Source organism: Cebidichthys violaceus, unplaced genomic scaffold, assembly GCF_023349555.1.
Source record: "Cebidichthys violaceus isolate CVI_PGR_0920_01 unplaced genomic scaffold, fCebVio1.0.p SCAF_50, whole genome shotgun sequence".
NCBI classification, from domain to species: domain Eukaryota; kingdom Metazoa; phylum Chordata; class Actinopteri; order Perciformes; family Stichaeidae; genus Cebidichthys; species Cebidichthys violaceus.
Genome location: NW_027176706.1, coordinates 719190 through 790333, shown reverse-complemented (window position 1 = coordinate 790333; position 71144 = coordinate 719190). Strand labels below are relative to the sequence as shown.

The following is a 71144-nucleotide window of genomic DNA, read 5'->3' as shown; positions in this document are numbered from 1 at the left end:
GGAATGAAGGGGAGAGGAGAATGTTCTGGTAAAATAAACACATGCGCGCGCGCGCACACACACACACACACACACACACACACACACACACACACACACACACACACACACACACACACACACACACACACACACACACACACACACACACACACACACACACACACACACACACGCAATAATACCATAATTATCCTGGGCACTGGCCTTGGCACTAACCTGGGGAAAACCCTGATGTGCCAACTCACTGCACCCGATGACCTCCCAAAACCAGCAGGAGAGGAACACACTGTGTCTCACACACACACACACACACACACACACACACACACACACACACACACACACATAAACCCATGCACAGGCTTAATTATGCAAAGACATGCATGCCTACAGAAAGTCAGTGGAGGAGAATGGTATTAAGTACACAGACAAAATAAACTCTTCCGCCTCGTCCGTGCATCTTAATCGATCTTCTTCCTTCTCTCTCTCGCCCCTCTCTCTATCTCTCTACCATTTTTGTGTTTGACTGGACGATGATGGTGGTTAGAGCGTGTCTATGCTGTCGGGCTGAGTTATCCTCGTAAAGCTCTGGGCCTGATTATCCTGCGATGACTCATCTAGGGAGAGAGGGAGAGAGGGTGAGAGAGAGAGAGAGAGGGAGAAAGAGAGAGAGGGAGAAAGAGAGAGAGGTGAACTCAGTGCACAGGAACCCAACAACCAGGCCACTGGTTACATAGCTATAAACAGAGAGAGAGAGAGAGAGAGAGAGAGAGAGAGAGAGAGAGAGAGAGAGAGAGAGAGAGAGAGAGAGAGAGAGAGAGGGAACTAAAAAGAACTGGGCCTTGAAAGTCATCAAAGAGTGCAATCCCCAGCCCGGGTATGCGAGAGCTCAACTAGAACGAGGACAAGTCTCACACACGTGAGACAAGTCTTCGTCACGCCAGACACACACACACACACACACACACACACACACACAGACAGGCGACTATCAGCTTGTTTATCGTAGTCGCTCAAGATGGGGCCCTCGCTGGCGACCAAGTGCCCGGTGTTCCCGGCGCGATCCTCACCAAACGGTACATGTCAGGTCATGTAATTAACTCGCTAATGTAGTCGGTAATCACACACGGAGAGAGGGAGAGAGAGAGAGAGAGAGAGAGAGAGAGAGAGAGAGAGAGAGAGAGAGAGAGAGAGAGAGAGAGAAAAATAACAAAAACAACAGGCTGTCGCGGACAGATCTGCAGCCGGCAGGCTTTGTTGACGGCGTTAGAGCCGCGGCCGTCAGGATTAAGTTGCATAACATCTCCCTCGCCGCGCAAAAAGGGACGGGGGGGCAGCGTTGACATTTAGGACCGGCCAGACAGGGGGGGTCCGGAGCGGCGACAAATGCGGGTTGACGTGTGTGTACACACACACACACACACACACACACACACACACACACACACACACACACACACACACACACACACACACACACACAATTCTCCCATATAGGCGATCGCCCTTTCACCTCTTGTAACTTTATCGAGATGAACTCGCAGTATTGATAACTTTTGCACGATATTCTATTTCCCATTCAAGCTCTGAGGCCTGTATGCTCTCTCACTTTAGCCACGAGTCGAGAACTCGAGTGGGCGTACGTGTGCGCACATCCTACTCCTTCACACGGCATATACACTCACAAACATATGCATAACACCCACGGGACTTTGGAACCATTTTTTTTCCCAAACAGTCAAAAGTTGCTCTTATTTAACTTTGTTGGCTTGGAGCGCTTACGAAGTTCTGTGCGTTCCCTTGATGAGGCGCTTATGTTTTACTCAAATATTATTTCCCATAAGAGCACTCTGTGTAACTTCTGGTTACTTTACCAATGTAATGTTTGCTCTATTTGAGCGGAACATTTCCGAAGGCCTCCCTACTATTGGACGTGAACGAACACACACACACACACACACACACACACACACACACACACACTGTAACGAACCAAAGTACAGGTTAACCCTGCAGTCCCCCAGCTCACCCTCCCTTTGTTCTTTGTTATCTATTGGCCCGGCGACAGTCTTCCTGGTTGGATAGCTCTACGACCGCGGATAAGAAAGCTCTGTGTCGACGTAGCTGTTCTTCATTCAACTCAAGCCCAAAAAAAAAAAAAAAAAGAACATCAAAGAACATCAAAAGTGGAAAAACTACAGGACCGGCCCGTCTGACTGACCGCCATGAAACGTACAATGGAACACCCTTTTGTGCGATATATATACACATTACAGCTGTGAACTTAGCAGCTAATCTGTCGGTGAATAGACGCTTCAAGTGTCCTGCTTAACCCCGCCCACTGCCGTTTAAAGTGAAGGCGGGTTTAGCCCACGAAGCTAGCGTCAACTTCGGCTCATTTAAAACTGGACTGACCTTTAACGTGGACCGGCTAATCTCATTTAAGTGACAAGCTGCTCCTCCGAGTCTTGCTCACCACCCCCCACCCTGTGTATATAACTGTTTGCCTGGATGTTTCCTGGTTGGCACCCCGTGATCTATAAACAACAAATAATAATAATACACAAAAAGCAGTGGCAACACACACATACTGTATATCTGTTGAGCGTGATTGAATGGGACTGGGCGGCGCTCTCACAGCACTAGCTGTCACCACAGTGAGAGGTCAAACAGAAACAGTAACACAGCTTATATAAGTCACAATAACAGGAGGAGGGGGGGGGGGGGGGGGGGCAGGAGGGGTGAGGGAGTGTGTGTGTGTGAGTGTGAGTGTGAGTGTGTGTGTGTAGAAACGTATTCATTTTGACAGTTTTCCAGTAATTATCTCAATAATCCCTGAAAGCAGTTTTTACACCTAGACACTCATACTGCTTCTTCTTCCACGACGTCTGGTTACATCATCTTTTATCTTCAAAAGTCACACCTCCTTCTTCCCCTTTTTTGTGCAAGGAAACACAAAGCTGGACGGATACTTTTCGAAGATATTTGAGGAAAACGGTGTCGAGCCGCTCTGGGTGGAACACGAAGAGTGTCGTGAAAAGACCAGCTGCCTTGTGGTTGCGGTGACATGTTTCCCCTTTTTCAACAAGCATTCTTTCTGTGGTGTCGTTAGCAATTTAAAAAAAAAAAAAAAAAAAAAAGGGGGGGGGTGATATCATGACTACTCACTCTTTCAATGCTTGTGCACGTACATTCGGGTATCTGATGAGCCTACGAACCTGCAAACGGTGAAACAAGACAACCTAAATCCGTTTTTGTTTTTTTTGTGAAAATCATGTGATTCAACAAGCCATTCAGATTTGGCTTCCTTTCTTATGTCGCATGCAGAATATACGCCCCCCCCATCGGTGTATCTCCACCTCAACAGCTAGAGAACCACCTTTGCAACCTAAAAGTTGCATCCTCTTTTCCGAGCGAACCAATCAGAACAGACTGGGCTTAAAGAGACAGGAGCTGAAACGAAGCGTTTCAGGTACAGTGTATTCAGACAGACCGTATGAGGGGAACAACGTGATTTTTTTTTTTTTATGTTGTCGATCTCACATTGTACAGAGGAGGGTGTCGAGCAAATGTTTGCCGTCAGTTGAGTTGACGGCAAATGACTAGACTGTCAAAACCATAGACTGTATACAAGAAGTGGATCGTGACGTCAACCATTGGCCGCTTTGAAGCCTTGACATCCGCGATTTTGCCGTCGCCATCTTGGCTTTTTGCAAACAGTGAATGGAAGTTACCATATTTGGACTGCAGATCCCTAAATCATACTCTGCTTTATGGTCTGTTTGACTCTAAATGGACCATAATGTACTAAATGAACATCATGCTGTGTTGAAGAAGACTTGAAATTAGAGATTGAGACCATAAACTCATGTTTACAATGTTTACTGAGGGAATAAATCAAGAGAGAAGTAGAGTCATTTTAGACTAGACTTCTATACAACCAGAGGAGTCGCCCCCTGATGGACACTAGAGAGAAAGCAGGTTTAAGACACTTCTGCATTGGCTTTACTCGTCAGAACTGGAGGACTAATGAGGGCAATCAATCAACAGATTAAACGTCTTAATTAATCAACTTCAATCCAGTGTTTGAAAAGACAAAGAATCTGAGATTAAGTAATAGCAATGCTGCTGTGATAGAAGCTGAAATTGATTAACAGACAAAAACATTCAGGATCTCAGCATGACTTGACCCAGATCTGGGTTTCAGGAAACGTGTTATGAAACAACTAAAGAAAAGTCGAAGACTGATCTAGAAAGACAGTTTACATGGGAGGGGGGGGGGGTGAAACGTCACGTCTCGAGAGGACAGAAGGCCGACAGAGGACAAGAGAGGAAGAGGTGTAGAGGACAGGGGGGGGGGGGGGGAGGGAGGGCTGATTTTCTATAAGCAGAAGCTAAAGAGGTCAGACTGCTAGTTTCTGGGTCAGAGCGCATTACACAAGCGGCCGCCCTGAGCCGTCGTCCTCGGCCCCGTGGCGACGCAGCAATGTGGACAGGCTTCTACCAACTGTGACCACACATTAGGCACTTACTGCGAGCCATACAGCCAGCGCTCAGGGCGTCAACACATAAAGTTGCCCTTTATTCTAATCCACAGCATAAAAGGGACACACACACACACACACACACACACACACACACACACACACACACACACACACAGAAATACATCTAAGAAGTCGGCAGCCAGCAGCCGTGTGTGTGTGCGCGCGCTGACTGGCACGAATGTTAACCTCAACTCTCATCAGTAATGGTCCCAGGAACACAGCTGCAGGCGTACACACTGGGGAGGTAACACACACACACACACACACACACACACACACACACACACACACACACACACACACACACACACACACACACACACACACACACACACACACACACGACATGGTATGGAACATATACAACACAAGAGTGATTTTCAAGTCGGAGTGGTCGGCGGGGCATTAACGCATGAAGTGGTTTATTTCCATGTCACATTCCTAAGGTCGGTCAGCCTGCGACTAGTCTGAGAACTTAAATTTAGCCCCATCTCGCCGAAGCTCAGTGAAAAAAAATTACATGTTCAACGGTTCACGGCAAATCCTCTCCAGTGAACACGAAGTAAATTGCTACCGATGATGATTTAAAGGGATACTCCGCAGATTAAGTATTGCCATAAAGTAGGACAGCTTTTGAGAGCTTCAGATTCAGAAAACAAAAACGGTCAAAATGATAGCCGAGAGAGGTCGAGAGGTCATGAACTGGCAAGTTCTCAATTGATCCTTCGTTAGGAGCCCACACTGTCACAATCCGCACTCCCTGGAGGATATATCCAGGACGTGAAACTGATTCAGCAGTGAAATCCAGTTGAAAAGATAAAGATAGAAGCTAAAGCTACAGATAAAGATAGAAGCTAAAGCTACAGATACAGATAGAAGCTAAAGCTACAGATACAGATAGAAGCTAAAGCTACAGATAAAGATAGAAGCTAAAGCTACAGATAGAGATAGAAGCTAAAGCTACAGATAGAAGCTAAAGCTACAGATACAGATAGAAGCTAAAGATACAGATAGAAGCTAAAGCTACAGATAGAAGCTAAAGCTACAGATACAGATAGAAGCTAAAGCTACAGATAAAGATAGAAGCTAAAGCTACGGATCACAGTGTGAAAGTGAACCAGCTCATCATCTGACGATCGAGACAGAAGACGATGAAAATTAAGGAACAGCAGAAGCAACATGCGTAAACATTCAGTATAACTTCAGCAGCTAGCGTAGCGTAGAAGTGCTAACCCTTAGCAAAGGGTCACTCATGCAGCCTGATATCATTGTTTTGTCAGTTTCCTCTCAGCCTCCCCTGTTACCGCAGGCTTCGTGTGAAAATATTGGGTCGGTTGAGTAATGTTCTCCGACTTGATAAAACTCCTGCAGGTGTTATCCAATTGATACAATACAATCACAGAAGCGGTGGGATTCCTCTTCAAAAGTGCCTGAGGTCAGACTTATGTTTCTCTGAAGATGCGTCGCATTAAGCTGTGCGCTGGTCCGCACAGAGAAGAAGGATGTGTGACGGGTAATAGGTCACAGAGGATGAAGACCGACGCTTACCGAGGTGTCAACACCTCGTGCGGACCTGCGCGTCTAAAAACGTTGACCGGTTGATCCGACTTCCTGTTGGGAGTTGAGTTCAAAATGGAAATAAGAAGTAACAAGTATAAAGAGAAAATCCCTCACAAACATCTCCACACTACAGCCGGACATGTGCAGAGAAGAATGCAGCTTTATTTTTTTTACAAAACAATCTCAACTCGGGGTCCATTAACAAGCTTATTCCGGACCTTTCAGCCTCATTACATGGTCTTCTTCAGTGGATTGAGTTTATTTTCTTCTGATGACATGAATGCTCAGTGGTTGTTATGGTTTTAATTCACAGCACTTTTACGACGTTTAGTCCATGACTTGAAGCTAAGCGTCGGCGGTTTTGCAGAACAATTCCGACTCAAGGTCCACTTACTTATTTTTCCCCCGTTTCACGCCGTCTTCGCCCAGCTGTCACGGAGATGGACGCAAGCTCGGTGGGTAAAACAAGGGATAGGGTTGAAAGCCCTGGAAGATGTAAGTGTATTTTCAAGCTTATTTCGTGGTCTAGAGTGGCTTATTTGTAACTGAAATTACATTTGGGTAAAAACAAACCTCCAGCAGAGAGGATGCCATTCTTTCTTTGTTGCGATGCAGGTCGCTTTTATCTATTCAAGCACTTTTTTACCGCTTCATCCAAAAAAAAAAAACTGTCAAAAAATGTGACTTTTGGAATTTGCCTTTTGACTACTCCTGAATGCCCTCCACTCATTTTGCCATCACTGTGACGGATGTTTGGACAGCAGCTACTACAGAACTAAACATTCCACTTTCACCTCATCCATAAAACTGCACTCTGAGTAAAGAGGCAAAAAAAAAAAAAAAAAAAAAAAATGAAGAATAATCTTTCAAGGACAAATAATGGACCCAACTGAACTGAAAGCAGCCATTAGACAAAAGGGACAAGAGAGAGCAAGAGAAAGAGGCAAATATCTTTCCAATTATCAGCTCCGGAGCATGTTCTTAAGAGCGAGCTGAAAGGACAGGTTATTAAGCTTTAATGCATCACAGCATAGGAACCATTCAAGGCCTTCTCCCCCATTAAACCGACTACCAGCCTCGCACTCTGTGTCTGTGTGTGTGCTAAGCACCTCACACTAAACACTTAAACACTGGTAATGAGAGTGTGAGTGCTGGCTAGTCCGCTTACATGGAGAACAATTGCAGATTTAGCCAACAAGGGCATTTTCATTCCCCTCTTTAGATGGGATTAGTGCACATACAGAAAACAGGAGTCACATTTTCCTAATAAAACCACTCAACAGGAGAGAAAAAAAAAAAAAAAAGGCTGCTGGAACCGTGCCCAAAGAGTGTACACAATATGTACGAAAGCATTTCATGAATCCTTGAGAAATAAGAGAAAATAAAAGATTCAATCACATTTGGACTGGATGTAACGTTTTCTTTGTCGTGACGAGAAGAGAGGCAGAACTGGAGGAGATGCTTATAGAATGCGATGCAACAATTCCTCGCGGAGTTGCGGGCCTTATATCTGACTTCTAGTGCCTGCCCTTTTCTTTTCAAAGCAAACAAACAAACGTGATGAAATTTCTGCGGATGATATGCCCTGAGAGAGAGTGTGTGTGTGTGTGTGTGTGTGTGTGTGTGTGTGTGTGTGTGTGTGCGTGCGCACTAGTGTGCCGTGTGGGTTGATTCTACAAACAACGGCAGAATTGGTTCTCCTTATTGAAATGCACCAAATAATATCCGAGGGTCTCTCTCTCTCTCTCTCTCTCTCTCTCTCGGGACGGAAGTGAACACAAGAGCCAATCTGGGGGGGAGGAAAGAAAAGGAGGCACCGACGAACCTGGGAGGAAGCAGAACTTAAAACGATTTGGCCCGTGTGTGTGTGTCTGTGTCTGTCTGTGTGTCTGTGTGTGTGTGTGTGTGTGTGTGTGTGAGAGAGTGTGTGTGCGTGAAGCCGCTCGGCGCGCAGGGACGTTTGCGCCGCCAATACGAACACATTAGCGGAGACAAAACGCCGTCTGACACCCAGTCCAAGTCCCGAGGATCAATGAAGAAGTATATTGGCCGCGGTGCTTCTGCTCAGTCAGCCACTAACTTTCCTTCTGTCACCGTTTTCCCTGCGCCCGGCGATCGTCGCCATGTGTGCACACTGTGGCCCCTGCGTCCGATGAGGATGATTTTTTATTTTTTCTTCTCCCGTAGATGGGATGATTAATGCGCCCGCTCCAAGATGCTGAGTGAGATTGATGCCGCCCGCTCTCCCCCTCCGCGCCTAATCTTTCATCCTTACAGTAAATATGACACAACGTCCGTACGCGGGAGGAAAAACAGCCTTATTACAAACAGCTTGCGAGCCCTCGTCCCCTTTTTAATGATTACATCCAAAGGCACCCTCGCAGTCAAACGGCTGTTTCCCCCCTTAATGAAATTAGCCGATCGCACTATCTGCTTCCTCTGCGAGTGAGGCGAGGAGTTTCCACGGGGGTCACTCGGCTAAGTAACCCTCATTAAGCAACTCTAATGTAAATGAGATGCAAATCTGGCTAAAACGGAACACTGGTTAATTTGGCCTCCTGACATTGCAAACAGTCACAGGGTGGGGGGGGAGGGGGGGGGTCCAATGCAAATTACATGCAAATGACAAGCGACGGTCTCGGTCTCTATTGGCTGCTGGGCAGGAGCCGACGGGTTTTCGGGGTCCGGTTTGAGTCTATGCAAATGTTTGGCGTAGCCGAGTGGAACTAAAAGTAAGTAAATACCCAGTGGAGAGGAAAGGAGGAGGTTCACGACGGGTCAGGAGGCTGTCATCGCAACAGCTGAAGCATTATACTCCCACAAAAAGAGAGGAAAAATACAGACCTCAGACCAGAGAACAAGAGGGAAGCAGACGTTGCATTCCGACCACCAAAGCCAGGGCCCAGCTGTGTGTGTGTGTGTGTGTGTGTGTGTGTGTGTGTGTGTGTGTGTGTGTGTGTGAGATCCAGCCAACTCCTACATCATCCGGAGCCATGCCTCATATATTCACTTCTGACATTGAGGCCCCGGGAAGCCCACATATAAATACGGCGTTCCGGTTGGAGTCGTATTAACACTCGACAGAGGGTGCATCCGAGGCCAAAGCCTCCCCGTGAAGAGGTCAACCCCCCCCCCCCCCCCCCCCGAAGACCACGTGACAAGAGGAAGATCACTTTTCTAAAGCCCGGTGCGTACGACACACCCACGCTATGGATCGCTGCGGACGGGAGCAGTTAATTGATTCCTCTCCATCCTCTCTCTCTCTCTCTCTCTCTCTCTCTCTCTCTCTCTCTCTCTCTCTCTCAACCATCCACAGCTTCTGCTTTTTCTTCTTTTGAAATCCCGTCACTTTCCTCGTACTCGGAGCTCGACACCCACTCGAGTTTTTAACCGTTCGACGTTTAATTCGAGCGCTTCCGCCCACGTTTCGACGGCACGCGCGTGTCTCCCCCCCAATCTAGAAGGCACCTCTGAGCGCGGTCCTTCTTTTGAGTGGATTCGGAGGACACGATCCGAAAGCTTGGGTCGATGGTATTGGTCGAGGCTACGAGAGGGTGGGAGGGGACTTCGGGTGACATTACAGCTAATCCCGACGTTAACTCCTTTGAGGAGGCGGCGGCGGCGACGACGACGAGGAGGTCCTCGGCCTTCAATCCTCCGAAGGCCGCGGAGCTGAAGAATGAGTCACATGGAAGTTACCTTAGATAACTTGTGCTGCGCTGAGCAGTGTTGATGTTGATGTGTGTGTGTGTGTGTGTGTGTGTGTGTGTGTGTGTGTGTGTGTGTGTGTGTGTGTGTGTGTGTGTGTGTGTGTGTACTAAAAAAGGAACAATCCACGAGCACTGCGACCTCAATTATCTCTAGTGTGCCAGACGGCGAGAATGATAAATTACTTTGACAGGAAGAAAGAAAAATGTGAAGCTTTCTTTTTATATTTCTCTTCTGAACCGTGTTTTTTTTTTTTTTTTTTTGTTGTATTTGTCGACTAGTTACTCTTTTATTGAACCCTCCTGTTGGAGAATAAACCGCTCCACGAGAGGAATGTTTTTTTGCAGAGAGTTACGAGACACGAGGCGACTGAATTAACTTATTGTCTTCGTCGAACGTCGTACAATCCCCGAGAACAAAACACCAAGGACGGCGTGAAAACGATCTAATGCAGGAGGACAAAGAACAGAGAGAGAGAGAGAGACGCTTGAGCCATTGTGACCGACTATTACAAAAAGCGCGCCCCCGGTCATTAGCTCACCGGCTAGCAGTTATCGCATCGAACGAGCCTTTAGCGCCGTCCGTTTGGTAAGGATGCTACTGTAAGAGCGGAACATTTGGCGGGAAAGAGAGGCGGGGAAAAAAAACAAAAAAAACGGAGAAGCGAGAGCAAAGACGGTGCCGAGCAAAACAATGGACGCCACCATGTACGATGGAGAGGTGCGGCTCTGACGTCATCCGAAATCCACACGTACGCATTGAACCCTCCAACGTAGAGACCGCCGGACACACTCCACGTCCAACGGTCCAGCGAGTCTAGACCGCCCATGTGTGCCTGACCCCAAATGAAGCTGAAAATATGTTTACGTTTTTAAGAGAACGTAATCAATATTCTCCTCATTAACGACACATCATTTCACTCACCCCACAACCCATCTGCCAGTAATGAGTAAAGAGTTCATTTTTTTTTTTTTTACGGCCAGTTAACCTGCAGAGACGTGTCTTTCATACAGAATAAGAGAGCAAGGTGTGGAGGACAAGGCGATGATGTCACAGATTTTTTTTTTTGGTGTTTTTTTTTTTTGTTGGTGTAGATGGCAGCATTGCTCAATGTTTTTCTGCAGATGCAACCGATGACGGACCGGCAGCAGAGTGCTGCAGGTGTTGCCGCATTTTTTTTGGAGGCCAACCCAGACGTTAGCGTCGCACTGGATCCCTCGACAAAAAGCAAAACGGGGTTCTTTTTTTATTTATTAACTTACCGCAGAAAATAAACTCGTTTTTAATACTCGACACGCTTTGTTCAGCAAGAAATTGTTATATTCTAAGTGTGAACACAATCACCAAAAAAGGTAGAAAAGCTAATGTTAGCCAATAAACGAATTACACCACGGTCACATGACGTCACCGGCCACAAAGCTAAAGGCGGAGCGGTGGATGGTGCTCCGTCTCATGTAGCCGCTTGTTAGCAACCGCCGACGGACGCTCAGAAATTCTCGATATTTCCCCCCCGACGTATCTGACGTTACAGGACAAAATGTCCTCGGCTTGCGTTGACCACAGACCTCGTTTTTGGCAACTTAACTAAAAACCTCATCGACTTCCAGACAGAGGGAACCAGAAGTAGAAAAAAAAAAAGCCGATTCATTCCTGCAGCGCTCTATTGGAAGCATAATAAACCGACTGGTTTAAACCCCCCCCCCCCCCCCCCCAAAAAAAGGTCTGGAACTGAATGCGAGTGAAGAAGCCGCTCTTCTTCGTCCCATCGGTTGCTGTTCACTGGAACATCTGTCTGGACAGAGGTTGGGCCACTAGAAGCTTCTACAGACAGGTGTGCCTGACGTAGTCCATCTGTTGACCTCCCCCCAAAAAATATATCCGGAGGGCCCCTTTTTTTTCGGGCGGGGATTTTTTCAGCCGGGCTGCACAGCGAGCGGAGCGCACCCGTCTCTTCGGGTACGCTCCGCTCACTGCAAGCTTTTTTGGGTGATGAATCAAAAACCCGCTCCTGTCCTGCGCTCTTTCTCTCTCTCTCTCTCTCTCTCTCTCACTATTCATTTCATTCATAAAACCCAAAATATCGCTGAAGGCAGCCGATTGGCTGGGAGCGCGCCACGCAAAAAGACGGCGTGCTCTTGGTGGCCAATGAGAGGCGAGTAGTTCTCTCTCTCTCTCTCTCTCTCTCATGCTCCCTCTTTAACCCTCTCTTATTTTTGCTCTCTCTCTCTCTCTCTCTCTCTCTCTCTATTACAGCAGTCAAAACAACAGCCTGGCTGAAGAGACCGCAGCATAGAAACAAGTGCTGTATTTTTAGGGCGAGGGGACAGCTGGACTAGACTATCACTACACTTTCGGGGTGGATTGCACTTGCTCCAAGTCACTCTCAAACCCCCCCCCCCCCCCCCAGGGGCAGAGTCTTAAGTGGAGACTTAGCCCCGTCTCGCCCTTAAAGACCAGCCATCTGTGTATTTTGTAAACCTACCGTTTGCTCGTAGGTGACAGGGAAAGGCACTCTAAAAATGAAACTTTATTGAGCGATTGATTGGCTGATTGACAGCCATATTGATTGATCTTTAACCGAGCCCTCCTGAGACGGTGGGGGGGGGGGGGGGGCTGACGTCAGGCCTAATTCACTATTGACCCAATTCAATATTCACTTTGGGTGTTTCTTTTTTTTTCCGTCAAAGTGCAAATCTTTGTGGCACAGAAAAACAACAAGAAACACACATGAATCAATAGCAGCAGTGATCCAGCGACTCTCCGTGAACTCAGAGAGGTGTGTGTGTGTGTGGTGTGTGTGTGTGTGTGTGTGGAGGTGGGTGTGCCGCCGTTTGTGGGGGGGGGGGGGGGGGGGGGGGGGGAGAGAACCGGGTTGAATGGGTTCTTCGTGGGGTTCCGAGGTGCAACACTGCCACCTACGGACGGGTCCGGGCGCTGCGGGCTCCTCCGACACATTACATCATCGTGTTGAGGGCACTGATGTGTTTTTCTAAAAAAGATGCTTGTGGCTCAGACAAAGAGAAGCAGGGACAGAGAGAGAGTTTTACGCTACGCAGTGAATAATTAACAAACGTATATGTGTGTGTGTGTGTGTGTGTGTGTGTGTGTGTGTGTGTGTGTGTGTGTGTGTGGACAAATGCAGGAAGAAGAGTTCTGAAATACACATGTGACAAATACTCCACATCTACACCAGTTAAACGATTTGATCAGTCAACGGGCAATAAACACCATCTGGGCTACATTCCCCCAAAAAATGAGAGGCGCAGATCTCATCTTTACTACAGAGTCTCATACATTTAAATCCAACTTACTCTAATGATGACAGAAACATATTCACCATGTGTTATTAAACCTATCCTAGATACACTGACCCATCTATTAAAAGGCCTAAATGAACAGTAATCAGGTCAGCAGAACCAATGATGTCACTCGAACTTTTTCTCCCCCCCCCCCAGTTTTCTAAAAGATTTCTATATTGCTGCTTAAATGACAATTTCTTAATGCATCTCCGAGATGTTTTTCCTTCAGCATGTCGAGCTGATCTTCTGTTTCAACACTCAGCAGCAGCGACAAGGTTCAGACTTCAAAGAGGAGACAAACCGGTCACAGGTGTCGGTCCCAAGGACGCCTGAAGAGCTCATTGGACATTTCGATGGTCAAACAGACCACTGAGTTTAGACGTCTTTTTTTCATAATGTCCAGTTGATGCCAGATTCAGAACGGTGAATTCCCCAGAAGGAGACTCGGCAACACTTTTTTTTTGTCTCAAAAACATCACAAGCTGTGCGATGGATGCGGGGGTTCTGTGGGAGCGCACTGCCTCCTAGTGGGCTGACGATACGCTGCAACGAGAGGCAGCTGGACTTCACCGAGGAGAGGAGAGGAGAGGAGAGGAGAGGAGAGGAGGAAACGTCTGACGTTCACTCAGCTCTTCCAGCTGTAATATCTGGTCAAAGTCAAATGCTTTGGATGCATTTATGTTGCAGCTGTTCAGAAAACATCTGGATGCATTTGGAAGGTTGTTATGATGTAGACACTGCCACCAATGTTATTAAAAATTAATTTAACGGTGATCCAAGATTTCACTCGTTTAACTAAAGCTACCTGGACACTGTTCTTCATGGTTATTATTCATGTTATTATTCACACGGAGTAATTGCAATGAATGTGACTACAGAAATACGATGCATTCTTTTTTTATTATCTATCGATACATTTGAATGTTCAGTGTAGAAGTAAAAACTATTTCCCAGTTAAAGAAACATTTTCTGTATTTAGGAGGAATCATGTTTCTTTCCTCATGATTTAAAAAAAAACAGCATTTGAGCAAAACTAGATCAAACACACATTCAAATGATGTACCATACAATACAGACGTCTTAACGGGGGAGGGTGTGTTTTAAAAGAGATGAAGAGGGGCTGATGAAGACTTGTCAAAGATCTGCAGTGTTTCAGTCTTCAGGTCAAAACACTACATTAGCAGAGCTAAAAGCCTAAACTCAAAAGCATATCTGTGTTGGTCTGTAAGGCCACTCAGGACACGGCGCCGGCGGCTAGCAGCTAACGGAAGCTAACAGAGCCAACAGCGTTAACGCGAAGGAATCAGAGCGGCTCTATCGGCGCCTGACCTGGACTCTTGAAAGCACTCGATCTTCTGCACGAGTTTCCAGTTTTGATGGCAATCACCTCTCCCACGTCTTTAATAACACACTCCTACCCCCCCACCCCCCTCCCCCCCCCAGAGTGCCACACTTGAAATGTCTCGGCAATCAAGGACAAGGCTTTTACATGAAACCGGCTCAAGAGAAGCCTCCGTGTTAAAACAGGACACTTTCATGCAACCTGATCTCCAGCGCTGCAGGATGCTCCTCTTTAGGCCAACAAAAGTATCGGTAGGATCTAGACACACGACGACAGGAGTTTAAAAACGGGTCCATATCCGACAACGGCGACTTCAACGAGCGGATCGATATCAGCCGCGTCCCCCGTTAAATCTCAGGACGACAACGTTAGTGTCGCGTTGACATTATAAAATCCAGCGTGATGTCACTTCATTCAGACGTTCATGCCTGGCCACAAAGTCCGTTTTTAGTGCTACAGCGACGCCTGACTTCATGTTACTTTACATAAAATATAAAATACGAGTCCAGGGACTCGTATTTTATATTTGCAACCTGGAATAGAATCAGCGCTCCGTATCCGCAGACTTCAGGTGCTTTATTGGCATCAGGGGAATAAAAAAAAAAAAAAAAAAAAGGTTGGATGGTGCATTCCTTGTAGCAGAGTCAAGACGAAGACACGTGGGTTCTTTTGCAACTTTAATGCTTTTTTTATTTATTTATTTATTTTTTTTTTTTTAAATCAACACTAAACGGGCGTCTGGATCACCGGGCTTTGCGTTGCGAAGGCTCCTACGTGATCGCGATACAAAGCGCCGTCGTTCCCCGGGGGACGCGGTCGAGGACAAGTCCTGCATTGAGACCGTCACGCTCAGAAGGACACTTGAAGACGGACACTTGAAGACGGACACTTGAAGCTCAACGACGCGACAGATTAAAAGCTCTGAAACGGTGTTTTCTTTATAAACGGCGTGTTTGTCAGTCCAGGTCCTAAAGACAACAAGGAAGCCATGAAAAGATCTCAATCCTCCACATACCTGAGCATCAGTAAATCCCAGTCACATTGTCCAGGATAGGGAAATGTAAAAAAAAACCAACAAAAAAACCAACAACAGCACTTTGTTCTTGTATTGTGTCCCTTGATATCCTGTTTGTGAGAAGGTGGCAAACCGCCCTAGAAATGATCGAATCCCCGAAAGCTGCTCAGAGGTGGGGCGTGTCTAGGGGCCAGTGGTCCAGGTCAAAAGAAGAGAAGAGGTCAGTGATGCCCTCGTCCTCGGTCAGGCTCACCAGGTACTCCTCCCCGCCAACAGAGAGCGCTAGAGGGGGAGCGAGGGTGACAAAGCTCTGCTGATCTCCAGAGGGGGGCTGGGGGGAGGTGTGCATGGGGGAGACGGGGGAGACGGGCGAGGAGCGTCGCGTCGGCTCGGACGGCGGGCTGGAGATAATAGCGACTCCGGAGGTACGGATCGCGGTGTCTGGAAAGATAATGGGAGTGTGGATGGGGAGACAACAGATGAGCGGTGGAAGCAAACACAGTCTCGTATAAGAAGATCCCTCTCGTGGGTATCTGCCTCCCAACAGAGTACCGTTTCACAAGAGCAACCGGACGGACCGCGGGGGCGCTTAAAGTGGAAGACTCACCTTTGGAAGACACCTGGACGAAGGACGAGTAAGGCACGCGGGAGGCGGCGGCGGCGGCGTTCCCGTTGGCCGAGGAGTTTAAGTGGCTTCCGTTGGCCGCGGAGCCGTCCGCGGCTTCCATCGGCACGGGGTGGTCGGAGCAGAGGAACGCCTCGATGGGCCCCCGGGTGCTGCTGAGGTGGACCTGGAGGCTCTGAGCAGAGGAGACGGGAGTGCTTTCGTTAAACGAGCAGAAGAGGAGACGGGAGTGCTTTCGTTAAACGAGCAGAAGAGCAGACGCTCGCGGCGAACGGCGTCTCGGGAGGACGCGGCGAGAGCACAATATCGTTGAAGCCGACGCCGCGTCGGTAAAAACGAAAGCAATTAAGCACGCCGTAGTGTTCGACCGGGGGATGAGAGTCAAAAATACCGAGGCTACGTCCGAAACGCAGAGCGGCCACAATAATCTGACATTTTTAAGTGAGGACGGGCACAAAACATAGAGCTTTGATCGCTTCTTGATTGGGTCTTCTAGTGCGGATCGAGCTCGAGTTTCATTGCATAAAAAAACCCCAACAAAAACAGATGAGTGAGTGATTATGTTGGAACATGTACCTCTTCTGGGTGCGGCACCTCCAGTTTTGTCTCCGCGGGCGCTTTGATCACAATCACGGTCTGTTCTTTCAAGCTGGGAATCCGCTGGACGTCCTCGTACGTCAAATAGGCAAACGTGATTCTCCGGGTCAAGGAATACAAGTCGACCCGGATGGGTTTGTGTACAGGATAGAGCGACAGAGCCCCCCCGATGCCTCCTAAATCTTAAAAACACTGTTGCTCTAGATTATCTTTTGGATGCGTCATTGATGCGTCTTTTCACACAATGCTTTGGGGCCGCACCCTGAGACTACATCCACATTACTCCGTTTTCGTTTGGAAACTCATATGTTTTGCTCTGGTTACACTGAGCCTTCACACTACGCCGGCGTTTTGGAGCACCGCAAACGGAGGAGTTTAGAAACGATCCCGAAGCCGGATAACTTTGAAAACTCCGGGTAGCGTATTCGTGTGGACGGACGGAAAACGCATAAGTTTGGAAACGATGACGTAACACCCGCGATCGACTACCAGGTTAATTTAACGCGGACAACTGATTACAGGAGTTGATGACCTTGTTGTCTTTACTAGCAGCTGTTGTCCAGTTAAAGTCTGCATGTCTGTGGAGGAAACAGCTGTTATTGTAGCGATCAGTGAGCGGAGAGAGAGAGAGAGAGAGAGAGAGAGAGAGATAGAGATAGAGATAGAGATAGAGATAGAGAGAGAGAGAGAGAGAGGGAGAGGGAGAGAGAGAGAGAGGGAGAGACCCACAGCGCTGTAACTAACGTTAAGTCTGAAAAATAAAACTTATAAAACTTTCCATGAACTGTATCTGTTTGAGTTTATAGAGGAAGATTTGAGAGAAGATCTTAAGTATCAAACACGTACTTACGATCATTAAGACTGCTTTATTACTCTGGTTGCTTAGTTGCAAAATACGACAATCTACTTCCTGTTTACATCTCCGCATGTCCAGTGTACGTGAACAGTGACGTGATATTCGTTTCCAGGCGTGTGGTGTGGAGGGAGATCACTTCGGAAACGATGGCTGAAACGCCGTGTGGACGGAGTAGTATGGATGTAGCCTGAATCTGGGTCACAACAACAAAACGAAGCCGAAATTACAAATAAAATATTTTTTTAAAAAAAGGATATCTCAGAGTGTTCTGGTTCTCGCACAGCTGGTGGACTTGCTTGGTGCAGCTGTGGATCAACTCGTCCAGCCTCCTCTCCTCCTCCACGAGGGCCTTCAGCTCCTGATCCATGTGCACGTTCACTTCACCGCCCCTGTGAGCGCGCACGGAATCAAAAACCCTCAACAAACGGCACTAAAGACATCCAACCTCAATGGTCACGAGGCGATTTAAGGAGAAGACGACGACGACGACGCTAACCGCGCGTCACGCCACCGCTCGTACTTACATCCACTCGACGAAGTTCTTGGACTTCTTCTTGATGAGCCGGATCCCCTCCAGGACGTTGGTGACGTCGTAGACGCGTCTCTTGGGGGCGTTGAGCTCCTGGGCGGCGAGGTTCAGGTCCAGCACCCCGTCGGCGGAGCGACTCAGCATCTCCGCGAACCTCTGCGTCAAGAAGCCGAGCGACGTGTCGCAGCGGGACCTCTCGAACAGGGACTTGCGCACTATGGGATCGGGGGCGGGAGCTGGAAATTTGAAAAAAAAAAAAAAAAAAAAAAAAAAAAAAAAAAAAAAAAAAAGGTGAAAAGGTTGAGAATTTGTGATGATTCCTTTCAAGATTCTTTACTTATTCATGTATCTGTTCTGTTATATTGTGCTTATTCTTATTATACTTTTTTCCCCCCATTCTACTGTTGCCACTAAAAGGGACACAAGAAGTGTGTTACACTCCGATTTCAAAGCTTCAGGAGTTGGTTGGACAGACTTGAGGAAAAGTTAGCCATTTACGCTTGGTCATCACTATTTTGGAAGAGCGTGTGTGAGACACCAGCAAGCGTTGCCAAACAACAACAACAAGCGCTGCAGGTTTCCACCACTGACTCGACTGTGTGCTCACAGACTGAACAAAAAAAAAAACCGGTGAAGGCTGGTGTCTACCACCTCTGTCGCCAATCACTGGAACATTAACAATTATTAAGAAAAACCTCAACGGATCACTGCAGCACAACGTCTCACCCGCTCCTCCTGTGTGGGGCAGAGAGGCCATCTGCCTCTGGGAGGTCCAGTCACCATCATGGAGGTCCTGGGGGTCACCGGCTTCCAGCTCCAGCCTTCTCTTTGCCTGAGTAAAAGAAAAAAAAAATAGATATGTTGCGTTACAAATATCATGCATTTTAAACTTTTAATAGCCAATTATCTCATTGCATCAAGTGTGTCACAGGGCAGCCATTTTGGGCGATAATGCATTATAAACTTGTCATGACTCCACTGTAGTCACTTGTGACTCATGCATGTGATTAGAAGCAATGGCTGTGCCTGTGCATTTACATAGTGTGCTCATCTGGAGGTGTGTATTCCCCTCGCTAACGAGGATTGTCATTACCTAGGGGGGGTTAGCCTCCCTCACCAGTGTTTTTAGCTAGTTGGAACGACATCTCCCCATCCCCCTCCCACGCTCACCCACGGCCTACCAGTAACGTGAGTTTGCGTCCAGCAATAATGCACACAGTGCGGCTTTTACAGTTAAACCCGCTTACCACTGTATTCCCTACAGAATACTCGGTCGTTGAAGAGCGCTGTCAGCGTGTGCGGCACTCGAAGACCAAAAGTGTGCAAAAGTATGCTCCGACGAGGCGCGGTGTGATGCCTCAGCTCAAAAAGGTAAAAAAAAAAAAAAAAAAAAACGAGCGTAAAGTTACCGGAAATACATTAATGTAGCCGAAGAGTCACAGATTAACCTTCAAAATAAAAGCGCAAAACTACCACACGACATAGTTATTCTTTTTCACACAACCATAAAACGGGAAACTAAGGCGGGACATATATCGTATGAAAAGCAAAGACATCGGCATATATGCAACGTTACTACAGGTTTCCCCCTGATAAACTTCCAAGGAACGTTAGCACGGTTGTTTTATTTTGAGGAGCCAAACCATTTTTTCCCCTAGTATGTCCACTACCCTTCCATTTAGAACTGTATTTTACATTTATGTAGCTATATATGTTATATGCTCCGTTTTTAGGTCAGTACGCAGTTTTCCCCTCCCCATTTACTTAGAATGGCAATTTTTAACTTGCCTTTATTCTGAAGACAGATTCAGCACTTCCGTTACCAACGACAGTGCTCTTCGTGTACTTGACGAATGCTAAGTAAAGTTGTATTTCGAGTTACAAATGGTGCTGATGTCGCAGAGAAAATACACTGTGACCCGGTGGCTAATGTGACAAACTACGCGAGCAGCTAGAGATATGTTGCAAAACTTATAACATCACAACAACCTATCAAGAGAAAAGGCACAATAAGCACGTCCACACGTGTGGCTATGGCTAACGTTAAGCGTGTTTTACGTTACCTTAACGTAAACCGCCCAGATGAAAAATAGGTGGTGTGTTAACGTTAACACGGACAATATGGTATGCGACGTCGATTCTGCTCAGCAAGAAACGAGCATATTAGGCATTTTTATGTTCACTTTTCCATCCAATCGACCCAGCTCCATGCAACATTTGGATAATCCGATTTTACGGTACCGGTACCTGAACTCCTCCGTGCTGTAGCGTCTGTCCCGGGTGTAGCGGGTCCGGGGAGGGTTGTGTATATATAGTATAAATCGCTCCGTATCCATCTCCGTCTTAAGAAAAGTACCTCCACTAATAAATATTATAGTCAAGGTGACACCGCGAGACATTCTTCGCGCGAAACTGCCGAGTCCCCGCGACCGTTTTCAAACCAAATTTGCATGTCGACCACTATTGGCTGTCACCCCGTGTACGCAGTGACGTATACGTCTGACGCAGCTGTGGCCGACCAATGGCGGCAAAGCTCCGCGACAGAGCGCATTACTTTTCTTTTACGACAGTAAAGTAAGTAAAGACGTTACTTCATGTGCTGCAGTGATGTTTTTATGATTGAGATAACATTTCATGTTGCATTTAACTAAGTTTTTCCTTGAAATAAAGACTGCAAAGTACACTGCAGCTATATAAACTTCTTGGTGAGGGACAAGTACCAAAAATCTATCCCAATACAATAACTGTGTAATATACAATAACTGGACCCTAATTACAATTTAGGACAAAGCAGTGAAATCGTGTACAGATTTATAAATACTTTCTTAAAAAAAAACATTAAAAAAAGAAAAACATCACTTCCCAAATGTACATTTCTAACAGAATTGGCCCTCTTACAAATTACTTGTTCTTCATCAAACTGTTAACTAGTAAACCTATTTTATGACAAATGACTCATTTCACAGTTTAGAATTAAATCTTATTTGAGAATAAAAATATTCTAACACATTTCTCTTGATATTTAATACAAACAAATGTTCTCAGGGATCATCTCCACCAGTATTGAGCCTACAACACACTGAGTGACCACGTTTACGCCTCACTAGTGTGCCAGATAACAAGGACCAGACAAATATGGCAAAAGGTATTGAACGTTAATAAACAAACTGTTTCAGTCGTCATCATCAAACTTGATCTTCTTCCCCTGGAAGGCCAGGATTTGTCCATGCTGCTCCTTCCTTTTCTTACTGGCCTCCCAGGATGGATGCAGAGCCTGCTGTGGTGCCTGATGGGTAAAGGCACCTCTGCCTCCGCCTCCACCCCTGCCTCGCCCTCGCCCTCTGCCCACAGAGGGAAAGGACTCGGACTTGCTGTACTTAGACCCAGGATGTCTCTCTGCTCCTCTCTCCTGCCTTTGGAACTTGGGTTGTTTGCTGAAATCTCGATCTAGACCGCCGCCCCCCTTTGGTTTCCCTCGGCCCCTAAATCTATCCCCACCTCTCCCTCTGCCTGCACCTCTGCCCCCGCCAGGCTTCGACGAAGCGAGGGAAGAACAAAAGACGGACTGAAGAGAGGTCCCTTTAGACCTTAGCCTGGACTCGAGCTCATCGAGTTCCCTCTGGACCCGGTCTGAACTGTTCCCTTCACGCCCCTCATCGGCCTTGTCCCCTTCTACACTTTCCTGCGTATTAGTCTTCTTCTTCTTCTTTTTGAATTTGCTCACTTTTCCCACAAAGAAGCCGTCGTCGCTCTCCTCGGACTGGAAGGACTGCTTGTGGAAACGTTCCTCTGTGCTGTCATCAAAGTACTCTTTCTCTTCATCACCCGATGCCTCGAGATCACTCTCTTCCTCATCCTCCTTTTTCTGGAGCACTTCAGGTGCGAGCTTAAGATCGGGTTTCTTTTCTGCACGTTCAGCTTGAGGCGGATTTTCCACGGCGTCCTTTCCTTCACTGCCTTTTACTGATGCTGATCTTACATTCCTAGCCTCTGGCATCTCTTTCCTTTGACCAGCCACAGTATCAGCTGAAGAACTCACTCTCACCGTTTCCTTTTCAGGTTCGGCAACAGTTGCATCTTCAGTGTCTTTAAGGATATCGTCTCCTTCCTCTTTGTCTAGGATGTCCTTTTGCTCCACTGTAACGTCCTCCTCTTCTTTCTCAATCTTTCTCTCTGCTGACTGTGGAGTCACCTTCTCACCTTTATTTTGCACCTTTTCCTTCCCCCTCTGCTTTCCACCCTTCATCCGCTCCTCTTTGAAGGCTTTCACGGCAGCTTTGATCTCCTCGATCTTCTTGTTGAACTGAGGGTGAGTGGCGATGCGCGCTGTGGCCCGATCGGAGATGGTAGACTTGGGGTCTTTGCACACCTGTTCGAAGTGGAGACTCTTCTGCAAGGCTGTCTTGGTCACCTGGAAACAGGGGGAGGGGGAGACAATCCAATTAGACATTTCACAAAGTGTGTCAACATTTCCACCAGTAATGGATGAACAGACGGTATTAAGAAGCCCACCAGGTCTGGTGAAAGGGTCTTCATGGCGTGGAGCTCCTCCAGCAGTCTGGCAGCTCTCCTCCGGTTCCTCTCGATCTCCATCTCTTTGCCCTTCTTCTTCTTCAGCGCAGCGATCTGCCGCGTCAGCCTCCTGACGGCCAAAGCCCTCACCCTCTTCACCTCCTTCCTCATCCTCACCACCTCGTTGTTGAGGTTCAGAACCTCATCCTTCTTTTTCTCTTTGGTTTTTTTTTTGGGCAATGGAATTCTTTTTTTCTTTTTTTCTGCGGCCCGTGGGATTGCTTTGACTTCCTGTTCATCCCCACCTTTCTGTTCTTCATCATCTCCCTCCTTCTCTGCTTCCTCATCTGCAGCATCATCATCTTCTCCTTCTAAAACGTCCGCTTCTTCTTCCTCCTCAATCTCTTTCTCCTCCTCATCCTGCTTCTCTTTTTCCTGAGCCGGTGGCATCATTTCCTCTCCCTTGTCCATGGTGAATAAGATCTGTTGAAACATTAGCCATCTTTGATGATCACTTGTCAATGGCAACAACCACAACGTTATTTAATTAAATAGTGAAATAGCATAAAAAAGTAAAAACTATGATAGAAAATAACATTACAATATATAGGTCAAAGTTACATCCATACTATAATTCGGAGACAAAGATACCAAAGTAAATTTAAAACTTATGGCGTTTTTGACTGATGGTTTTCATGACTGCAAACGTTGGTTATGCTTCATTAAAACTCCCCACAATACATTCGCATTAAACCAGACCAGACTGTTTTATCGAGGTATTATATTAAATTGTCTCACGTGACGTCGAAGCTGAATACACTTGAGACTTTAAACATCTCTGCTGAGGGAGCAAAGGCTGCCAAACAAACGTGGTGGAGACCAGCGTGGGTAACTTTTACCAAGTAACGTCGTACGTATATCGGCTTATTTTACACAGCAGCGGCGTTAACTTAACAACCTGCAGCTCCGTTAACTAAAACAACACCCCCGTACCGCGTTATTTCTACACTTACCGTTCAGAAGCGACCGTTAAACACCTAAAATTGAGAGAAACGTATCGACTCGCAGGGTGGCAGCCATGTTTTCCGACGCTTTCCGACCGACGACGTAATGACGTTAGACGCAGGGTGTCATGAAAAGGGGGCGGGGCCTTCAGCGGGACTGTTTTTTTATTTATTTATTGCACTAAAACAACAACAATGGTGGACAATTGAAGAAGTGGCAACATTGAGGATGAGCGGATGACATGACAAGACCCCCGTAACCCGTTATTATTACACTTACCGTTCAGAAGCGACCGTTAAACACGTAAAATTAAGAGAAACGTATCGGCAGCCATGTTTTCCTACGCTTCCGACAACGTCATGACGTCAGACGCCAGCAAGGGGGACGCAGCGTGTCGTGAAAGGGGGAGGGGCCTTCAGCGGGACTGTTTTTATTTATTTCTTTGTTTCATGTGCGTAAAACAACAACAATGGTTGGATAATTGAAGAAGTGGGGACATTGAGGATGAGCGGATGACATTTCCAGTTGCAGCCACCACCAGACCGATATCACCAGTGAACCAAACAGGGGGAGGATGAAGCGGCGCAATGCGGACTGCAGCAAACTCCGACGGCCGTTAAAACGGAACCGAATCACCGAGGGTATATATAGCAGGTACGAGAAGAAAAAAAAAGAAGGGGGCTGCTGGGACGTTATTGTGTAACAATGGCGCCTCTCTGCATATGTCAAGACGAGGCTGCGTTCATGTTTTAAACACGCGTTGGTTGCAGCAGCACAACGGGCTAAAATGAACATGCTCGCTTTATGTCACAATTATTATAGGCCTAACGTTACTTGTGTTGGCATTTGGTGCTTTTATTAATCTCTGGCTCTAACGGTTAAATTCAAATTGTGGCGTAAAAAATAAAAAAATGAAAGGTTGCCGTAAATATGAATTGTAACAGATTCCAAAATCTCTCCAGTTTTTTTTTTTAAAGCGTGAATTTGAGAGAATTATCATGGTCGAGGGTTGAGATGACAGCGGCAATATCAGGGGGCGCTCGTTTCGAAGTCCGGGGTGTACACCGACGGCGGGGCTTCTCACCTGTGCTTTGTCCGTCAGAGGTCTCAAATTTGAATACGACAGAGAAATAATAACCCCCAACATTTGTTTTTTGGGTCAAACTGGAACAAAGCGCGCGTATTGCTTCTGGAGATTCACTGTCACAGCAGCGTGTTATTCCTATATATAGGATATATATATATCTGTTGACGGCAAGCCAGATGAAAGAAACCAGCTGTGCTTTTAAGCAACATGTCCAGACATGACACATACATCCCGACGCTCTCTTTATACAGCTCTACCTGTCTCTCTCTCTCTCTCTCTCTCTCTCTCTCTCTCTCTCTCTCTCTCTCTCTCTCTCTCTCTCTCTCTCTCTCTCTTGTTTAGATGTCTCTCAACCATTAGCATCCCACTCCCAATGCCCTTAATAATAGAGACACTTCATTAGACTTGTTGGGAATATTATAGAATTGGCGTTTATTGGTGCCACCTATAAATTCTCTGTTTCTTTCTTTTGTCTTTTTTTTTTTTTTTTTTTTTTAACATCCTCTCCCGCAGTACGTTCCTGTACCTGAAGTTCCTGGTCGTGTGGGTGTTAGTTCTGCTGGCCGACTTTGTGCTGGAGTTCAGGTTCGAGTACCTGTGGCCCTTCTGGCTTTTCATTCGAAGCGTCTACGACTCCTTCAGATACCAGGGACTGGTAAGGGCTTTGTTCATACGACCCCCCCCCCCCCCCCCCCCCCCCCTTTGAATGCTATGAAGTGGTCTGGAGCACATTTGGATTGATGCACAATAAAGATTAAATGCATGTAGCCTTTATGCAACTGGAAAAAAAACAAACATGTGTTTACATGGTAGTGGTGGATGGGAAACCAGCACTATATTACTACATATGTGTGTGTGTGTGTTTTCCTCCCAGAGTTGTTTTGCCATATTCAATTGTCCCTGTCCTCCTCCTGCACCCAGGCGTTCTCTGTGTTCTTCGTGTGCGTGGCGTTCACGTCGGACATCATCTGCCTCCTCTTCATCCCCGTCCAATGGCTGTTTTTCGCCGCCAGCACCTACGTATGGGTCCAGTACGTCTGGCACACAGGTCAGTCCGAGCTTCCTGTGTACCTACCCCCCCCCATCGTGTGTCTCTGGCCGGGCCAACGGACGCCCGCTTTTTCGCCTCCAAAAAGACTCGCGAGAAATCCATAGGCGCCATTGTTTCTTCTTGTGTCATTTCACTTTCTCTCGCTTTCACGCAGAAAGAGGAGTGTGTCTACCCACTGTATCGCTGTGGATCCTGTTTGTGTACATCGAAGCTGCCATACGCTTCAAAGACCTGAAGAACTTTCACGTGGACCTGTGTCGACCCTTTGCTGCTCACTGGTAAACGCCACAGGAGAGGCTTTTTGTCCGTGCGCTTAATAGTAAAGAAAGTCATGATGAAATAGCGCCTGCGTCAATATTTCACGCCTAAAAAAAAAAAAAATAATAATAATTTGCGACTTTGTGTTTCTCTCTCCACCTCCCCCAGTATCGGCTATCCGGTGGTCACCCTGGGCTTCGGCTTTAAGAGCTACGTCAGCTACAAGATGCGACTGAGGAAACAGAAGGAGGTGCAGAAGGAGAACGAGTTCTACATGCAGCTTCTACTGCAGGCTCTACCGCCAGAGCAACAGATGCTGCAGAGACAGGAGAGGGAGGCAGAGGAGGGTGAGAGAGACACACACACACACACACACACACACACACACACACACACACAAAACCCTATTACAATGTCAGCAGCTCACTCATGTATAAGGGAAACAAAGAGGACTATCTTATGATCCTGGGGTTGGTCTGCTTTGCAAACAAACACAGAACCAGACCGAGACTTTTCAGGAGGTCTCGGCCCAGATGTTTTGTCCACGCTAGAGTTTTACCGGCAACTTCCACACCAGCAGAAACAGCTCAAATGCACCAGAGTTCATTTACTTTTCTTCTATTTTGTAGTTAATAGAAAGCAGAAAGTATTCCTGGTCTGGGGATGTTCTCTGTTTTGACTCGCTCTCACAACGACCATCATTCATCATGTCTATAGTCCTGTTCCCGGATTGTTTTTTGGAGTTTCCTCTGTTTGTATGCGTCTTAACGCTGCCTACGTGTGCTCTCCTCCAGCTGCTTTAGCTAAAGGGATCTCCGAGGCGGAACCCGCCGTTGTATCCCAGAACGGAGCGCCTCCTGGAAAGAAAAGCACTCCAGTCCCGCTACCAGAGCTGGAGTACCGGGAAAAAGGGAAGGACAGTACCGCGAAAGAGCGCGAGGGCAAAAAACAGAACGCGGTTGGAATCAATAACAACAGTATTATACACGCACTGGACTCCAAACTGCAGGAGGCGGAGTATATAGAGAACTACGTCGGGGCGAAGAGACTGAATAACGACCTGGCAGGAGAGAACGCGCACGCCGACGCCAACACGCACTCGGCCTCTAAAGAGGAAACGGCGGGGGCGGGGAAGAACTACAAAAATGCCAGCGGAGGCGGGGGTAACATTTCCAACTCGTCCCCGCGGAACCACAGTTCTTCAAACGGCAGCGTCCCGCCGGGTTCCTCCACCAGTAAGAACGAGAAGAAGCAGAAGGGGGCGGGGAAGGGGCAGAAGGACCCGGTGGAGAACTGCATCCCCAACAACCAGCTGGGCAAGCCGGACGCTCTCGTACGGTAAGAAAGCCAAAACGGCTTTGTCACCACCTTTACATACAATAATGGAGTCATTGTCTCTCTGTTTTTGCTTTTTGGTGATCTCGTGTCCCCCTTTTTTTCTTTCCCTGTTTCTGAAAGGCTGGAGCAGGACGTGAAGCGTCTGAAGGCCGACCTTCAGGCCAACCGTCAGCTGGAGTCGGAGCTGCGGAGTCAGCTCTCCTCTCTGAGCAGCCAGGACCGCAGCCTGCGCTCCGAACTGGGCCAGCTCCGCCAGGACAACGAGCTGCTCCAGAACAAGTGCGTACGTGCGCAAGTGCGCCCGACAGAGTGTGCACTATTGTCTGACAACAATGGCGCTCGAGTCTCTCGACGGTATGTCGAGGGTTAGGCCGCTGGTTAGTTCGGGACCGCGTGATGATTCTCTGTAGGGCTTCGGTCACAGAACGGGAGCAGCGGGTTTTAAACCCTACAAGCCGAGCTCCCTACAAATACATCAAAACGAGAACAGGTGGAGCATTTTATTTTACGCTTTTCCTGCGAAACCACACCCGCCGTAGGGGAGAACCACCTGCAACCACCAGCTGAAACGATAACAAAGTGCCTGTGGCTAGTTAAAAATATCATATTTCAACATAGTCAAAAGATCATTTTAGCTCCTGGTTGCCTGCGTCCTCCTGAAAAGCTTCATTACGGGACCATTACGGCTCCTCGTTTCATTCTCCGGCGTGTTTTTTTTTTTTTAAATCTTACGATCCAGCCCGGTTTGACCGTGTTCTCCCCCCCCGCCCTGTTAGGCTCCACAGCGCCGTCCAGGCCAAGCAGAAGGACAAGCAGACCATCTCCCAGCTGGAGAAGAGGCTGAAGGCCGAGCAGGAGGCCCGCGCCCTCGCCGAGAAACAGCTGGCGGAGGAGAGGAAGAGGAAGAAGATGGAGGAGGCCACTGCTGCCCGAGCCGTGGCGTTGGCTGCCGCCACCAGGTACTCCACGTCAACACGAGCTTCTGCTAATCGGACAGAAATGAAACTGGGAAATGAAAGCTCGGTTTCCATCGTTAAAAGTGTCGGGTTTTTTTTTTTTTTTTCCTCTTCTGGCCAACAGAGTGGAGTCGACGGACTCTCTGCGTGGTCGTATCAGAGAGCTGGAGAACGAGTGCAAGAAGCTCAGCATGGACATGAAACTCAAGGAGGAGCAGATTCGGGATCTGGAGGGCAAGTGTCAGGTGAGGAAGAGGAGGAGGAGGAGGAGGAGGAGACTCTCTTATCTCTCTCTGACAGCATAGAAGCTTCAGGTTAATGGAGTTCTGCTTCCTTTGTCGTTAAAGAGATTGTAAAATAGGTGATTCAGATTCTGTGATTGTAATCGTGAATGAGCTCTCATTAACAGGCCGCCGCTGTACTCGAGTCCCTGACAGCAACAGCTGGTGATCACTTTACTAAAATGATATTTAGCTGTGGTAATTGATGTAATTGAATAAATAGACCCCCTGTGCCTTCTGATGCATCAGGCATTCAGCGCAGCTTTGTTTAGGAAGTTTAGTGTCTTTATAGTAATTTATATTTAGGGTAAAACAGGTCTCCAGCCTTTTTCCCCTCTGAGAGCTAATCTGACAAAATGAGTTTTACGTCACTAAAACTTCTGTCTTACTTTTATGGCCCTTTAATAACGTTTCAGGAGCCGCCTCTATTACAACCCCCCCCCCCCCCCCCCCCCACCACCACCACCACCAAATGAAGCTTCTGTTGCTGCTTTGGCCTTTCTTTTGTGGAGGAAATAAAGCAGCCATACTCTTTAAAAAGAAAAACTCAATTAATTTGTGTCGGAAAGGGGAGCGGGACGTCTGGGGAATTTAACTGTATCGAAAACTTTGACCCTTCAGCGAGCTGCCGGTTATTCCCAAGCTGCATTGTGGGTGCGCATGCTGTTAAATGTACACGCTTTAATAGCGTCACCTCGTCTTCATCTCATTTCCAATGCTCTTTCTCATTGTCCTATCCCCGCCACACACACACACACACACACACACACACACACACACACACACACACACACACACACACACACACACACACACGCAGGAGCTGCGGAAGTACAAAGAGAACGAGAAGGACACGGAGGTGTTGATGTCGGCGCTGTCGGCCATGCAGGACAAGACCCAGCACCTGGAGAACAGCCTGAGTGCTGAGACCCGCATCAAGCTGGACCTCTTCTCTGCGCTGGGGGACGCCAAGAGGCAGCTGGAGATAGCACAAGGTAGCGAGCGCCGCCGTTTAGTCGTCGTTCTAAGTTTTAGATGATGTCACTCATGATAACAATCGGTGGCAAAAAACGAAACACTTTAAGTGGACGTGAAGTGGCGTTGAGGAATTTCCCCCGAGTGATACAGCGTTACAGCCCGTTTCACAGCGTTTGGTATTTGACCAGTTTCAACATGCGGAAATAGTTGTCCAGGTTGAAAAAAAAGTTATTTAGTTCTGTAAATGTTGTCGTAGAAAAACTATATTTTTTTGCTTTTGGATATAAAATCAATAACTCTTGAGTAATCAGGAATACTTAATGAAAATAATACATTTTTATATTGTTGTGATGAAGTTTTGATTTGTCGGGATTTTAGTTGAAATAACCAAAAACAAGCATTTCTGTCGTTAATTCTCAATTAATTGTCAAGAAAATCATGCTAAATATCCATATTGTGATATATAATCATACATACCATGATAGAGGGTTACATCCACACTGCCCACCCCTGTACCAACATGTAAGAAGGACTCTCTTTGTATGTATAAGTGATCCTCGAGTCAGTCAGGGACTCGGTTTTCCCCTCATTTCCCTGAACGCGGCGATCCGAACGCCTTTTCGTGTGCTTTCGTCTCCTCAGGTCAGATCCACCAGAGGGAGCAGGAGATCGCCGAGCTGAAGCAGAAGATCGCCGAGGTGATGGCGGTGATGCCCAGCCTGTCCTACTCCTCGGACGGCAACAACCTGAGCCCCGTCGCCCCGCACTACTCCTCCAAGTTCATGGACAATAGTCCCTCCTCCCTGGACCCCAACGCCTCGGTCTACCAGCCCCTCAAGAAGTGACTCTGACAGAACTTTGTCTCTTTCTTTACGTCGGCGGAGCTCTCTGCTCCGGTTTGGGTTGTTGTGTTTTTGTTGAGTTTACCAGCCCCCCCCCCCCCAACAGATACCACATACAGACACAAAAGCCCCTCCATACATGTGTGTTTGGCTCTGTTTTTTTGTTTTGTTTTTGGTTCTATTATGAGAACTATTATTTTGGGAGGGTTGTGTACAATCTTGACTTTTTTTTTTTTTTTTTTTTTTTTTGTGGAGTTTTGGGATTTAGCCATTAGCCAGCGTGATCTGTTTGAAGGGGGAGAAAGGAACACACGATTCATTGGTCACGTGTCTACCGAAGCGTCATCATGCATCGCTTCATGTCTTCTTTTTTCACGCTTGTTGTAACCCCCCCCCCCCCCCCTTTTTAATTTGAAAAAAAAAAAACAATCTGCTTTCTACATAAAGGCTTCTATTAAGACAGAAGACATGTTTTCAGTTCCCTGTAAAGTAAAGGCCAGTGAGAGATACATGAATGTAAAAACTATTCATGTCCCCCCCCCCATGTGATCGTTTGTTTTGTAACGTTTTCACTTCAGTTTACGCCGATGTACGTTTCTTCTAAAAGATATTGAGCGGGTAAACGTTCGCTGTGTCCCTCAGACGTTCCAATACGATTCATCCTCTTCATGCTGGAGTCTCCGGTGATCATCGGTTAGTCGATGAAGCAAAAATACAAACAGAAAAACTCTTTATTGCTAGATTTGACCAGGCACTGCCAAAAAACGTTCTCCTGTTGTTGTTTTTTTTTTTTTTTTTTTTTTTTTTTTTTTGGCTGCAGACACCTTTCCTCTCCCTCTGGACCAAATTAGAACCCGTTACGCCACATTGTTCACCGGATTTAATGATGTCGAGGTAACCGGTCGTTACCGTGATTTGCAGATTTTTACAGTGCCTTGCAGTTTCTCTTTTTTAAGATGCAGAAACCACATAGTTTGCAATCCTGGGATCAAAAAAAAGCATCAAAGCTTCAAAGCCGTGCTTCTCTCTCTCTCTCTCTCTCTCTCTCTCTCTCTCTCTCTCTCTCTCTCTCTCTCACTCTGATTTTGTTTTCATTTCAAAGATTTCTCTCAATCTGATCCTTTTCAATTCAGTATTCAAAGGCTTAAATCGAGTTGATCACAACGTCACAGACTTAAAGGGAAGAACAGAACACTGGACATGGGCCGCGTCATTTCACAGCGACAGAGTCTTGGTACGCCAAAAAAAAAAAAACGCCAACCCAACTGATTGTCTCTCACCGTGCCCGACGAGTCGGCATTTAGCTGTTTACAACGATGTACATTAACTTACTGAGGAATGTTTTCTTTGTTCGTTTCGGTTCTTAAGTGCCAAGTGTTGATGTTCGGTTGCCCATCCATACTTTCGATCGATGTAGCTAGCATAATGTTTGCAGAAGAGTGCCGTTATTATTATTATTATTATTATTATTATGTTGTCATTAGACCATGTTCAGAATGGTGTCGTGTTTACAAGGTTCAGGGCTGATCGTGGCGAGTTGGACCGACTGTGTTACTCCCGTTTATTTATTCGTTAGAAACCCTTTATTGAGTGGCACCTCCTTTTGATATTTCCCATCATGCTCAGTTGATTTCCTATATTTTTCGACCAGGAAGGATTCTGTGAATGTGATGTGTTGGAAGGGGGAGGGGGGGGGGAGGTTAACCCCCCCCTCCCCCCCTCCTGAACCATTTTGACCATGTTGTGCTGTCATGTTGCCTACCTGGAGAAAAAAAAAAAAAAAAGTATTATTTGTGGTGGATCGCTCTGGTGTTGTGAATTCAGTTCTGAAGTTGCTTTTATGGGTTTGTGTAAAAGAAGGAGAAGTGAGGGAAAAGAAAAAAAAAAAAGGAAAAGTGCTTTTGTTTTATCTTTTCATTGTTCCGCCATGTTTGTTTTCTTTACTCTAAAGTGATGGTGGCTGTGTCACTCTTTTCACTTTGGCCATCACTATTAAAGAAAGTCTTGCCGGTGGCAATGCAAGCTGTTCAGTGTGTGTGTGTGCGTCCTCATCTGTGTGTGTCGACTTTTCCTTCTTAGGACTCTTTGGCAGGAGGCTGAACTTTTAACCCCAAAATCAACCCACAAACACCTGACTGCCACATTTTCTACATTCACAAATTGAACGCATTTTCATGAAGCCAACACATCATACATGTTTGAAGCGTTCAGCTTAGCTAGATGAATATTGTTGACATCCTCCGTCTATAAATATATCGCTCCACCAGTGTTTAAAATCAGTGGTTGCCCTGTGGTTTTATGATGCCTTCAGGTGCTCCTTGTAAATACCTATTTCTTAATAGGAAATTCTTTCACAAGTTGCATTCAGTTGCTTTAAGGCAGACAAAACATCCAAATATACTTCTTTTTTTAAAAATAGAAATCTTGGAGGCACAGAGCTGCTTTGTCGTGCAGGTTTTGTGTACGTGTTGTAATGAGCAGAAATACATGTAAAGTAAATATTTTTGAGCTGTTAGCCGCTCAGTTCCGGGAAGATAACGCAGTAGAAGCTCTATTCACGACACGTTATAGCTTTTGAAACTTCAGAGAACAATAGAAACATTCATCAAAACAAATCAATATCAGAAAATATGTATTTTTTTAAGTTAGTGATAGAGAGCTTTCGTGGCTGCTACTGACTAAATGTCACATCTCAACAACTGTTTTGTGAAATAATTATCCAAAAAGTGCAATAACAATGTGCTCATATGCAATATGAAGATAAAAAGTATAAGTATAGTTTATAGACATTCTGAGCAGCATTATTCTACAACTGACTTTAATACACTGATACACAATTTTTTAAAAAGCACACAAATGAATAACTGAATTACTGAACTGAATAACATAATGAAAACTAATTTGTCCTAGTTTTGCCTTCTCGCACCGTCTGAACTTAAACGGTCTTTAAATGTCCCATTTTACCCGAATGCGACATGGACTTCTCTCGTGTGGGCTGCTGGTTCACGTGCGCTGCTGACCTCGTAAATAGCGGTATTTCTGACAGCACGCGAAGGCACCACAAGTCCATCCTCCTCCATCAGCAGTCCGGTGGTCAACAACACTTCTCTCGCTCTCTCTCTCTTCTTTCTGCGAAACTTCACCGACTCCTCTGCAGCTTCAAACGCCGACATGGATGCACTGAAGTCGGCTGGCAGAGCCATTATCCGGAGCCCGAGTATGGCGAAACAGTCCTGGACCGCCGGCAGACACAGAAGTAAGAAGCGGTCGTTAGTTTGAGAGGAAAAAGCTACATTTTGTTTGAGTAGAAGTTGACGTTTGTTTACAGCTGTGTGTGTGTGTGTGTGTGTGTGTGTGTGTGTGTGTGTGTGTGTGTGTGTGTGTGTGTGTGTGTGTGTGTTTTATTTTAATTATGGTAACACAATGACGTCACGTGTGCAAGCTCACTCTGTCAAAGTTTAACGTTTTGTTTAAAAAAAGAAAGAAAGAAAGAAAAGGGAAACAGCTGTTGCAGCAAAGTTTGACATATATCTTTACTTGTGAATGTCAACGATACAAACGTCTCACTTTGTTGGATAAAGGGTCAAAAACTACAAAAAATATTTTTACTTAAAGAAGCGATTTTTTTTCCCCTGGAGTTTGGTTCCGTTTTTTTTTTTTGGAAAGAAACAAATGTTTTCCTGTTTTTTTCGTACCGAGGAGATTGAGTCGGTCTGTTTGTTTGCAATGCGGTTAAATCTTGTTTGAGGAATTTTCCGGAAATACATGTTATTTTGAAACCAGGCAGAAAAAAAACATTACATCACAGCCCCAAGAAAAAACAGGACACTTAACTCTAAATATCATGTTTATTTATATATATATATATTTGTAAAGTTATCTCCCTCTCATGAGAAAAAGTCCCTTGTTTTGTTTTACTCATGTTCTCACTGCTTTTGGATTTGTAGATAATCTCCTTTTCCATCCACACCATAGAGGAAGTGCAGAGGTCAGCACTAGAATTTACAGTGATTTTTTTTTTTTCTTTCTTTTTTTTTTTTTTATTGTGTGTGTGTGTCTTGCTCAAGAGCCCTTCAGCAGGTCAGGAGCTCCCTCACACTGCAACATTAACATGAAACTCTTATAAGGCACTCTGGTTGCCCATTGTAGCACTCAAGGGCCACTTTGTAAACTAAATCTCACTTGATCCTGGCTGTAAAGTTTTTTGGGTGGCTTTGTAACCAAGACGACAAGCCAGGAATGCTGCGAGTCAGTCGGTGCAAGGGTCCTGGTTGGCTCGAGTTCAAGCCGGTCTATTTTAAATTCCATCGGAGAGGACGTGGTGAAGCATTGGGTGGAGTAGACGGCCGTTGCTGTGTGACCTCAGGAGCTCCACCTGAAGGGGAAGAAAGCAGCGAAAGCCTCAGGAATCCGAGACGCACTCGTCCTACGCCGGGACAGATGTGTTGCCAGCACATTTTCCGTGTTAATGGGTGAGGGCCAGATGTTGTATGTATTTGCTGTCGGAAGCCTCCGGTCACGTGGGACAACCTGCTTCCTGGATGATATTTACAGAACATGAGCGGTGAATTAAAGTGATAACGCTTCACGGAGTTAAATGCCCCTCGGTAAACAGTCCAGTCGAGTACAGTCCCAACATGCGCAGCCTGTGTGGAGTGATTTCTCTGAGTACGAGCCGGTTTATTCCATCTCAGGTGGGGTTTGTTTTTTTTTCTTTCTTTAATTGGGCTCTTAGTCTTATAATTAGTGAAATTTAAAAGCTTCCTGTGAATGCAGCTAGTGACCCACTTGTTTACAGAAGTGCTGTGTTGTAGTATAGAGTACCGGGTCTTCTATGGACTGCAGGGCTCACATTCCTCACCAGCGCTGGCCCATGTCGCCCAAGACCGACTCTCACCACCCAGTCAAAATCAGGTGAATGCAGTTAACCGTCCGGACAGAACACCAATACAGCTGTAGCACCTAAGAACCAGCATTTTTTTTTTTTTTTTTTTTTTTGCACAAATATTGCCATCAATGTGGCTCTGTGGGCTTCACGCGCTCAACTTAACATGTCTGCATTGAGGAGAAACCTATTCAATCGATGGAGACGCCACCATTTTTTTTAAATGGCGAAGGCCTCCCTGCTCCCGTACCCACTTCTTTGCTTTTACTGCCCTGCTTTGGTCGCCCTAGACGACCCACACCGGCACGCTGCCAGAGTCCAGAACCGGCCAGGCGGGGGGGGGGGGGCTTGTCTACAGAAGAGAGGCCTTCTCTCTATATATAAGGACCCTCTCAAATGGATCGTGGTCAGTTTGGCAAAACCGCTGCCAGGATGGCAACCTTTCTATCTTGATTATGAAGTAGTTATTTCACCGACGCATGGCACTGGCTCTGTAGTAAACTCCTCTATTTCAGTCAGGGCTGTGCAATGATTCAATAGGATGATTGATTGTCTCATAATGGAGTCATACCAGAATGAAATCATGTATAGAGATATTGTGATACACAATTGCGTCGTCTAAATTGACAAGAACAAGCACATGCTAACTTAAATTTTGCAGAAAATCCGATTTAAACTTGGTTAATTCAAACTTTTGTCTTAATCTGATTTCTCTGTATTTGTGTGCATGCAGGTAGACGTGGTCGGTGTACAGCTGGACATTTTTATTTTGTCTACAATTTCACTTGAACATGTCAAATGGCCGCTTGAGTTCTTAATTAAAAGACAAAATACTCAGGTACTTTTCATTCGTCAAGTATTTATTTCGCACAAAAATAGGTTTTACATGTGCTTATTTCATATATATGCTATATTGTGATTCTAAGTTACACTTTTTAGGCAACCCAAAATGTTACATTTAACGTTCATGAACTGAAGACGCACTGTGAAAGGGTTAAAGTTGTAAGATGAAAACACAGACGACTCCGTGGCAACAACCTGTCAATCATAAGGTAGCCCCGCCCTAAAGCATACCCTGCTTTATGGTCCATTTGACTCTAAATGGACCATAATTTACAAAATGAGCATCATGCTGTATTGAAGAAGACTTGAAGCTAGAGGTTGAGACCATAAACTCATGTTTACAATGTTTACTGAGTGAATAAATCAAGAGAGAAGTAGAGTCATTTTCTCATAGACTTCTATACAAACAGAGGAGTCGCCCCCCCGATGGCCATTAGAGAGAATGCAGCTTTAATTCACTTCATGGCTTCACTTTTTCAGATCCGGAGGTTGCCGCCTGATTCAGACTCTAGACCTAGAAGGCCACCAGTCAGACTCTAAAGAACCCCACACCTACTGCGCACGGACCCTGCCTTCATAGCACCAGGGTTATAATATTGTTCAGTGCCAGAGAGCTGCAGTTCTACGCAGGATGTGTCTGCACTCCGTTATGACGTGGATAGACCTGTCGAGTGAATACTTGTTGTTGAGATTTATGTCTGCTTAAAGGGCCTCTCAAAATTTTAAATCGTACAAACACACGGGCTCTGCAGCTGCAAAAACACGAGGAACTGAAAACATTTTAGAGCTGCTGGTCATGGTTTTATTGGTTGGTTTATAGTTCTTTTTATTTTATTTTTTTTTTTTTATTTTTTTTTTTTCATCAAATCCACGTCCAGCAAACAATTGAAGAAACATGAACAAACAACCATCGGGAGGAACAAGTTGTCAAGTTTGGTTTCATATAATAAAATAAAACACAAAGTGCATCACTTCATTGCAATGAGAATGAATGCTGTTGAACCAAGTAACTTATGTGGGGGAAAAAAAGAGTCCAAATGATCTCACCTCATTGACCGTTTAAGAACCCGCTAGCTCTTCTAAGTCAAGGGACTTGGTACGTCTGTTTCGCATTGCAACAGTTATGGAAGTTTGTGTTTATTTGGCCCATCTACACTTCATCCTGGTGACTCAACTTGAGGCTAAATGCCTCTGAACTGTTTGTTTAACTTTGCAGCTGCAGAGACTTCCAGACCAACACGTTTCTCAGTAGAAACCAGCACATGCCAAAAAGACCAGTTAAATGGGGGCAAATGGGGTAGAAGTTGTTTTTTTTTGTTTTAAAGGTTGTTTGGCTCTGTAGCGGTCCTAAGTTTTAGGGCCACAGTTGGTGGTTTCCACAGTGATTCACTGTTTGGTTTAGAAGCACAAATCAGCCAGGATGTGAATCGCTTGTCAGTTGGACCTTTTTTTTTGTTTTGTTGCCACAGTGTTCAACAAAGGCTCTGCACTCTGATACATGAAATGGATACTCCTCCATTAGTGTTGGATTTGATAGATGGGGGGGGGGGGGGGGGGGGTATTGTTTTATCTTACGCCTCCTCTCTTACCCTGCCATCAGGAAAAAGTCTAGTTTTTCACACCCGGTGGATAATCTCCAAACAGACACAGAGGTCGACGTGTAATTTACAGCAGGGTCGGCTGGTTTGCGCTCGGCCTTCGGCTCACACACACACACACACACACACACACACACACACACACACACACACACACACACACACACACACACACACACACACACACACACACACGTGCGCGCACAGCTGTTTCCTTGCAGGTGTCGCTCTCGTTGACCGTCCGCATTCCCTGGCTCAGCGGTGCCTGGTACTGTACCGACGCTGCTGCCGTAGTTCTCAGGCGCGCCGTTGGCCGTCGGTGGGCGGTCCTTCTCCACTGTGGCGGTTTTGGACCGCTAACCACAGCCGGTCCACAATAGTGAGGGGAGTTTACTGAGGGGGGTCTAAACCTGCAACGAATCCTGCTTCAGCCTGACATAAAGAGTTGTTAAACGTACGGCTGTCCCCTTCTGAGTCGATTGGTCGACTAATCGGTCGTGTTTTTGGTCTTAGTCGACAAAGCTTTCTCTAGGTAATAATTAGGTTTTTTTTATGCTGAGTTGTTTCAAGAAACTTTCTGAGCACATCTCTGGTAAACGCAAGATTTAAAAGTGGTGCTTCTGTGTGATTTATCTTGTTTCTTTTGTTGCCATTATCAGCTTTAAAAGGCCTCAACATGTTGGTGACCTTTTTCTATCAAATGTAATCTCGGTTTGTGTCCATTTGTAGTTTTGGCAGGAGATGTCGCATCAACAATTGATACAAGTAAACCTTTTCGTGTGTGTGTGTGTGTGTGTGTGTGTGTGTGTGTGTGATCCCAGAGGCAGTGCAGTGCTCGGAGGATGGATTTCTAGGTAATGGGGATGTTTTTCTACCTCACCCCCCCACCCTCCGCCCTTTCTCTGAGGAAATCTCTGTAAACACAGCCAGAGGGTCAGGGCCGGCCGGCACCATACAGAAACTGATAAGACGCCACATGCGGATAGCAACTGTTCCTTCACTGGTCCCAGTTTCTACACAGTAAACATATCAATGTGCTATCTTCTCCATACAAACATTGAGACTAATGCTCTTTCCTAGAGGGACCTATGTGGCCTTGTTTGGGATACATTAAGTAAAAAAAAAATAAAAAATAAAAAAAAGCACACTTTCCTCTTATCACAGCATGTCAGAGTCCATGTACACTTGCTCCTAACTCTTTGCTGCCTTTTCATTGTCGAGCCCAATAAGTTGTTTTGGAGTTTGAAGTATTTGCTTTACGTAAAGCCTACCTCTGACCTAGATACCACTGCTTTGCTTCTCCTCTTCAGGGAGCGAGCAGATGAAATGTCTCAACTTTAAGTTCAACATTTACATTTCCTCTGATTTGTGTTTTTCCTCAAGCGCTTTGAAATGATTTCTTTTGGAACATGAAGTGGCAAAAAGGGGGGAAAGGCAGGCGAATACTGGATGTTTTTAAACTTGATGCATGGGCTCAACACCAACGGTTTCCTGTTGATCTATTTACTGACGCACTCTTCTTTTTTTTTTTTTTTTTTTTTTTTTTAAATCTGTAGAGCTTCCAGAGAACTGGACCGACACTCGGGAGACCATCGTCGAGGGCATGACCTTTAACCTCCGTCACCTGGGCATGACACTCGTGGACCAGCCCAAAGGAGAGGACCTGTCGGCTGCAGCGGTGAAGAGGATCGTGGCCACGGTGAGAGCTGTCAGGACGTCGCGCGGTCAACGGGATTACTGCTTCCTCAAGTGCTCTTCACATCTACAAGTGCTACACGCGCTGGGATTTAATGCACAGAACGTTGCCCTTGTTGGAACACAGTCTCGGGGATCAAAATGGGGTTTTAAATTCTTTTGTATGCGCTGAACACATTGTTATGCTTGTAAACCAACGTCTCTCTTTAATCGCGGCGTCTGTAACAGGCCAAAGCCAGCGGGAAGAAGCCTCAGAAGGTTGCCCTCAAGGTCTCCCCTCAGGGAATCGTCCTGAACGACAGCTCGACCAACAAACTCCTGGAAAATGTCTCCATATACAGGTATGTTTCGGAGCGGCGCACGTGTTTCAGATCAATCATTAACGGCGTTGTCGCTCTTCCGAAAGCCGCTGAGTGCTAAGTTTACAACCCGACGACACTACGTTGCCGTGTAGCTGAGCTTGCCCTGTGACCTCTCCGCGGTGTGCCGGTCCTCCTAACCTGTCAACCTCTGGCCTGCAGAATATCCTACTGCACAGTGGACAAGCTGCACGATAAAGTGTTTGCTTATATCGCTCAAAACACCCTCAATGGGACCCTGGAGTGCCACGCCTACCTCTGCTCCAAGAGGAAAGTGGTGAGTTGTTTGAGTACAGAATCAAGTGTTTTTATGTTTAATGTATGATGAATATAAATGAAGTTCCAGCGCAGTGATTTTTAAAAAAACAAAATTCCGTTTTGCTTTGCGCTCTCCTCATGGTTGGGTGGGTTATCTAATCTCGCTTTGATTTCACTTCCTGAGTTAAAAACCGGCGACACCCAGCATCCCGAGTGCTTTTCATTCCTTTTTTTTTTTTTTTTTGAGACATCATTGGGAGCTATCGCGCCTCTCTGATGCGATAGCTCCTCTTTCTCATCTTCCATTCTTAAGAGGAAACCCTAGAAGCGTCGCTCCCCGAACCGTCTGTCATCTTCCTGTGTTCCTGTGTGTGTTGAAAAACAGAAGGGCACTTTTCCTCTCGTCTTACATGCTTCCACACTCGTCCCCTTCTCTCTCTCTCTCTCTCTCTCTCTCTCTCTCTCGGTTAATGATAATACCCTACTTCCTCAGTACTCGCTTCTCTCTCTCTCTCTCGTCCTGCTGATGGAGACACTGGTGATGAACTCTTTGTCCTCTTCTACAACGGCTCTTCAGTCCCGGCATTGACTACTTTGACATGACTGTTGACCTTTTGACGTCATTTTTGCTTTTTGATTCAAATAAACTCTCCATCCGTCTAAGTAGTCTAGTCTTAAAGAATGAAAAGCATTATCCCAATTTAAATCCTTCCACGGCGAATCATCTTTACTCGGTTACTTTAGTTTACCAACATGTGTAAAAGCACAGAAAGTAACTAGTCTATATCTGCACACTAGATATGACTACAGATTACATCCTCACTTTGCATTACTTTGACAAAAGTAGGAATAATTCACACAATCAAATGTCCCACATGAGACATAAATGTAATTTCATTAAAATACCTTTTTCTCACTATATCCTGACAGTAGTACACGAGACAGATAATCTGTGAAAACCTCAGGTTGCGTTGCCTCCTTTCAGTGCTCCCAATGTAACGCTCTGTAACAAAGTGTGTCTTTCTGTTCTCCAGGCTCAGGCCGTGGCTTTGACGGTAGCCCAGGCCTTCACGGTAGCTTTTGAACTCTGGCAAGTGGCCAAAGAAGGTAGGCACCAAAAGTCCCAAACCCTTCCAGTTCTGGAAATGACACGCATCATCTACAAAACACACAGGCAGCGTCTATGTGGGAGTTGTTGTAATCAGCTTCTGAGACCGTTTGTGTTTTTGTATTGAATCGGCTTTGAAGCTCCAAGGACGCCGCTATCTGCTGTTAAGATTGCAATTAACACGTTTTTGTCCCGCTTGCATCACGTCCTCTCTCTCTCTCTCTCTCTCTCTCTCTCTCTCTCTCTCTCTCTCTCTCTCTCTCTCTCTCTCTCTCTCTCTCTCTCTCTCTCTCTCTCTCTTCTCTTTCTCTAGAGAAAGGGAAAAGAGTGAAGTCCGGTTCAGCCGGAGAGGCCAGCAGCAGTTCCCATTCGGAGAGATCGGACAGCTTGGGGAGCCTGAAGGGGACGGGTGAGAACGCCGTGTGTGTGTGTGTGTGTGTGTGTGTGTGTGTGTGTGTGTGTGTGTGTGTGTGTGTGTGTGTGTGTGTGTGTGTGTGTGTGTGTGTGTGTGTGTGTGTGTGTGTGTGTGTGTGTGTGTGGCACCCAAAAGACTTCACAGCGACGGTGTTTCGCTTTTCATTTCTTAAATCCTCGTGCAGCTGAGAGAGAAAGTGGAGCTCGAAAACTGAGCCTAACAAGTTGATAACACAAATAATGACTTTAATTTATGTAGCACACTTTAAGATGCGGAGAAATCTCAAAGTGCTTCACATAAAAGGTAAAAACAATCATAGTACAGCGTTAATTTACACTAAAGAACCATGCGATTTATAAGGGTTGAAATAGGATGAATACGATTCATAGACAAAATATTATAGAGACCCAAGTTGAGTCTAATGCGTCCAGATGTCAATTAAGTGTTCCACTTCTTTTGTCTAATTTTCTGATGTTGTTTGGTGGGGACAAAGGGGACATTTTTAAAAATAATAATACCTACAAACCAATACCTACAAATAATACCTTCAAATCAGTCACACACAACTATCAAAAATGAGACATCTCTTTACAGTATGGAAATACAAATTATAATACCAAATACAGGCGCAAACCTACCTACAAAAAACAAAGAATAAAATAAATATAAAATGAAAATAGTATCTTCCCTCTACTAAAAATATAGGATGAGGATCAACATTTCTAATTTAAGGGAAAAGACCAAATTTGACATGTTTTGTTCTACTAGCAGTAAAAAGTTGTTTTATGTATGGAGTGAGCATTACAGCCTGACAGGACAGCATGCTGACATGGGAGTTGACTTTAAGTCTCTTTAATAACATACATTAAGTAAAGTGTGTGTGTGTGTGTGTGTGTGTGTGTGTGTGTGTGTGTGTGTGTGTGTGTGTTGTCCTTCCCTCACCTCTCGTGCAGATGTTGCCACAGACAACCTGTTGGACTTTGACGACGGTGTGAATGTGGTCGTGGAGACCAATGGGAACGCCGAGGAGGACCAGCTGGATAACCACAGGCCCTCTGAGACCAACAACAACCCCGCCTGTGTAAGCTCCTCCCCTCCTCTGGCTCTGGGTTACACCTGTAGACGAGTGAGCCTCATGCAGCTCAACTAAGTGTTCTTTAAACATGTGTTTGAGAGTTGGATCTCAAGTCTTCTGTGTTTCAAATCGATTTGGGACAGTTCACCCCAAAAACAAAAATACACATTTTTCCTCTTACCTGTAGTGCTATTTATCAATCCACATTGTTTTGGTGTGATTTTCCTAGTTTTCTACAATATAATGGGACTATAATGCACTCTGCAAAAAATACATTTGAAGAACTCTACAGCAACGTCTCTTTCTATTGGAGAGGAAGCAGATATCTCCACAATTTAGCAACTCGCACCAAAACGATGTAGATTGATAAATTGCACCGATTACAGTGGAATTGATTTCGGGATGCGCTGTCCCTTTTTTAAGCGCTTGTCAAATCATAAGGTTTAAATACAGTTGACAATAACATGAGATTTCTCGGTTGAGTCTTACATCAAATCGAATCTGTAGTTGAATAAAACACCATTACCAAATATTTTTATAGTATTCACAAGCTTCTTCTTCTTCTTCTTCTTCTTCTTCTTCTTCTTCCAGGAGACAGAAGATGGTTTGGATGAAGCCTTCTCCAGGTGAGATACGTCTTCATGTTTTAATATACAATAAAATGAATCCTACTTGATTCTCTCTCTGCTGCTTGTTAAAATAAACGACCCAATCTCTGCCTCATCACTTTTCTGTGCACTGTCAGCCACTCTTGTGCTGCTTTGCCCTACAGCGCCCCTTACTGCTGATTTCCGTGTACTGCAGAATACACATCCTCCTGATTTTTTTTTTATTTTTTTTTTTTATTTAAATTTGAAAGCTAAACTTTTTAAAACTGTCCTCACATCTGCTGTGTGTTTGTGTCTCCAGCTGTGCTCTGGATAGCTATGGTTCATGTCCAGGTAAAGTAGAGCACCACTATCAGCTGTTACAAGCCTTACGTAGTGTAGTAGTCCTAATTACTAACCTAAACGTAACCCATTCCATTCTATCACCACCAAACCCAATGCCACAATAACGTGTCGGTAATGTTATCAGCAGCTTCCTGTGTCCTTTATCTCCTCCCAGATGGAATAATCGTCGACTGAAAAGAAAGCTGATTCAAAGTAGTATCGTCACCTCCCATCTCATATCGCACAATATCACACAAAATTGCCTTTCTCCCACCCCTCCTCCCTGATAACCCCTCTTCACAGTCTGTTTGCCTTTCAATGAATGGACTGAATCAGTGGGAGTAATGTGACTCCGCTACACACTGAAGGCTTTGTCGTGCAATTATTCTCTCCGCGGTCGCTGGTGTGAAAGTGGAGCAGTGGGTCGCTTGAAGTCTAGTGGCCGATTTTAAAAACGGTGTCATCCCGTGGTTCGGGTGAACCGAATGTCTCGAAGTAAATCCGGTTGACCTCCCAGCTGGACTCTGCAAATATTATTATGCCGGAGAGGAAAAAGGGGCGGAGGGATCTTATTTAGAAGAGATTGAGGCCTTGGTTGCACAAAAGTATCTGTGAGGCTGAGCTGCATTCAAATGATTGCTTCGCCCCAAAATTTTTAAAGGGAGAAACTAAAGAGCAACTGTTCAGCTGCTGTTCTGACTGGATGACGTTCCCTGGCCCGTTCATTCTGTGGCAAACGAGTAGTTTTGTTTTCTGTGCAGAGAACTTATAAATGCTGCTCTTCTAGAGGAGGTTTTGATTTTGCTTTTGCTCCGTGTAACACATCTTCATCATTTAGGCTAGTTTTTTTAAAATCTTTAATATGTCATAACCGTATTTTATTCTGCTGTCTTAAAGGATGAGGCTGGCGTTATTCTGTATTTTTCTCATTCTCAACAAATCCCAGAACAAGACCCCACTGACTAGTATTACCTGTTATTCCAAAGCTCGATCTTATTCCTCTGAGCCAAAGGCCTCCATTGTTGTCCAAAAAAACATCAATTAGCTGCATAATGTCTTCTTCCATTACCATGAACACGGGCATAGAGGTGCTAAGACGTACCAGTATTGACGATAACCGTGATATTTAAAACTGAAATATTGATATAATAGTAATAATACACAAATGATGATGATGATATTGTGTAAATATTACAGCACCTCCTTAAATCATTTAACACTTGTATTTTGAGTGATTTTATGTGCCAAAAAAGGGTAAAAACTGCACAATAAACAGTTATAAATTAATTTTACTTATTTATTTATTTATTTTTTTAAAAGCGGTGTCTCACCCGAGTCTCTCTGAAGGTGTGTAGACCTACTACATGTAGATCTACATCTTAACAGGCATCACTTACTGGTCTTGAAACCGGTAGAACCAGAACTACAACAGGTCCAACACAGACGGACTCACAGAAAGCTTCTCTCCTCAGGATTGTGAAACCTGACCTCTGTACATCTCAGTCCGCCACATTGTCTCCAGCAAATCCTCTGCGCTGCCCTGCACATTGCACATTTAATAAGTCTCCCAAATTTTGAAAGATGTGTGTCTTCAGCAGGAGCTGGAGGACTCGTGTCTGAGTGCCACAGACAGAGATTGAAAGTCATAGTGAAGTATTGAGAGGTGGATTAACCTTTGGTGCCTTTGGTCTATGAATGGGACCAAGAGAGAAGAACATAGAATTACATCAGCCTTATCTTGTTTTGAATGTTTTTACAACATGAAACGGAGCTCTTTTTGTTGTTGTTGACGATGCAAATAACACTGCTAGCTTCTGACACCTGGGTGCTAATAGCATCTTTCCTTTTGAGTCGCAGTTGTTTCACTGGTCCATTCATCCATTCATCGTTGTTTCTTGCCCCCTCTGTCTCCTCAGACTGGCAGTGTCGCGTACTAACCCCCAGGTCTTGGACATTGGGTTGACGCCCCAAGACTGGCTCACCGAACCCGACTGGGACACCGCCAATGGAAACGCTCCCAGTCCGTTTGGGGACAATATCTTCGGCTTCTGACCACCAGCACCACAGCAGAGAGAGAAAACAACCGAGGGGAGGGGGGGGGGGGGGGGTCTCTATGTCTTCCTATGAATTAACAAGGCATCACTGTGTATTTAAGAGGCTGCAGTAAGTCCACAAGGGAATAAGTGTAGAGTTGTGAGATAACGTTTGGCCTCCTCACCTTGTTGCACAACTCTCCACATGGACAATTCTTCCCCCTTCTTTGTGGAAACAGCTCAGACTGCTGCCCGCCCCCCCGCACACCAAAGCAATAACATCATCCTTTTTAGGGTTGCTGCATCTGTCCTGTTATTACACCGCAAACATCCTCACAAACTTACGTCACCTTTTGCTTCTGTCTTTCAGTAGTTTTGGCATCATACTCAGTGTTTTGTGTACGCGTGTAGTTATAATTTATAGAGTTGTAATTATTTTTTTATGGATGAAGAGTAGGATTTAATTCCGACTGATGCACAGACTGCATCAACAGGCCTTAATAACAGCAGGACAATCAGCCACACGATGTCTTCATGTTTCAGTGGATGTAGTTCATGCGAGGATTTGGCCTTTCACCCCCTTGGATGTAAACTGATTGTTTTATGTCTAAACATGTGAAAATCAAAGCTAGTTGTATTTATAAAGAACCCTTTTTGGAGCAGTGGCTCCTTCGGGACGTGTCGTTACAGGCGGTGCTTTTTATCCACTGCAGTGTTAACGGCACTCAACCGAATGAAGCCCAGATGTGTTCAAGGTTATCAGATTCCATTGTGGCCATTTAATGTACATTGTAATCTACCGCCATTATAAAAAATTAAAATATATTCATGAATAAAAAAAATCTACTTTTCTGGTGTATTACTGTAATTTATTTACGTTCAGTATGAGGTTCATTCTTTTACAGTTTTACCATAATGTCAATCGGTAGCTGTTCTGGAGCTTTTGATTATTGCCACAGTCAAGAATTAACTTTTAAGAGGAGACACCTCAGTTTCAAAACATCAAATTCACCAAAAGTTAGCATTGGATAATGCCTCATTAGCATATTTAAGCATGCAAACATTTAAAAAAAAAAAGCTTGTAATACAAAAAATAATTGTCTTAATGTCATTAATCAACTGGGGAAGTTCCATGGTGATATTTTTTTTTCTTCAAAATGTCTGTAATTTTACAAAACATCTTTAAGGGCTGTTTTTCTCAGACTCTTGTAAAACAAGGTTTTCCAATGTTCAGATTTCTGCACGTATTTAATAAGATAGTGCCTCATTTGCATATTTAAACTTACGTTTTCAAAAAACTTTCAATAATTGTCTAAATGTAGATATCGACTGGGAAACTTTCACAGTTGATATCTATTCGGTAAAAAGTTGACTATTTATCTGGGGTGTCTTAAACTAACATGGAAAATAAGTCCTGAAAGTGTTAAATCTACAGTTTCATGACTGTTAAAGTCCATCTGCAAAAGAAGATAATAGACTATTTGTAAAGCACCGTTCATACATAAGATGCACTTTAAAGTCTTTTACAGACACATTTACATCAAAAGTAAATTACGATGGATTAGAGTTTCTCACACAAACAATTTAAAATACCATACAACAGAATATTTCAGAAGAACATAAGGGAACATAAAAAAAACTTGAATGAAGGCAAGGTTTACAAAAAGAAATCTTAAGAGTTGCTTATTGAATATTTATGGGGAGGCTGTCTCTTCATGCTTCTTCTTCTTGTCATACATGTAATGCTGTAGGTGTTGATGTTAAAGGCAGCGGTAATGACTATACAGGGAGAGATGGCAATGAAACACTAAGTATGGAGCTGTAAAATGTAAAATATGAACCTGATAATTTGTATAATATGTCCTTTTTAACTATGTGAATGACCCTGGAGCAGTAGGTCGTATGCTTCATTTCACCACCTGATAGTGAATGCAAATTTGAGTTAAAGCTCTGATAATAAATGACAAGTGAGATGAAGCCTTTGGCTTTTACGTAATTACTTTAGTGTTTCCTAAACCACTGATAGCAACCAAATATATTTCCCAGTCAACATTGCCAGATGAGAAATATTAAGCTATGGTACCAAAGACTTCAACGGATGGTATTTTGAGGATAAATGTTATTTTAAAATTTACATATTTTGATACTTGTTGTTGACTTTTAGTACATTTTACTCTTCATAGTTACTTTTCCTCAAAAACAGTTTTGAATGCAGAGCTTTCACTTGTAATGTTAACATTGTAGTATTGTTACTTTTGAAATACATGAATATTAATGTTCATAATGAAGGTTTCTATCAATTATCAAAGTGAATGTATGAATTCCTCAATCAACAAAAAACTATGTAATGAATTGTATGTATCTGTCTGTGTTCCTCCACCAGTGCATGCTGGGATAGGCTCCAGCCTCTCCAGTTCATCAAGATATGCAGGTGCTGGTTTGATGGACATTCTCTAAAATGACGTTATCATATGGGTTAACTACTCTTTATACTCATACCAGTTGCTTTCATGCCTGTTGGCTCGTAAAGTTCTTCATGACAGAGTTAGAGGTCATACGCTCAATATCACCAACTTCATTTGTATGTTTCTAAATCCTTTAATCCAAAGTCAGGAAGAAGGACATTACTTTGCATAATTACCTTTGAGACGGAGGACAGAAAGTGAATAAAAGTAAGTGAACACTAACTAAAGGTTTGAGATGTGTTGAAACAAAGTGGAGGAACAAGAGCTGGAACTTTCTGAGGTAGGCCTGATGATCTTCTTCCTTTCTTTGATGTTTCCTATCTTCTTCTTTGAGTTTGATAGGATTACCTCACTATACAACTTTTAGACCTGTTATATGATGATTTAGTTGTGAAGTTTAAGGTCATTAAAATTTCATTTTATATGCCAATAATTAAGGTATCATTCCTCGATTCAAAACTTGAGGTAAAACAAATGTTTCTCATCACTAATCCCATTTGAATGGATTTGATTTTTATTAGGAATTTAAAACACAACAATTCTAAAGAGTATCATGATGCAGAAATCCCAGAGGGTGATACTTAAAACCATTTCTATAAACACAAAGTGGTCCTAAATGGAATAAACAAATACATGGGTACATACAAATCAATGGAAGCAGACAAACTTAAACTCCACGACAATGAGTCAAACTATCAACACTCCCCACAAATACACCTGGACTTTTTTTTATTTGGCTTTGATTATGTGTATTTGAAGTAATCTCAGGCATTTTTACTTTAAGTAAAAAAAATATTTTCTGTCCCATGTTCTGTGAAAAAAACAACTGCACAAAGTTAACATGTTTTTATTTCCAGGATGAAGAAGACACTGCTGTTTGTGCTCGCTCTCTCAGGTCAGAGAAATGATTGTGAAAGTTGTGTGTGTGAGTGAGTCAGTCACACATATTTACAGTGGTGATAATGATATATATTTAACAATGGTTGTTTTTTGTTGCATGGTTATTGAACTACAGTAGAATAAATGAGTGTACATTAAAAACAGTCCTTTATCCATCAGTGCTGTCTGCTCGGTCTACAAACGTCATCAGAGAGTACCACTATGTAGAGATGTTGAAGACCTGGACCGACGCTCAGAGTTACTGCAGAGAGAAGTTCACTGACCTTGCCACCGTAGAAAATCAAAGCGACAACGACAGGCTGCTCAGAGTATTGCAGGGCCTTGGAAACTACACGTGGATAGGGCTTCATGATGAAAAAATGAAAGGGTGGAAGTGGGCACTGGGAAATGTAGACTTGAATAATGAGTATAGTAACTGGAGAATAGGTGATCCTGATAGAAAGGACTACAACGAGACCTGTGCTTTGATGAGAACAGATGGGGATTTGGATGACAAAAGTTGTTCGTCTTTACATTCTGCAGTCTGCTATTATGGTAAGAAAAATGTTTACTGAGTTCAGTTGCAAGTTGCTTTATAACTCAAGCAAGGAGAAAATGTACTGAATTATGGTCTAATGTCAAGTTTTGGGAATACTGACGTCCAAAAACTTCACATTACATTACATTACAGTCATTTAGCAGACGCTTTTATCCAAAGCGACTTACAATTCAGTATCTATCTACCGTAGGCGCAGCAGCTATGAGAGCAATTTTGGGGTTAAGTGTCTTGCTCAAGGACACATTGACATGAGACTAGCAGAGCAGGGGATCAAACCACCTACCCTCTAATTGAAAGGCGGCCCTGTTCTCTACTTAGCCACGGTCACAAAGGGGGGGTTCAGGGGCATAAATGATCTGCCATGCAGTAATACATAGAATCAGGTTAAAGTTTGCAATGAATGATCCACAATCTGAAAATACAACAAAAAATACACTACTCTTCTATTTCTCACTCTCTATGTTCACTAACTGTCCCTTTTTATGTCGCTCTTCACTTGTTTCTCCTGCCAGCTTGTATTGAAAATGATTAAATAAAATTATAAACACCGTAATTATTTCATCTTTGTGTTGAATTTTGGATTTGAATTATAGAAATGTGTCTAAGACTGTAGAATGTGTGTTTTACATTTTTGAATACTGCAGAGACTTCAAAGGTGGCTCTACTGCAAATGTATCTTTATTTACCTTCATGGCAAAATGCCAACCCACAGTTCAACTTATTGTCCTTTATTTCTTCTTTTTTCTTTCAGATAAAGGTCCTTCCCATTACATTTTAGTGAACACCGAACTGAATTGGAACGATGCTAGGACATACTGTAGATCCAATTACACAGACCTCACCAGTGTGAGGAACCTGTCTGAGAATAATGAGATCTCCCCACTGCTGACAACGAACACCTGGATCGGTCTCCACAGACATACCTGGGCTTACTGGTCCGACCAAACCCCCACCACCTTCACTAACTGGGAAGAGAATCAGCCAAACACAAAATCGCAGACGATGAAATCCTGTGCCGCAGTAAACCCAACCACAGGAACGTGGTGGGATGTTGACTGTAACATGACTAACTATTTCATCTGTCAAAATGTTCATTCACGTAAGCAACAAACGTTCAAGTTAAGGTTCCAGTCTGAGGCCGACCTGACTGATCCCGCCCTTCAGCAGCAGATTTTAGAGCAGGTACAGTAATCTTGAAGCTGCTTAACCTACACTACCCCTGGTAACAATGTTTTTACAGTGTCAACTTCCCCAGGAACGTTTGCTAAACGCTCATGAAGGAGCATCTTGGACCGGCTCCATAACAGAGGTGGTGCTAGTCCTGAATGGGGCGTTTCTATAGTAACCTGTAACCCCACAAATTAACTCAGTAAACTGATGGTATTCTCCTTGGTTTGGGTGTAAACTAGGTTACTACTGGCAGCAGGCCATGTTAACATTTGCAGCTTCCATCAGAGAAAATAAACACACCGTTTCAGGGTTTTCTTACAACTTTGCTCTTTTGTTTGTTTAGATTCTGAACACTGGTGCACAAGTGCCTGTGCTTTTTTATACAAACATTTAAAATGTATACAAAAGAAAATACAATTTAAAAATTTCAAGAAGGTAAGAAATCTCTGAGTAACATATTTATGTTCATTAGTGGATGGAGAACAAAGGGAGATGTGTATTAAAGGTCATAAGGTTATGATGTGATATTCACAGATTTCACTTTATCTATTTCTCTACAGCTGCATGCTAAACTGAAGAAACATGGGTTATCAGACTTTAAACTCCGCTGGACCCAGACGGATGGGCAGGCTTTTCACAAAGAGCAAAAGAAGAAGAAAGATGAAGGTACTTTTTGTATTTTTCTAAATAGCGGAGATCATTATTTTGTGGGTTGGTTGCTTCAATTGCATATCTGAAGCATTACATTACATTACAGTCATTTAGCAGATGCTTTTATCCAAAGCGACTTACAATAAGTGCATTCAACATTGGTAATCAAAAGAACTACTAGTCACCAGAAGTCATAAGTACATCTCCTTTTCCAAACAAGCATCTAAGAGCATGAAGCACAGCATAACTCAGAGCCAAAGTACAGTGCAGAAACAAAGAAAAACAGTTAGTGCAAAAAAGTAATACGAATACAATAAGAGCATTAAGCATTAGTTGGACATTTTGTGAAATAAGCTAATTTGCTTCCTTGCTGAAAGTCAGATGAGAAGATTGATAACACTGATATATCTGTTCATTTAATATTAGCAGAGACTTAATATAGGGGGGACAGCTAGCATATACCTGGCAAGTTGCACAAACAAGATATGATAGTGAGTTTTAGAGGTGCTGCAAGACAGATTTCTGGAAAGAACCAGCCCAGCTGTTTACTTCTGGTTCCAGTCTTTGTGCTAAGCTAAGCTAAGCTAAGCTAAGCGTATGATAGCTGTACAAATACAAGAGTGATATTGATCTTTCTATCTGATTTTTCACATGAAAGACAATAATTGTTTTCCCCCAAATTTACAACTAATCTTTTAAACCACATGTATGATTTATATTTTCTGCCTTTTTTTTAGGGTCGTGTGGCTGAGTGCTCATTGTGCAGCGGACATTGTGGTTTTAACTGCAACACAATCTCTCAGTTCCTATTTCAGTTTCACTAAATATTTTCTACACCATAAGTGATAAAAATGTCTTTTGTGGATGTATATGTTTGGTTGCATACTGTGTATCTACAGAACATCATATATCATTTATCTGTTTGTTGTGTCACTTGCAATCCGTTGCAAATAGAACTTTATTTGCATGTTTGTTGTTAACATTTTTTATTTCTGCTTGTGACTTCAGAGCATGTAGGGAGGTTTGTAATTAGTTTAAAAAATATAAACATGCTTGGTTTTTGTCTTATTTAATTTGTATTCCTAATACTCCTAATAAACTATTCCCATATATGTTTTATGAGCACTTACTGTGTCTTTTAAAATGTGTACATGTTGAACTTGATGTTTATCTTTTTCTGGCTTTGAAATGTGTGATTCTGTAAATGAACGGCATCACAATTAATAATCAGTTAAAAGTCATTTTTTACAATGTGTTTTGTGTTCATACCTTTTGTAAGGTCTTAAATAAATAGAGAACATGAAAAAACACTGACCTGGAATCTTTTGAGGTATTTAAATGAATTATATCCAAGCTGTTGATATCTTTGTGAAACATACTGACAGTGTTAACAAAGTTATTGCAAAAGCCAAATGTTTTCAGGCACTGTAAAGTAAATGTTTGTTTGATTGTGTCAAAGGCCTTTTAAAAGAATCTAAATAAGAGTCTTCGACTTAAACTTCATCTGTATAATCCAACAAATCTAAAATGATCCTTGTGTTACAAATAATATGTAGATTTTTCAAAAATCCTGTTTTGAGCAATAATGGGATCCAGTACTTTCTGTAATCAGTTTGCATATATTCAGGCCAAAATTGTTTAATCTACTGTTGAAAGAGTTTTGCCAATTTCGTATTAATAAAGGGTCTTTATTGGGTTTGGGGATAAGATATATAATGATTTGTTTGATCAAAGTTGCCATCTCTCCCCGACTTATGCAATCTTTGTACATTAAGATTAATGCGTTCTGAATAATTTCCCATCATGCATTTAAAATTCTAAAGATAGACCATTAATACTAGTAAAGCTGTTCAGACAACGCTTGTTTGACAGGCAGCCCTGGAAATAGTGACCAATCAAAGCAGACTGGCAGAAAGCATGAGAAGAATAAAGTGTTATTTAAATATTACAGCATGCAAGTGTGTTCTAGTAGAACAACAACATGTAAAATATGAACCTGATCATTTGTATAATATGTCCTTTTTAATTATGTGAATGACTCTGGAGCAGTAGGTCGTATGCTTCATTTCACCAACTGATAGTGAATGCAAATTTGAGTTGAAGCTCTGATAATAAATGACAAGTGAGATGAAGACTTTGGGTTTTACATAATTACTTTAGTGTTTCCTAAACCACTGATAGCAACCAAATAGAAGTGGGCACTGGGAAATGCAGACTTGAATAATGAGTATAGTAACTGGAGAACAGGTGAGCCTAATAATAAGGACTACAATGAGACCTGCACTTTGATGAGAACAGATGGGCTTTGGAATGATGGAAGTTGTTCGTCTGAACGTCCATCAGTCTGCTATTATGGTAAGAAAGATGTTTACTGAGTTCAGTTGCAAGTTGCCTTATAACTCAAGCAAGAAGTCAAGTTAGATTATAAGCTTGCATTAAGTTGGACATATTGTTTTTAAACTCTGACCAGTTTCAAGCTCATGTGATATTTATCAGTAATATACTAACATTAATAACACCAAAGTGGTACAAAAACTAAAACAACATTGTAAAACCTTAAAACAACAGTAAAAACAGATGTTCCAATAACTATCAATCAGTAACAAATGAAAATATCTATCATTCAGTATTTACATGTAGCGCCCTGCCAATTTGTTTGCATGTGTTCTTTAAAATTTCTGTAAAACAGCACATTTGCATTTGTGTTCATAGTCAGAGAAATATAGTTTGGAAAAGTACTTAAGTGTCCTACAGTTCGAGTTGCACACCTTACTGTATTGGTTTGTCAGGTGTCAAAGTGTTGCCAGCCAATTAAGAAAATCAGATGAGACTTTTTGGCAACGTACCGGGTTCTTAGAGGGGTGGGACTAACGACTGGAGAGCACGAAGCGGTGAAGTGAGGTGTGTCTCAATTCAGACCTCTCCGGGGGCGTCTTGGGCGAATGATCATAAATGGTCCCCCACGAGTAATGGTGTGAACGCACCTTAAGACAGTAGAAAAACATCAGTAGAATGTGTGTTTTACAATAGTTTATATATATATATATATATATATATATATATATATATATATATATATATATATATATATAGAGAGAGAGAGAGAGAGAGAGATATATTTGCTTGTCATCTTGCGGAGAAAACTAACAAAACATGAATTCAAACTTTTTACAAATCGGCGTCATTACGTAGTTATTTCAGCATCCTTTTTGTCCTTTTATTGCAGTTAAATCTCAGTAAAATCTGTTTTTTTTGTGTTCATACAGCTGTAGTAAACCAGCCGACATGTGGCTTGCTAGATACAGTAAATACAGCTCGATAAAATCCATGGAGCTCCTCCGGACTATGTTAAGAACCCAGACAAGATGACGTTTAGTTTCCTGGGATATCTGGGACTTCCACAACAAGTACTAAGCAGAAGTCGTGGTTATTTCTTCCATGGTTGATGGCGGAAAGTTGAATAGCTTCCAGAGTGATAAGCCACGGCCCCTCCCCGGGGCGTCTTGGGCGAATGATCATAAATGGTCCCCCGCGAGTAATGGTGTGAACGCACCTTAAGACAGGATAAAAACATCAGTAGAATGTGTGTTTTACAATAGTTTATATATATATATATATATATATATATATACGTATATATATATATGTATATATATATATATATACATATATATACGTATATATATATATGTATATATATATGTATATATATATATATGTATATATATATGTAAAGTATATCAATAATATATATTTTTAGTCAGAAAATACTGCAGAGACTGTAAATCTACCTTTCTTTACCTTCATGGCAAAATCCCAACCCACAGTTCAGCCTATTGTCCTTCATTTCTTCTGTTGTCTTTCAGAAAAAGGTCCTTCCCATTACATTTTAGTGAACACTCTGATGACTTGGTACGATGCTAGGACATACTGTATGTCCAACTACACAGACTTGGCCAGTGTGAGGACCCCGTCTGAGAATAATGACATCTCCTCACTGGTGACAGACTACACCTGGATTGGTCTCCACAGAAAGACCTGGGCTAACTGGTCCGACCAAACCCCCACCACCTTCACTAACTGGAATGAGAACCAGCCCATCAAAGAAGTGCAGACAGTGAAATCCTGTGCCGTGGTCAACCCAACCACAGGAACGTGGTGGGATGTTGGCTGTAGCATGACTAACTATTTCATCTGTCAAAATGTTTATACACGTAAGCAACAAACGTTCAAGTTAAGGTTCCAGTCTGAGGCCGACCTGACTGATCCCGCCCTTCAGCAGCCGATTTTAGAGCAGGTACAGTAATCTTGAAGCTGCTTAACCTACACTACACCTGGTAACAATGTTTTTTGCAGTTTCAACTTCCCCAGGAACGTTTGCTAAACTCTCATGAAGGAGCATCTTGGACCGGCTCCATAACAGAGGTGGTGCTAGTCCTGAATGGGGCGTTTCTATAGTAACCTGTAACCCCACAAATTAACTCAGTAAACTGATGGTATTCTCCTTGGTTTGGGTGTAAACTAGGTTACTACTGGCAGCAGGCCATGTTAACATTTGCAGCTTCCATCAGAGAAAATAAACACACCGTTTCAGGGTTTTCTTAGAACTTTGCTCTTTTGTTTGTTGAGATTCTGAACACTGGTGCACAAGTGCCTGTGCTTTTTTATACAAAGATTTAAAATGTACACAAAAGAAAATACTATTTCAAAATCCCAAGAAAGTAATCTATGAGTAACATATTTATGTTCATTTGTGGATGGAGAACAAAAGGAGATGTGTATTAAAGGTTTTATGGTAATGATGTGATATTCACAGATTTCACTTTATCTATTTCTCTACAGCTGCATGCTAAACTGGAGAAACATGGGTTATCAGACTTTAAACTCCGCTGGACCCTGACGGATGGGCAGGCTTTTCACAAAGAGCAAAAGAAGAAGAAAGATGAAGGTACTTTCTGTATTTTTCTAAATGGGACATACTAATTTTGTGGGTTGGTTGTTTTAATTGCATATCTGAAGCATTAGTCGGACATTTTGTGAAATAAGCAAATTTGCTTCCTTGCTGAAAATCAGATGAGAAGATCGATAACACTGATATATCTGTTCAGTTAATATTAGCAGCAGGTTAGCTTAGCTTAGCACAGAGACTTAATATAGGGGGAAACAGCTAGCATGTACCTGGCAATTTGCACAAACAAGATATGATAGTGAGTTTTAGAGGTGCTGCAAGACAGATTTCTGGAAAGAACCAGCCCAGCTGTTTACTTCTGGTTCCAGTCTTTGTGCTAAGCTAAGCTAAGCTAAGCATATGATAGCAGTACAAATACAAGAGTGATATTGATCTTCCTATCTAACTTTTCACATGAAAGACAATAATTGTTTCTCCCCAAAATCCCAACTTATCCTTTAAACCACATGTATGATTTACATTTTCTGCCTTTTTTTTAGGGTCGTGTGGCTGAGTGCTCATTGTGCAGTGGACATCGTGGTTTTAACTGCAACACAATCTCTCGTTCCTATTTCAGTTCCTATTTCAGTTTCACTAAATATTTTCTACACCATCAGTGATAAAAATGACTTTTGTGGATTTATATATTTGGTTGCATGCTGTGTATCTACAGAACATCATATATCATTTATCTGTTTGTTGTATCACTTGCAGTTCATTGCAAATATAACTTCAATTGCATGTTTGCTGTTAAAAAAAGGATTTCTGCTTGTGACTTCAGAGCATGTAGGGAGGTTTGAAATTAATTTGAAAAATATAAACATGTTTGGTTTTTGTCATATTTAATTTGTATTCCTAATACTCCTAATAAACTATTCCCATATATGTTTTATGAATGCTTGCTGTGTGTTTTGAAATATGTACATTTGGAACTTGATGTTCTTTTTCTGGCTTTGAAATGTGTGATTCTGTAAATGAGCGATATCACAGTTAATAATCAGTTGAAATTAATTTTTTACAATGTGTTTTGTGTTTATACCTTTTGTAAGATCTTAAATAAATAGAGAACATGAAAAAACACTGACCTGGAATCTTTTGAAGGTTTTAAATTAATTATAGCCGAGCTGTTAATATCTTTGTGAAACATACTGACAGTGTTAACAAAGTTATGACCAAAGCCAAATGTTTTCAGGGACTGTAAAATAAACATTTGTTTGATTGTGTCAAAGGCCTTTTAAAAGAAACTAAATACGAGTCTTAGACTTAAACTGCATCTGTATAATCCAACAAATCTAAAATGATCCTTTTGTGACAACTAATATGTCGATTTTTCATAAATCCTGTTATAAATAATAATGGGATCCAGCCTTTTCTTTAATCAGTTTGCATATAATAAGGCCAAAATCATATAATCTATTGTTAAGAGTTATGCCAATTTCATATTATTGAAGGGTCTTTATTGGGTTTGGGGATAAGACATATAATGATTTGTTTGATCATAGTTGCCATCTCTCCCCGACTTATGCAATCTTTGTAAATTCAGATTAATGGATTTTGAATAAATTCCCATAGTGCATTTACAATTCTAAAGATAGACCATTATTAGATGGGATTAGTCTTTTTTCATTATGAATAATGCCTCTCTGATTTGATTAGCTGTCTACTCAGAGTCACACATAGATTTAAGTTCTTCATCAATTGAGGGGATACAGGTATACGTTTTTCCAGATAACTTAAATTTTTTGCATTACATTTGGATTTACATAATTTTCATGAAGTGCAGTGACAAAATTAGATTAACTTTGGATCTTTGGAGGTAGCACCATCAATATTAAGGAGAGTTAATAATTTCCTTTAGTCTCTTAGTCTCTAGTCTCTTAGCTCTTGAGCTAATTAACAAATCTTATGTAAAGTCTAAACACATTTGATCTAGTTGTAGCTGAATGTCCTTCAATTTGATTTCTTCTTCCAAAGTAATATTTTCTTTTGTTAATAAAAGGTCAAATTTGTGCACCAAATCAGTTTCTTTAGTTCCTTTCTTCTTTTATAGCAACATGTGTGACGTTAAATTTAAAGAATTCCTATTTTAGCTTTTAATCATTGTTTAAGCCACAACTGAGGAGTTCTTTTGCTAGTTTTGTAATAGTGTCATTGAATACATCATCATTTAGGAGAGTCTTGTTGAATTTCCAATATCCATAAACTACAACTGTCGTGAGTAGTATTTAATTTCAAAATTATTTGTTTATGGTCCATGTTACGTGTCCTGTTTGTGTCCTCTCAGGTGCCGCCCTTTCCCTGGATGCCAGCTGCAGCGGGTGATTGAAAGCACAAATGAGTGCCACAGGGTTTAAAAGAGAGGACCACCATACGGACATGTATGTGTGTGTGTGTTGATATGGTATATTTGGACTTTTCACCTGACTACACACCAACATTATGAGGACGTATATGGTATATAAGGACCATGCCGAGGTCCTCATAAAACAAAGAGTGTAAGCGCCGTATAAGTGTCTAAATAACATACCCTCTCTTTTTCGTGGAAAGTCCTTTTTTACCACCTGACCTGATTTCTGTGTATCCCAGTGCATAGAACAAGTGCGGCGCAGCGGCGTGACCATGCTGATGCAGTAGTGTGTGTGTGTGTGTGTAAGCCGTGTGTGTGTGTGTGTGTGTAAGCCGTGTGTGCTGTTGTTTGCATACTGTTACCTAGTGTTGCTTTCTTGTTGTAAGAAAGTAGTTTTCAGTTGTTGCCTTGTGAGCATTTAATCTTTTTGCTAATAAATATTCTTTTGTTAAGTCATCGGTTGCTCATTTCTCTCTTTCCCCAGGTATTTCACATTGTTACTCCCCTCATCCCTTAGACACCAAAAGGGGCATACGAATGTTTAACTTCTTTCACAAATTGAAGGGTATAGAAAGTAATTTTAAATTATACAATTCTTGATTTTAAAATGAATCTCCTATTACACCAAGTAAATTATTTTGAACCAGGGTTGAAGAAAGTCCAGGCATCCGTCACTGAAAGGTTGGAGAAGGGCAACGAAACAAGGTTATTGTTCTGTGAAGTTTAGTTTAACCTCGGAGGGTCTCGATCATCCATGTCATCTGGACGTTCATTACAGCCACCAAGTCCTCAGTCCTCTTATATAGCAAACATCACCGACATCTTTTCACCCCGTTTGTAGCTGTCGCCATAACCACATATCTGAGATGATGATGTTGTATTAAACTATGACTTTTCATACACCATGATATTATTACATGAAAGTATAATCTAACACTGAATCTGCCATGTTTTACAATGGATCTGAGTGACCTGATGATCGGTCCTGAAGCTGCTGTCTGATGAGGTGTTCCTGAACCCACCAGACTCTCCTCACAGTAAGAGAAACCATCAGAGGAGAAGACGCACCAGGATGACCACTGACCTGAGAGCTCCATCAGCATCTGACACAACTTCAGTCTAGAAGTAACCCTTTACTGATGGAGCACGTGATCTGGACACTTTACATACAAGTTATGGCTTTGATACTTTTTGCATTATGTGTACCCAATATATATTTCAATGTCAGGCCATGAATAAAGAGCTTTATTTTAGGGTTTTTGTCATTTAAAAAAATAATATACATTTAATGATCTTCATGTGATAAGAAAAACATATTGGATTTTATGCATGCAGAAGAGTAAAAAAAAAAGTCCATTTAACATCCTGACTATGAAAATGTAATTCTATTCTAAAGGTAACAAATACTGACTGTGAGCAACACAACACATTCATGTTTCAGTCAAACTTAATTTGACTAGACTGATGACAATATGAGTTCTACAGTATTCTCAACAGTATTTGAAAGTGTTTCAAACATAATCTGCAGTTTTGACAAAACTTTCACAACATAAATATGGTAATGACTGTCTGACAAGGAAGACCAACTCACGCTTATATAAGATGAGTAATTACACCTGCAGTTTTCTTGACATGCTGACAAATGTAAAACAGAAAGTATGTTTACGGTTCACTGAGTTTATGTAAAATGTAAATGCTAAGCTAACATGACAAAGAGCTATATATAGGATTATTAAACAGAGCAAAAGCTGTAATGTTGTCTGCAGATGTTGTTTATTCCTCTCAGAGTTTGATCAGATTCCTGCTGGAACTCATGCTGTGTTTAGTTTTTGATCAATAAACTTTTAACTATGTTATTATTCACGGTAAAAGTGCTTCTAACCCTCAGTGCAGAGACACACTGAGGCCCGGCTGCCACTAGTAAAGCTGTTCAGACAACGCTTGTTTGACAGGCAGCCCTGGAAACAGTGAGCAATCAAAGCAGACTGGCAGAAAGCATGAGAAGGAATAAAGTGTTTTTTAAATATTACAGCATGCAAGTGTGTTCTAGTAGAACAACAAAATGTAAAATAGGAACCTGATAATTTGTATAATATGTCCTTTTTAACTATGTGAATGACCCTGGAGCAGTAGGTCGTATGCTTCATTTCACCACCTGATAGTGAATGCAAATTTGAGTTAAAGCTCTGCTAATAAATGACAAGTGAGATGAAGACTTTGGGTTTTACATAATTACTTTCGTGTTTCCTAAACCACTGATAGCAACCAAATATATTTCCCAATCAACTTTGCCAGATGGGAAATGTTAAACTATGGTACCAAAGACTTCAACAGATGGTATTTTGAGGACAAATGTTATTTTAAAAATTACATATTTTGATACTTCACTTGTTGTTGACTTTTAGTACATTTTACTCTTCATAGTTACTTTTCCTCAAATACAGTTTTGAATGCAGAGCTTTCACTTGTAACGTTAACATTGTAGTATTGCTACTTTTAAAATACATGAATATTAATGTTCATAATGAAGGTTTCTATCAATTATCAAAGTGAATGTATGAACTCCTCAATCAACAAAAAGCTCCGTAATAAATTGTATGTATCTGTCTGTGTTCCTCCACCAGTGCATGCTGGGATAGGCTCCAGCCTCTCCAGTTCATCAAGATATGCAGGTGCTGGTTTGATAGACATTCTCTAAAATGACGTTATCATATGGGTTAACTACTCTTTATACTAATACCAGTTGCTTTCATGATTGTTTGGTCGTGACTGAGTTTAAGGTCACAAGCTCAATTTCACCACCTTGATTTGTATGTTTCTACATACTTTAATCCAAAGTCAGAATTAAATCAATGACATTACTTTGCATAATTACCCTTGGAGACGGAGGAGAGCAAGTGAATAAAAGTAAGAGAACACCAACTAAAGGTTTGAGATGTGTTGAAACAAAGTGGAGGAACAAGAGCTGGAACTTTCTGAGGTAGGCCTGATGATCTTCTTCCTTTCTTTGATGTTTTCTATCTTCTTCTTTGAGTTTCATATGCTTACCTCACTATACAACTTTTAGACCTGTTATATGATGATTTAGTTGTGAAGTTTAAGGTCATTAAATTAAATTTTATATGCCAATAATTTTATATGCCAATAATTAAGGCAGTGATTTTCAACCACCGTGTCACGGTCACACCAGTGTGCCATGAGAGATCGTCAGGTGTGCCGTGGGAAAATGTCCAATATCACTTAATCGGTCCAAAAAAATATTATTTAGTTTCTGCAAATACTTTGCCATTGTTGAGCGTCTGAGCCTGCAATATAGTGGCTGGCTAAGTAATAAATACTCTTACATGCCAGTGGGTGACAGTAGGTAGCGCAATAATGACCTTGTTAATTTAAGAATTAAATGACGCACGGGAGAGGTTGCGTGACAAGACGAACAGCGATGGAGAAATATTTGAAAAGGAAAAATGCAGACTCTGAACCGGGCCCTGGACAACATTCTAACCCAGATGAAAAGCCTAGTAAGGATCAACAAATGAGAGAGACTTGTCATTAAGTTGTCAGCGGCCCTCGGTACAATTATATCCGGCCCGCGAGAAAATATCATGTCTATCATAACTGGCTCACCACAGAGCTCCGGGACGAAACGTGACAATGTGAGCTGGCCTTTTTGCGTGACATAACGAAGCATCTCACTGCGCTAAACCTCCAGCTTCAGGGACGGGGACGTGTGATCACTGACATGTATGATCACGAGACATGTGTGATCACAGACATATATGATGCAGTGAGAGCTTTCCAAGCCAAACTGCTCCTGTGGGAGACTCAGATGGAGAAAGGAAACTTGAGTCACTGTCCGTGTCCCCACCGCTGTGTTCCAGACTGCGCATTTTGCTGATTAACTGGGCGCACTTGGCACAGAGTTCACTCGGCAATTTGCCGACTTTGCAGTTCAGAAATTTAATTTGAACTACTCAGCAATCCGTTTGCAGTTGACGTGGAAAGAGCGCCTGTGCACATCCAAATGGAGCTGATAGACCTCCAGTGCAATGACACATATATTAATGAACTGGCAGCAAAGAAAAGATGCCAAACATCTGGCTCTGGTACATGTGCATAAAATAATTTCTTTTTGCACTTTGTCCAATATCCCTTTTATCCTGTTTATTAAATGTTGACCCTATTTGGCCCTCAACGTTGTCCCAATTTAAAATGTTGGCCCTCTCTGTGATTGAGTTTGACATCCATGGCATATATGCTGCATTATGCTAAAAAGTGTCATTTTGGAACTTTTTTGGTTGTTGGTGTGCCGCGGGATCTTTTTAATGTAAAAAATGTGCCTCAGCTCAGCAAAGGTTGAAAAACACTGAATTAAGGTATCATTCCTCGATTTAAAACTTGAGCTAAAACAAAAGTTTCTCATCACTAATCCCATTTGAATGGATTTGATTTTTATTAGGAATTTAAAAGCACAACAAATATAAAGAGTATCATGATGCAGAAATCCCAGAGGGTGATACTTAAAACCATTTCTAAAAACACAAAGTGGTCCTAAATGGAATAAACAAATACATGGGTACATACAAATCAATGGAAGCAGACAAACTTACTCCACGACAATGAGTCAAACTATCAACACTCCCCACAAATCCACCTCGACTTTTGTCTTAAAAATTATATTTGTTTGGCTTTGTTTATGTACAGTTTAAGTAATCTGTGGCATTTTTACTTTTAGTAAATTTTCTGTCTCATATCCTGTGTAAAAAACAACTGCACAAAGTTAACATGTTTTTATTTCCAGGATGAAGAAGACACTGCTGTTTGTGCTCGCTCTCTCAGGTCAGAGAAATGATTGTGAAAGTTGTGTGTGTGAGTGAGTCAGTCACACATATTTACAGTGGTGATAATGATATATATTTAACAATGGTTGTTTTTTGTTGCATGGTTATTGAACTACAGTAGAATAAATGAGTGTACATTAAAAACAGTCCTTTATCCATCAGTGCTGTCTGCTCGGTCTACAAACGTCATCAGAGAGTACCACTATGTAGAGATGTTGAAGACCTGGACCGACGCTCAGAGTTACTGCAGAGAGAAGTTCACTGACCTTGCCACCGTAGAAAATCAAAGCGACAACGACAGGCTGCTCAGAGTATTGCAGGGCGTTGGAAACTACACGTGGATAGGGCTTCATGATGAAAAAATGAAAGGGTGGAAGTGGGCACTGGGAAATGTAGACTTGAATAATGAGTATAGTAACTGGAGAATAGGTGATCCTGATAGAAAGGACTACAACGAGACCTGTGCTTTGATGAGAACAGATGGGGATTTGGATGACAAAAGTTGTTCGTCTTTACATTCTGCAGTCTGCTATTATGGTAAGAAAAATGTTTACTGAGTTCAGTTGCAAGTTGCTTTATAACTCAAGCAAGGAGAAAATTTACTGAATTATGGTCTAATGTCAAGTTTTGGGAATACTGACGTCCAAAAACTTCACATTACATTACATTACAGTCATTTAGCAGACGCTTTTATCCAAAGCGACTTACAATTCAGTATCTATCTACCGTAGGCGCAGCAGCTATGAGAGCAATTTTGGGGTTAAGTGTCTTGCTCAAGGACACATTGACATGAGACTAGCAGAGCAGGGGATCAAACCACCTACCCTCTAATTGAAAGGCGGCCCTGTTCTCTACTTAGCCACGGTCACAAAGGGGGGGTTCAGGGGCATAAATGATCTGCCATGCAGTAATACATAGAATCAGGTTAAAGTTTGCAATGAATGATCCACAATCTGAAAATACAACAAAAAATACACTACTCTTCTATTTCTCACTCTCTATGTTCACTAACTGTCCCTTTTTATGTCGCTCTTCACTTGTTTCTCCTGTCAGCTTGTATTGAAAATGATTAAATAAAATTATAAACACCGTAATTATTTCATCTTTGTGTTGAATTTTGGATTTGAATTATAGAAATGTGTCTAAGACTGTAGAATGTGTGTTTTACATTTTTGAATACTGCAGAGACTTCAAAGGTGGCTCTACTGCAAATGTATCTTTATTTACCTTCATGGCAAAATGCCAACCCACAGTTCAACTTATTGTCCTTTATTTCTTCTTTTTTCTTTCAGATAAAGGTCCTTCCCATTACATTTTAGTGAACACTCTGATGACTTGGTACGATGCTAGGACATACTGTAGATCCAATTACACAGACCTCACCAGTGTGAGGAACCTGTCTGAGAGTAATGAGATCTCCCCACTGCTGACAACGAACACCTGGATCGGTCTCCACAGACATACCTGGGCTTACTGGTCCGACCAAACCCCCACCACCTTCACTAACTGGAAAAAGAACCAGCCAAACCTAAAATCGCAGACGATGAAATCCTGTGCCGCAGTAAACCCAACCACAGGAACATGGTGGGATGTTGACTGTAACATGACGAACTATTTCATCTGTCAAAATGTTTATTCACGTCAGCAACAAACGTTCAAGTTAAGGTTCCAGTCTGAGGCCGACCTGACTGATCCCGCCCTTCAGCAGCAGATTTTAGAGCAGGTACAGTAATCTTGAAGCTGCTTAACCTACACTACCCCTGGTAACAATGGTTTTTACAGTGTCAACTTCCCCAGGAACGTTTGCTAAACGCTCATGAAGGAGCATCTTGGACCGGCTCCATAACAGAGGTGGTGCTAGTCCTGAATGGGGCGTTTCTATAGTAACCTGTAACCCCACAAATTAACTGTAAACTGATGGTATTCTCCTTGGTTTGGGTGTAAACTAGCTGACTACTGGCAGCAGGCCATGTTAACATTTGCAGCTTCCATCAGAGAAAATAAACACACCGTTTCAGGGTTTTCTTACAACTTTGCTCTTTTGTTTGTTTAGATTCTGAACACTGGTGCACAAGTGCCTGTGCTTTTTTATACAAAGATTTAAAATTTACACAAAAGAAAATACAATTTAAAAATTTCAAGAAGGTAAGAAATCTCTGAGTAACATTTATGTTCATTAGTGGATGGAGAACAAAAGGAGATGTGTATTAAAGGTCATAAGGTTATGATGTGATATTCACAGATTTAACTTTATCTATTTCTCTACAGCTGCATGCTAAACTGGAGAAACATGGGTTATCAGACTTTAAACTCCGCTGGACCCAGACGGATGGGCAGGCTTTTCACAAAGAGCAAAAGAAGAAGAAAGATGAAGGTACTTTTTGTATTTTTCTAAATAGCGGAGATCATTATTTTGTGGGTTGGTTGCTTCAATTGCATATCTGAAGCATTACATTACATTACAGTCATTTAGCAGATGCTTTTATCCAAAGCGACTTACAATAAGTGCATTCAACATTGGTAATCAAAAGAACTACTAGTCACCAGAAGTCATAAGTACATCTCCTTTTCCAAACAAGCATCTAAGAGCATGAAGCAGAGCATAACTCAGAGCCAAAGTACAGAGCAGAAACAAAGAAAAACAGTTAGTGCAAAAAAGTAATACAAATACAATAAGAGCATTAAGCATTAGTTGGACATTTTGTGAAATAAGCTAATTTGCTTCCTTGCTGAAAGTCAGATGAGAAGATTGATAACACTGATATATCTGTTCATTTAATATTAGCAGAGACTTAATATAGGGGGGGACAGCTAGCATATACCTGGCAAGTTGCACAAACAAGATATGATAGTGAGTTTTAGAGGTGCTGCAAGACAGATTTCTGGAAAGAACCAGCCCAGCTGTTTACTTCTGGTTCCAGTCTTTGTGCTAAGCTAAGCTAAGCTAAGCTAAGCGTATGATAGCTGTACAAATACAAGAGTGATATTGATCTTCCTATCTGATTTTTCACATGAAAGACAATAATTGTTTTCCCCCAAATTTACAACTAATCCTTTAAACCACATGTATGATTTATATTTTCTGCCTTTTTTTTAGGGTCGTGTGGCTGAGTGCTCATTGTGCAGCGGACATTGTGGTTTTAACTGCAACACAATCTCTCAGTTCCTATTTCAGTTTCACTAAATATTTTCTACACCATCAGTGATAAAAATGTCTTTTGTGGATTTATATGTTTGGTTGCATGCTGTGTATCTACAGAACATCATATATCATTTATCTGTTTGTTGTGTCACTTGCAATCCGTTGCAAATAGAACTTTATTTGCATGTTTGTTGTTAACATTTTTTATTTCTGCTTGTGACTTCAGAGCATGTAGGGAGGTTTGTAATTAGTTTAAAAAATATAAACATGTTTGGTTTTTGTCTTATTTAATTTGTATTCCTAATACTCCTAATAAACTATTCCCATATATGTTTTATGAGCACTTGCTGTGTCTTTTGAAATGTGTACATGTTGAACTTGATGTTTATCTTTTTCTGGCTTTGAAATGTGTGATTCTGTAAATGAACGGCATCACAATTAATAATCAGTTAAAAGTCATTTTTTACAATGTGTTTTGTGTTCATACCTTTTGTAAGATCTTAAATAAATAGAGAACATGAAAAAACACTGACCTGGAATCTTTTGAGGTATTTAAATGAATTATATCCAAGCTGTTGATATCTTTGTGAAACATACTGACAGTGTTAACAAAGTTATTGCAAAAGCCAAATGTTTTCAGGGACTGTAAAGTAAATGTTTGTTTGATTGTGTCAAATGCCTTTTAAAAGAATCTAAATAAGAGTCTTAGACTTAAACTTCATCTGTATAATCCAACAAATCTAAAATGATCCTTGTGTTACAAATAATATGTAGATTTTTCAAAAATCCTGTTTTGAGCAATAATGGGATCCAGTACTTTCTGTAATCAGTTTGCATATATTCAGGCCAAAATTGTTTAATCTACTGTTGAAAGAGTTTTGCCAATTTCGTATTAATAAAGGGTCTTTATTGGGTTTGGGGATAAGATATATAATGATTTGTTTGATCAAAGTTGCCATCTCTCCCCGACTTATGCAATCTTTGTACATTAAGATTAATGCGTTCTGAATAATTTCCCATCATGCATTTAAAATTCTAAAGATAGACCATTAATACTAGTAAAGCTGTTCAGACAACGCTTGTTTGACAGGCAGCCCTGGAAATAGTGACCAATCAAAGCAGACTGGCAGAAAGCATGAGAAGAATAAAGTGTTATTTAAATATTACAGCATGCAAGTGTGTTCTAGTAGAACAACAACATGTAAAATATGAACCTGATCATTTGTATAGTATGTCCTTTTTAATTATGTGAATGACTCTGGAGCAGTAGGTCATATGCTTCATTTCACCACCTGATAGTGAATGCAAATTTGAGTTGAAGCTCTGATAATAAAGGACAAGTGAGATGAAGACATTGGGTTTTACATAATTACTTTAGTGTTTCCTAAACCACTGATAGCAACCAAATAGAAGTGGGCATTGGGAAATGCAGACTTGAATAATGAGTATAGTAACTGGAGAACAGGTGAGCCTAATAATAAGGACTACAATGAGACCTGCACTTTGATGAGAACAGATGGGCTTTGGAATGATGGAAGTTGTTCGTCTGAACGTCCATCAGTCTGCTATTATGGTAAGAAAGATGTTTACTGAGTTCAGTTGCAAGTTGCCTTATAACTCAAGCAAGAAGTCAAGTTAGATTATAAGCTTGCATTAAGTTGGACATATTGTTTTTAAACTCTGACCAGTTTCAAGCTCATGTGATATTTATCAGTAATATACTAACATTAATAACACCAAAGTGGTACAAAAACTAAAACAACATTGTAAAACCTTAAAACAACAGTAAAAACAGATGTTCCAATAACTATCAATCAGTAACAAATGAAAATATCTATCATTCAGTATTTACATGTAGCGCCCTGCCAATTTGTTTGCATGTGTTCTTTAAAATTTCTGTAAAACAGCACATTTGCATTTGTGTTCATAGTCAGAGAAATATAGTTTGGAAAAGTACTTAAGTGTCCTACAGTTCGAGTTGCACACCTTACTGTATTGGTTTGTCAGGTGTCAAAGTGTTGCCAGCCAATTAAGAAAATCAGATGAGACTTTTTGGCAACGTACCGGGTTCTTAGAGGGGTGGGACTAACGACTGGAGAGCACGAAGCGGTGAAGTGAGGTGTGTCTCAATTCAGACCTCTCCGGGGGCGTCTTGGGCGAATGATCATAAATGGTCCCCCACGAGTAATGGTGTGAACGCACCTTAAGACAGTAGAAAAACATCAGTAGAATGTGTTTTACAATAGATATATATATATATATATATATATATATATATATATATATATATATCAATAATATATATTATTAGTCAGAAAATACTGCAGAGACTGTAAATCTACCTTTCTTTACCTTCATGGCAAAATGTCAACCCACAGTTCAACCTGTTGTCCTTCATTTCTTCTGTTGTCTTTCAGAAAAAGGTCCTTCCCATTACATTTTAGTGAACACTCTGATGACTTGGTACGATGCTAGGACATACTGTAAATCCAACTACACAGACCTCGCCAGTGTGAGGACCCCGTCTGAGAATAATGACATCTCCTCACTGCTGACAGACTACACCTGGATCGGTCTCCACAGAAAGACCTGGGCTAACTGGTCCGACCAGACCCCCACCACCTTCACTAACTGGGAAGAGAATCAGCCCAAGAAAAGAACGGAGACGGTGAAATCCTGTGCCGCGGTCAACCCAACCACAGGAACATGGTGGGATGTTGACTGTAACATGACTAACTATTTCATCTGTCAAAATGTTCATTCACGTAAGCAACAAACGTTCAAGTTAAGGTTCCAGTCTGAGGCCGACCTGACTGATCCCGCCCTTCAGCAGCAGATTTTAGAGCAGGTACAGTCATCTTCAAGCTGCTTAACCTACACTACCCCTGGTAACAATGGTTTTACAGTGTCAACTTCCCCAGGAACGTTTGCTAAACACTCATGAAGGAGCATCCTCGACCGGCTCCTTAACAGAGGTGGTGCTAGTCCTGAATGGGGCTTTTTCTAAAGTAACCTGTAACCCCACAAATTAACTCAGTAAACTGATGGTATTCTCCTTGGTTTGGGTGTAAACTAGCTTACTACTGGCAGCAGGCCATGTTAACATTTGCAGCTTCCATCAGAGAAAATAAACACACCGTTTCAGGGTTTTCTTACAACTTTGCTCTTTTGTTTGTTTAGATTCTGAACACTGGTGCACAAGTGCCTGTGCTTTTTTATACAAAGATTTAAAATTTACACAAAAGAAAATACAATTTAAAAATTTCAAGAAGGTAAGAAATCTCTGAGTAACATTTATGTTCATTAGTGGATGGAGAACAAAGGAGATGTGTATTAAAGGTCATAAGGTTATGATGTGATAATCACAGATTCAACTTTATCTATTTCTCTACAGCTGCATGCTAAACTGGAGAAACATGGGTTATCAGACTTTAAACTCCGCTGGACCCTGACGGATGGGCAGGCTTTTCACAAAGAGCAAAAGAAGAAGAAAGATGAAGGTACTTTTTGTATTTTTCTAAATAGCGGGGATCATTATTTTGTGGGTTGGTTGCTTTAATTGCATATCTGAATCTGAGTGAGTTTTAGAGGTGCTGCAAGACAGATTTCTAGAAAAGAACCAGCCCAGCTGTTTACATCTGGTTCCAGTCTTTGTGCTAAGCTAAGCGTATGATAGCTGTACAAATACAAGAGTGATATTGATCTTCTTATCTGTTTTTTCACATGAAAGACAATAATTGTTTTTCCCCAAATTTCCAACTTATCCTTTAAATCACATGTATGATTTACATTTTCTGCCTTTTTTTTAGAGTTGTGCGGCTGAGTGCTCATTGTGCAGCGGACATCGTGGTTTTAACTGCAACACAATCTCTCAGTTCCTATTTCAGTTTCACTAAATATTTTCTACACCATCAGTGATAAAAATGTCTTTTGTGGATTTATATATTTGGTTGCATGCTGTGTATCTACAGAACATCATATATCATTTATCTGTTTGTTGTGTCACTTGCAGTTCATTGCAAATATAACTTTATTTGCATGTTTGCTGTTAAAAAAAGGATTTCTGCTTGTGACTTCAGAGCATGTAGGGAGGTTTGAAATTAATTTGAAAAATATAAACATGTTTGGTTTTTGTCATATTTAATTTGTATTCCTAATACTCCTAATAAACTATTCCCATATATGTTTTATGAACGCTTGCTATGTCTTTTGAAATATGTACATTTGGAACTTGATGTTCTTTTTCTGGCTTTGAAATGTGTGATTCTGTAAATGAGCGATATCACAGTTAATAATCAGTTGAAATTAATTTTTTACAATGTGTTTTGTGTTCATACCTTTCTGAATCTTTTGAAGGTTTTAAATTAATTATAGCCGAGCTGTTAATATCTTTGTGAAACATACTGACAGTGTTAACAAAGTTATTGCCAAAGCCAAATGTTTTCAGGGACTGTAAAATAAACATTTGTTTGATTGTGTCAAAGGCCTTTTAAAAGAAACTAAATACGAGTCTTAGACTTAAACTGCATCTGTATAATCCAACAAATCTAAAATG

General features: G+C 42.5%; 4 protein-coding genes across 7 annotated transcripts; 2 read left to right on the top strand and 2 right to left on the bottom strand.

Annotated features, from left to right (window-relative positions):
• Window positions 1–14544: 14544 nt before the first annotated feature.
• On the bottom strand, window positions 14545–19460 carry e2f3 (E2F transcription factor 3). Its single transcript, XM_068731302.1, has 7 exons — window positions 19329–19460; window positions 18808–18913; window positions 18077–18317; window positions 17810–17941; window positions 16676–16790; window positions 16082–16274; window positions 14545–15915 (listed from the first exon to the last, which is right to left on the bottom strand). The coding sequence occupies exons 2-7, from the start codon at window positions 18836–18838 to the stop codon at window positions 15641–15643; spliced, it is 987 nt and encodes a 328-aa protein (XP_068587403.1). The 5' UTR covers window positions 18839–18913; window positions 19329–19460; the 3' UTR covers window positions 14545–15640.
• A 1220-nt stretch (window positions 19461–20680) lies between these two features.
• Window positions 20681–23954, bottom strand: srfbp1 (serum response factor binding protein 1). 2 transcript variants are annotated; one of them, XM_068731292.1, is made up of 3 exons: window positions 23878–23954; window positions 22594–23076; window positions 20681–22492 (listed from the first exon to the last, which is right to left on the bottom strand). In XM_068731292.1, the coding sequence occupies exons 2-3, from the start codon at window positions 23062–23064 to the stop codon at window positions 21254–21256; spliced, it is 1710 nt and encodes a 569-aa protein (XP_068587393.1). In that variant the 5' UTR covers window positions 23065–23076; window positions 23878–23954; the 3' UTR covers window positions 20681–21253. The 2 variants fall into 2 exon arrangements, with proteins under 2 accessions (XP_068587393.1, XP_068587392.1); XM_068731291.1 differs by lacking the exon at window positions 23878–23954 and adding an exon at window positions 23607–23716.
• Window positions 23955–24006: 52 nt separating this feature from the next.
• maco1a (macoilin 1a) lies at window positions 24007–32422 on the top strand. The gene is made up of 11 exons (XM_068731276.1): window positions 24007–24252; window positions 25199–25340; window positions 25607–25733; window positions 25891–26014; window positions 26163–26341; window positions 26789–27332; window positions 27453–27611; window positions 28109–28291; window positions 28413–28533; window positions 29390–29564; window positions 30190–32422. Exons 1-11 carry the CDS (start codon window positions 24173–24175, stop codon window positions 30390–30392), a joined length of 2037 nt encoding a protein of 678 aa, XP_068587377.1. The 5' UTR covers window positions 24007–24172; the 3' UTR covers window positions 30393–32422.
• Window positions 32423–33443: 1021 nt separating this feature from the next.
• ldlrap1a (low density lipoprotein receptor adaptor protein 1a) lies at window positions 33444–45664 on the top strand. 3 transcript variants are annotated; one of them, XM_068731289.1, is made up of 10 exons: window positions 33444–33645; window positions 39272–39414; window positions 39639–39751; window positions 39932–40046; window positions 41062–41134; window positions 41449–41544; window positions 42504–42631; window positions 43217–43251; window positions 43535–43566; window positions 45474–45619. In XM_068731289.1, exons 1-10 carry the CDS (start codon window positions 33561–33563, stop codon window positions 45518–45520), a joined length of 867 nt encoding a protein of 288 aa, XP_068587390.1. In that variant the 5' UTR covers window positions 33444–33560; the 3' UTR covers window positions 45521–45619. The 3 variants fall into 3 exon arrangements, with proteins under 3 accessions (XP_068587390.1, XP_068587391.1, XP_068587389.1); XM_068731290.1 differs by lacking the exon at window positions 45474–45619 and adding an exon at window positions 43733–45465; XM_068731288.1 differs by lacking the exon at window positions 43535–43566 and having other exon boundaries at window positions 45474–45664.
• The last annotated feature ends 25480 nt before the right edge of the window (window positions 45665–71144 follow it).

Bases quoted from the DNA above. Each gene is read 5' to 3' on its own strand.
- maco1a (XM_068731276.1), top strand. From the start codon at position 24,173: ATGAAGCGGCGCAATGCGGACTGCAGCAAACTCCGACGGCCGTTAAAA. The intron at 25,341-25,606 runs GTAAGGGCTTTG...TCCTGCACCCAG, and splicing joins CCTTCAGATACCAGGGACTG to GCGTTCTCTGTGTTCTTCGT. The intron at 26,015-26,162 runs GTAAACGCCACA...CACCTCCCCCAG, and splicing joins CGACCCTTTGCTGCTCACTG to TATCGGCTATCCGGTGGTCA.
- ldlrap1a (XM_068731288.1), top strand. From the start codon at position 33,561: ATGGATGCACTGAAGTCGGCTGGCAGAGCCATTATCCGGAGCCCGAGT. The intron at 39,415-39,638 runs GTGAGAGCTGTC...CGTCTGTAACAG, and splicing joins TGAAGAGGATCGTGGCCACG to GCCAAAGCCAGCGGGAAGAA. The intron at 41,135-41,448 runs GTAGGCACCAAA...CTCTTTCTCTAG, and splicing joins CTGGCAAGTGGCCAAAGAAG to AGAAAGGGAAAAGAGTGAAG.
- e2f3 (XM_068731302.1), bottom strand. From the start codon at position 18,838: ATGGCCTCTCTGCCCCACACAGGAGGAGCGG. The intron at 16,275-16,675 runs GTACATGTTCCA...TCCTCTGCTCAG, and splicing joins AGGTGCCGCACCCAGAAGAG to AGCCTCCAGGTCCACCTCAG. The intron at 15,916-16,081 runs GTGAGTCTTCCA...TTATCTTTCCAG, and splicing joins CGTCCAGGTGTCTTCCAAAG to ACACCGCGATCCGTACCTCC.
- srfbp1 (XM_068731292.1), bottom strand. From the start codon at position 23,064: ATGGACAAGGGAGAGGAAATGATGCCACCGGCTCAGGAAAAAGAGAAG. The intron at 22,493-22,593 runs GTGGGCTTCTTA...CCCTGTTTCCAG, and splicing joins AGACCCTTTCACCAGACCTG to GTGACCAAGACAGCCTTGCA.